The sequence below is a fragment of the Ixodes scapularis genome, unplaced genomic scaffold (assembly GCF_016920785.2).
Source record: "Ixodes scapularis isolate PalLabHiFi unplaced genomic scaffold, ASM1692078v2 PGA_scaffold8__174_contigs__length_109621045, whole genome shotgun sequence".
Taxonomy (NCBI): domain Eukaryota; kingdom Metazoa; phylum Arthropoda; class Arachnida; order Ixodida; family Ixodidae; genus Ixodes; species Ixodes scapularis.
The window spans coordinates 93221774-93293862 of NW_024609883.1; the positions used below are offsets into that span (position 1 = coordinate 93221774).

The following is a 72089-nucleotide window of genomic DNA, read 5'->3' on the forward strand; positions in this document are numbered from 1 at the left end:
TTGCGACAAATACAACAAACGGGTGCACGCCTCGCCCTTTGGACGGCGAGCATACTTGCTTCTTATGCATTCGTCAAAACTAATAAAAGGGCCTTAGAATGTTATCTGGTTACTTGCAGTCTTAGCCTCCTCTAACCGGGGGAAACGTGACATTCGTTAAAAGAAACCAAGGCTAAAGCAAAGTAGACATTAGATGTTTCGACACCATTAGGTCGGTCTGCCACAGTTCGGCGAGACTTGCGCACACTGTACATAAGAGATATGCCCAGTACAGTACAACTGTTATCCTGGAGATTTTAGCATGCATCACACAGTAGTGACAAACAACTGCATGCCGGTGTTATCCCATCCGGATCGTAATGAACCCCCCCCCCCCCCCCCCTTAAGAGTGTGGCTAAAACAAAGTTTTTTCACGCAAACTTTTACTGAACGTGCTCCAAGCTGCATTCTGCTAACACAGCAGCTCACGTGGTCTGGTGCAAGCATCATATTCACTTGATTACCTTCCCATTAGCTTTTCCCTCTCTTTTTACCACGCGTTGGAGACTGGGAAAGAGGGGGAGAGTAGCAAGCAGTAGGCAGTGTACTTTTAGAGCAGGTAGAGGCGACCAACGTCACGTACTTCTTGAAGACAAAAAGTGGTTAAAGGGAATTACTTGTGCGCTACCTGGCGCTGACATCGGAGTCGTTTTACATTGGAAAAATTGGCACCACGTGATCTTTACACCAATTCATTTTCACCACTAAACTTGGCGGGAAATCGATATCACGTGACTTGACATCACAACCTATACAGACGAATTCAAGTTACCACTAAATTTAGCGGAACAATTTGTCACGTGACGTATGTACCAATTGTCAGTTTCCCCGCTAAATTTAGCGGAAAACTTGACGTCACGGGACTTATGCACCAGTTCCGTTTCCAAGATCAATTTAGCAGACAGATTGATGTCACGTGACCTGATGTCACGGGACCTACAGACAAATTCAAATTCCCCGCTAAACTTAGCGGAAAGTGACGTCACGTAACCTATCCATTAACTAAGTTTCCCGCTAAATTTAGGGAAAGAATAGACGTCATGTGACCGATGCACCAATTCAGTTCCCCGGCCGCCTAGCAGAAAAATTAACGTCAGGTCACCTATGCACCAATTCAGTTTCTTCTACTAAATTTGGCGGGAAAATTGATGTCACGTGACCTGACGTCACGAGCCTCCAGACGAAGTAAGGTTCCCCGCTAAATTTAGCGGAAACATTTACGTGGCGTGACCTATCTACCAATTCAGTTTCTACGAAAACTTTTACAGAAAAAATGGCTACTATATGACGATCGTCATTGTCATATCAACGAATAAGCAACACATGCTAGCGCTCTCTGAACGCATCACGCCACGTGGTCGCCCCCCCCCCCCCATTTTTTTTTGCCTTTAACATTTTTTTTAAGATGGCTGGGTGCTCCTCCCGTGCTTTACTTTAGCTAGCTTTATGTTTATAGAGGAGGCTATGCTGCAGCTCGTGTGACGGACACTTAAACGTGCTAAGTGTCTCTTAATACTTGAATGCGCAGTTATCTCTGACAATTTACGCACATACACATCGTCAACAACACGTCTCAGATGAATTGACACCAATAAAGCCGACCTTATTTATGATTAGCAAACTCAAATGCCAAAGAGCATCCGGATTTCGTCGCTTACGCTGGGTTTTTTAAGAGCCGACACGACTGCCCAGAGGGGCAGCTGGAGCGCCCCCAGCATGGTGAGGCTCTAGCCGATGTAGCAGGCGTACACCGGGTATTCGATCGCCCCGAGGCGCAGTGAACTGCAGCCGGTCAGTAGGTTTGTCATCACTGTGGCCTGTAATGTACACTGCTTGTTAATTCAGCGTAACCTACTTCGCATCACCGTTGTGGCAGCTATCGTCACAGCAATCCACATCACGAATCTGAGAGAAAAGTAACTTTTCATCCAGGCAGCGCTGATCAAAATCGAAACCGTACTTGCCCTCACAAATTGAGGCTGCAATCTGGTTCTTTTGTAATAAGAAACACCAACCTTCAACATGAAAGTAATAACTGCCGAATGACGCTTTTACAGTTATATGGTCCGCTCAACTGTCAAGACCTGACAGCTGGCTGTCATTCGACATTGCAACAAGTTTCTCATTATGCAATGACATATAAGATGACCAGCCTTTGGATTTCGGGGGTCCGGGTGCACGAAGCTGAGATGGCACGACCAGACTTGTACCGTACGCATTACAAGTAATCAAATTACTTGTAATCGATTACTTTTTGGAGTAATTTTGTAATCAGTTGATTACTTTTATTAGGCAGTAATCAGAAGAGTAATCTGATTACTTTTTGAAGTAATAAAATTACTTGTAACCGTTACAATTTGTCCACGGCCCCCCCCCCCCCCCCCCGCCCCCTCCCCGGCACACGCCTTTTTTTTATGAAACGACAAAAATAAACTTTTCTTTTTTTTTTTTCTTTTTTTCGAATGGAAAGACGAAAGATTTTTGCGGAGCTGTAGGAAACGAGGTCAACCTCTTTCTATGTACAGTTTCTATGAAATATCCGTTCTTTTTTTTTAGCTGGGACTGGGAGTGGGAAGCACCAGTGAATGACAAAGGCCACTCAGGGCAAAGTTTGAGGTAGCAGAATGTAGCTTTGTGAGTCCTTCGTTCAAACTAGCCCCCTCACGCACACACACAGAAATAAAAAAAATAAATAAAAAATCCTGCTTAGGGTACCTACTCGCGGCCCGTAGGAGAGCCAGAACCGAAGAATGCCTAAAGCGGATGCAAAATATAACAAAGGCAGTTGACGTATTTCCCCATTTCTCCTACGTGGTCTTTGTGACAAGCAATGTTTCGAGTTGAGAAGTGGTCGGGGCGATCTCTTCCGCTAATGATACTACGCATGATTCGCTTCAAATCCTGGAGCTGCTGCTCTTTGTATAACACGCGAGCTCATCCACATGTGAATAATAAAATGAGCGACGCAAACTTTGAGCGACAACACTTGCTCAAGCTTAACAAGATCTAGAACCCCCTCCGTCCCCCCCCCCCCCCCCCCCCCCCCCCACACACACACACTGGCGAACGCCCAAATCATTAAACGTCTTCAAACGAATTCTATGCTTGTGTCCGCATTGTGAAGTTGCAACTACCACGAAGAGGGGGCCAGTTTTTCTTCAATACTTGTGCAAATGTGAAATATAGGTTGGAAGTAGTTCATTGTTATGAGCGCTAAAGATGTGTCTTCACACAATAAAGTAATCGGAAAAGTAACGGTTACTTCTTTAAGTAATGTCCAATTACTTTTGCCGTCGAGTAATCAAGTAATCTAACCGAATACTTTTTAGCCAAGAGTAATAGTAATTGTAATCAATTACTTTTTTTTAGTAACGTGTACAAGACTGGGCACGACTCATTCGGGATAACACTTAATGGGAGAATGACGGGCAAGATTATGCACCAGGCGACTTCGAGCTTAACGGCTGAGAGCTCGCCGTGCATCAGCATTATGTCCAGCTTAAGATGATCCATACCTAGAAAAACACTTGAGCTCAGGGATTTCGATACACCATAATAGACAGATTAGACATCCTGCACCTGAGTAGCCGAAGCTATCGTTTAGTTCGAGGGTTGCCAAACTGCGGCTCGCGGGTTTCATGCGGTTCTTTATTGGCTCTCTGTAAAGTAAGTCCCCTCCCCAAAACACGAGAAGGAAAGCAATATAGAAGAAAATACAACTTTCTTTGAGCAGATCGGACTAACTGGATAAAAGGCTTCAGGGGCAGTGCCTGATTAACCTTGCCTGCACGCTTGTTTCGATACAGGAAATGTTTTGCGTCCCGTTCTTTGTCAGATTGGAGGTCAAGTATGATGCTTATAAGGAAGGCTACAGTAAAGGCCATGCTCCTAACGTTTCGCTTCCATTATTTTCTTCCGCAGCTCCTCACTTAAAAAAAAAAAAATTCTTTTTGCGGCTTTTTGCTTATGCCTGTCTGGCCACCCCTGGCCTAGTGATATTCGATCCTTCCCATTCTCGGGTCGCCCGTTGCCTTCAGCGTCATCGGCACTCACCGTAAATCCACATCACGGCCAGAAGCTCAAACGCCGGAATCTAGATGAGCATGAGGCTAACGACTTGAGTGTCCACGAGATGAAGCAAGTATAGACAAGCCTACAGGAAGAATATGTAATGTTTACACACAGACTATTCCGCGTATCGCCACCGCGCAGATGATGTAAACAAGCATATAACACAGGACGAAACGAGAGCAGCGTGCACACGCTTCATCAACAGCTGAGAATCAGTTTAATAGACGCCAGGCGTGGCTACTCCCAAGCATCTTGGTATCGCTTCGCGGCGAAACAGACGCGAAGCCGATTGCGGCCTAATTAAGCGATGAGAAAGCCGAAGAACAAATCACAGACACTATTATGACCGGGTTCCACTAGAGCGACAAACAGAAACAACCGACAACGACAGGACTCAAACGCATGCAGCATGCTCGGGACAATAGCAGGCGTTTAGTCGATCGGTGCTCGTGAAGTAAGCACGAGTGATTGCAAGCGTGCCAAAGATACCCTCACGTGCATGATGCTTGTGTTTGAACACAGGCTCCTTTATTCTACAAAGCCTGTGAAATCGCGAAAGACTCTGGCTCAAGGCTTGTCTCTGTCGCCTGTTTCTGTTTGTCGTTCTAGTTGAACTCGGGCATTAGCGACGTGCTCGACCAAAAGCTTATTTGTGGTCGAAGTTCGAGACTGGCCAAATCATAGCTTCCTGTTTACTGATAATCCCTGTCCAATCATCGGTTCACGGCGAGGCAAATCCTGCCAATCACGAAGAGGCACAGGCAAGTTCTACCGATTACAGCCAAGGCAAATCCTGGTCGTGACGTCACGAACGGAAACCATGAGAGGGAGCCACCAAAACATCTTGGCGCTAGTATTACTTCGATTTTGTGTCTATATAGTTTTTTTATATCGATTAAAAAAAAAACAAATAAAACAACAAGAAAAACTTTCCTCACATCTAGTTGCTTCGTTAGTAGCACAACTCAATGTGAAAAAAAAATAGCTCCAAGTCGTAATATTGTGTTGTTGGCATTTGAAAGGATGCATCGCTTCCACAAATATACAAGTCTACAAGAACATGTTGACAAAAAAAAAATAATCGTGATATGGCACTTAAAGGGGCACTGAAGTCATTTTTGAAAGAGGCCGTTTTATATTGTTTAAAATGTGTTAGTTCCCACATATTAAAAAACCGCCTATTCATCTCAGGGCAATAGAAAAGATGTGAACTCTTTCTTCTCGCGGACTACACTGTGTGGACAAATGAAAGCCCTACAATACGCCAGATTCCGAATGATTCTATCATAACTCGTTTCGAAGAGGCTCTGATAGGTACACATTCAGTTTATAAGACTCGTCTTTTTCTCCGCGGGCCAAGTCATCACTCGGAAGAAAATTCTATTCAAAAAGGGCGTGTCGCGATCTTTGAACACGCTTTTAACGAGGAAATAAGCTACGCGCTATTGTGATTTCGGGTTTGTTGGGATGCCTACAGCGTCTAGATTGAGTTGTCATCCCGAAAGGATTATCTCAGAATAGATTTCAGTGCCCCTTTAATACTTGTAACAATATGTTCAGAAGCGGAGTATTGCTGCTGAGAAAATTTCCTTGGAAAATATGGCACTGAAACTAAAACCGTTTAGGGTTTGCTATTTTTTTTGTCCATTTTTTTATTATTCTTTTACATTCTACCGGCTAAACACGCAAGGTTTGGTTGAAAGGGAATGAATGATACCATTACTCTCACCAGCCTTGCGCTTCACTGAAATATCTGCAGGTCCTCAGACCACGCTTGTATACCTTTGTAGAGATGTTTTTAGTAACCTTTTGGTTGCGCCTTAAGCTCATACCTTCGTGACGAGGAGAGACCAAAGGCAAAGCCAACAATGCAGTAACTGACCAGCAAAGGCCGCTTGCTTCGAATGACTGGGAACATATCTCGCCAGTGAGTGACCACCACATTCACAATTAGAACCTAGGAAGACAGTGCAAGAAGACAAGGCAATATCCTTATTATGCAAAGTAGTAAATTAAAAAAAAAACTTACAAGCGAACAGCTTTTTCTTTACTAACTAGAACTAATAAGAAACCTGCACGGATAAAAATATGTTATAAAACTTTTTAGATGAGCGTTATAGTAGTCATGCAGAGGGGCGCTGTCAACTGCCGGTTGCAATTAGTCCTGAATTCAAACTCAAACCAGTTGGGAGCGAAGATGGTACATATAACAGTCCACTACTCGCTTTTTGTATTAAAGTAATTATTATTTTGACCCTATCCTAAGTAGTAAAAACCATGAACATCGTTTAATTTTTTTATGATCGCGAACATCATCTAAACAATGTTTGTAGCATCCTCTCATGCATCATAATTTGTTTGAACGTAAGAGCTCTCACTCATAAGCTCCTATTTAGTATCAGCTTATTTTTTGTTTGGTAAGATTCAATCAAGAATGGATACCTGAGAATTGGTCCCAGTCAAAATGACGAGCAGGAAGAATACTGTCGAGAGGGTCGACCCTTAAAGGGCCCATGAAACGGATTTTGGGTAGGGATAAATCATTTTCGATTGGGATTTTACTAATAGCACATCGTTTCAGTGGGCCAAAAGAGAAAAGGTAGAAAGACGAAAGCCTGACTTTCAGTGCGCAAATTTGAAAACCCAGCGGACTATTTCGTACCTCCTCCCCTTCGTAAGCTCTCTGCCTTTTCACTGTGATACATCCGCGGTCCCAAAAGCGCATCATCGGGTCCAAACTGACGTCACACAAAACCGGACCTCACTTAGTCCCTTCACCCCTAAGCTGACATTGTGGTGGAAGCTACGCGCTTGCCGAACCAATCAGCCGCCTCCCTTTATCACCTGACCTCAATCTCTGCGCGTCGGTATGCGTGGAGGAGCGTGATCATGTGGCAAGTGTGGCTGGCCCAACGAGCACGTAGCTTCCGCAGCAATGTCAGCTCCGGGGTGAACGGGTTGGGGAAAGCAACTTTTGTCTGAATTTTGAGCGACGGGCTAATCTTCTAGGGGGACAATGGCTCTGTCCGGGTACATAAACCAGATTCTGAGCAAGAGGGGCCTCCCCTCTTTTCGTCTTCTTGAACTGTTTGTTGGAATGCGCGATTTATGAGTTGAGGAGGAAAGCTAAACAGGAAAAAGTTGGAAAAGCGTTTCATGGCCCCTTTAATGTCCGGAACCTCTCAAATCGCAGGGGGTAGAGGCACCTCTACCACCTAGCCGTCGAACAGGACTTCGACATCATCGCTGTGCAGGAGACCAAGGTCTAGAGAGTGAGGACCACACCACACCACACCAAGTCACGCGATTGGGCTGTATATTGTTAGTGCGCTAGAGTTTGGGTGCAACTGTCGAGGTGGTGACAACGTGTGCGTCAGAGCGCTTCGTTGTATGCGATTTTTCTTTTTAGAGCGCAGCTCTTAGGCGCCCGTTTCCGGCTTGAGCGGCGTCGCCGTCGCCGTCGGCGTAACCGCGCGGTGCATTATGGGAAATGTCCCATAATGCACCGCGCGAACCCCCCATCGGGGTCACGTGACCCCCCCCCCCCCGAGGTCACGTGACCCCCCGAAGTCACGTGACCCCCTCCTCGAGGTCACGTGACCCCCGAAGTCACGCGACCCCCCCGAGGTCACGTGACCCCCCCCCCCCGATAACGTCATCGTCACTGATGACGTCACCGGCATCCACATCGTCATCGTCATCATCACTGATGACGTCATTAGTGACGTCGCTGATGACGTCATTAGTGACGTCACTGATGACGTCACCGGCATCCACATCGTCATCGTCATCATCACTGATGACGTTACCGACACCCGCATCGTCATCGTCATCATCACTGATGACGTGTTCAGTGACGTCACTGATGTCGTCACCGGCATCCGCATCGTCATCATCATCACTGATGACGTCACCGACATTCGCATCGTCATCGTCATCATCACTGGTGAAGTCATCAGTGACGTCACTAATGACGTCATCGGTATCAGCATCGTCATCGTCACTAATGACGTCATCAGTGACGTCAGTGATGACATCATCGGCATTGGGGGGTCACGTGACCCCCAAGGTCACGTGACCCCCCTGGTCAGTTGAACCCCCCCCCCAGTACCCTTCCCTCCTCCTCCTCAAAAGCTGCGCTCTAATTCAGCGTTACAGGGAGTTGTAAACGGCTTTCACTTTTTTGATCGTACAACTGGAGCGTATTTTGTGTGTAGACCCCCAGTAAGGTTGATGAGCGGCGAGTGTTTTTTTTTTTATTTCGTACATCAGTACTGTAATAGTGAACGCCTTATTATTTTTCTTGACGATTTTAATTGCACTTGCTTAGCGGGCCATAAGTCGAGTTCAACGCCCTATCGCAATTTAAGCACCGAGAACCTTCTTAGTCTAATCAGCGAGTCCGGCTTAGATGACGCTGGCGAATGTTTGAGAAATGGCCGTGAAATTCAGTACACCCATTTCGAAGGGTCAATCACGGCCGTCTAGATCGAGCGTACGTTTCTTTAGATTTTATACAATTATATTTTGAATGTCGTGTGTACCCTGTTTTCTTTAGTGATCGCTGTCTAGTTTCCTTTTGTATTCGTAGTAAATCCGAAGCTAAGAAAGTCTTTAGCTGGGATTTGTGGAAATTGAACGCGAAACTTTTGGAGGATGACTTTTCACTGCCCAAGTGCAGGCCGCGGTCGAAACACTGGAGAGCCAGAAAAAAATAATGGCATGGTATGCAATGGGAGCTTTTTAAGGAGGAATTAAAAATGAAAGCGTTAGAGCGGGCAGGCGTACTTAAAAGCGTTGAAAGAAGCAACGAAATGTTATTACATAATAATTTGCGGATGCTGCTAAAAGAAGACAGTAGAATGTCTGGGGCATTCAATGACGATATTTCTTTTGTAAAAGATAAACCAAAGATTCCAAATCGGGAACGATATCGATATAGAGCCAGAGCCGAAAGATGGTCAACAGGCGAAACGCCAACTAAGCGTGCGCTGAGCCTTGAGAAACGATATGCTCGGCGTAACGAAATCATACATGGGTAAGTTACTTTCAAGATGTAATTTAATTACAATTACAATTATTTTGCTCAAAAAGTAGTTAAACTACAATTGCAATTACTACTAGGTGAAAGTAATTCATTACAATTACAAATTATTTTAAAAAGTAATGCAATTACTTTACAATTACTTATTTCTAAGAGCTACACACCTTCGGCAATGTAACTATAAACGAGTTATATGGCCGCTGTATAAATGTCACCTATTATACTTTTCTTTTATTAAATTTGTTGAATGAATTATAGAACTTAACAGTTTGGAGTAATAAACTCCTGCATTCTTATATTCGCAATAAATAAAAATAATTTTTTATTATATTTTTACTTTATTTTAGAACAAGCTCTTGACAGTCTAAAACCGCGGTTTGTAAAGTTTTGGAATCTCGTCCAGTCAGGTTGAGAAACGGTAGAAAGGGTTAGGGGTTGGAGCAAACAGTAAATAATGACAATTTATGCGAAAGATACCTTATTACGAATATTTCCTCATAATTTAGGAGAATACATTTAGACAGGGAGAAGGCACCTTTTATGATTTTTCACAGGGAAGGTATCCTTTATGATTTTTAACATTTTATTGATTTTTGCTGAACTGGTGGGAGATAACAGTCATCGGCGTTGCTTGGCCCGTCGGGTGGTGATTTTTTTCCAAATACACTTCGCTTTCTGCTTTCCGCGTTTGTGTTTAGCCGTGGATAAATTCACGACTATTCATTATACGCTGTAAAGCCAGAGGTGGCAGATTTTCGCAACGTTCGTCCTAACTGAGGTGTGCGCAAAAAAAAAAAAAAAAAATTGACGCAATCATAGAAGAGGCAAAAAAGAAAAACAACACTAACCTTCCTGTGCGCTGTACAGAAAATATAACCGGTTTTCTCGAACAACGGATATATACTCAACATTGCGAAATCCCGATACCAGAAAGTCAAGGGAATAGCTACCAACAGAAACAACGGCAACAAAACGTCTCGAATTCACGTTCGACATTTAAAAATTAAGGTCGACGTGTTCGATGGAGAACGCAGGGATTCAGCTGTTAATCCGCCAGAAAAGACCGATCTCTCTAAGCGTTCCACGCATGCGTGACGTTACCATTACTGTAGCTCATAGCGTGACGTCACCATAAGTGTAGCTCATAGCGTGACGTCACCATAACTGTAGCTCATAGTGTGACGCCACCATAACTGTAGCTCATAGCGTGACGTCACCATAACTGTAGATCCTCAGCGTGACGTCACCATAACTGTAGCTCATAGCGTGACGTCACCATAACTGTAGCTCATAGCGTGACGTCACCATAACTGTAGCTCATAGCGTGACGTCACCATAACTGTAGATCCTCAGCGTGACGTCACCATAACTGTAGCTCATAGTGTGACGTCACCATAACTGTAGCTCATAGCGTGACGTCACCATAACTGTAGCTCATAGCGTGACGTCACCATAACTGTAGCTCATAGTGTGACGTCACCATAACTGTAGCTCATAGCGTGACGTCACCATAACTGTAGATCCTCAGCGTGACGTCACCATAACTGTAGCTCATAGCGTGACGTCACCATAACTGTAGCTCATAGCGTGACGTCACCATAACTGTAGCTCATAGTGCGACGTCACCATAACTGTAGCTCATAGCGTGACGTCACCATAACTGTAGCTCATAGCGTGACGTCACCATAACCGTAGCTCATAGCGTGACGTCACCATAACTGTAGCTCATAGCGTGACGTCACCATAACTGTAGCTCATAGTGTGACGTCACCATAACTGTAGCGCATAGCGTGACGTCACCATAACTGTAGATCCTCAGCGTGACGTCACCATAACTGTAGCTCATAGCGTGACGTCACCATAACTGTAGATCCTCAGCGTGACGTCACCATAACTGTAGCTCATAGTGTGACGTCACCATAACTGTAGCTCATAGCGTGACGTCACCATAACTGTAGATCCTCAGCGTGACGTCACCATAACTGTAGCTCATAGCGTGACGTCACCATAATTGTAGCTCATAGCGTGACGTCACCATAACTGTAGCTCATAGCGTGACGTCACCATAACTGTAGCTCATAGCGTGACGTCACCAGAACTGTAGCTCAAAGCGTGACGTCACCATAACTGTAGCTCATAGCGTGACGTCACCATAACTGTAGATCCTCAGCGTGACGTCACCATAACTGTAGATCCTCAGCGTGACGTCACCATAACTGTAGCTCATAGTGTGACGTCACCATAACTGTAGCTCATAGCGTGACGTCACCATAACTGTAGATCCTCAGCGTGGTCCTGTCTTCCTCAAATATTTTGACTTTCGCCAGTTTCAGAAATCTTTGATTTAATGGATGAAATACGGTCCGTTCATCTTCATATTTTCAATTATATATCGCCTTTGGTTAACCCGATGATTAGCCACGTGTTTAATTTTTATTATGCGATCACATGATGGCCTGACGGTAAATAAAAATAATTCTTCAGAATGATTTTTGCGGGAATGTTTGCATTAAATCATCATTGTGTAACTGGCCTGATTGAAATCATTTTGATTTTTATTCTCCCACCTACAAAAAGGCTTGCAAGCATCGCTTTTCATATTCTATTTTCTTGTTATTATTACTGTTTTACTTTTGAAAAATCAAACTGCATCACTAAATTTTTTTTTTTTTTTTTTACAGCAGTGTAATAGCATGCTGCGTCTTACACCAAACTAACCTTGCGCAAGCTGGCCGAATCCTTCCTAAAAATTTGACTGCGTTTATATTTTAAAACACCAATTACCCGTCTTTATTGTTTTTGCTATTTTTTCTCGAAGCACAAAAGGATGTCTGTCTCGATGGCTTTGTGTGCGACTCGAGGCCTCTATCGGCGACCGTTGTTTCGTTTGGTTTTTCTTTCCCGATTCGGATATGGCGATATTGGATACAGTCTGGCAGACCGAGCTCCTAAAGGTCGGGCAGACAAGCTGTCCGACCTTTAGGAGATCGGAAAAAAAAATTGTGCCGGCGAATTGCCGGCACACGCCTGAAAGGCGACACGCGAACGGCGCACACCCGCCGAGCTTTGACCACGCGAATGCCCTTGCCGAAGACACGGTAAAATATTCTACCGGGAAATGTTACACGAATATGTTACATGACCGCCCGAAATGATTCCTCGCGGCGGAGTCTTAAGCGAGCAAGACCACGGGATGGCGCCACTGAGTAGGGCCCCAAAAAACTGTGTTTAGCAGACGAATTTTTCAATTTCACCGAAGCGCAAACTTCCTCAATACGTTTCGTAACGACAATGCCTTGAGGAATTATATTAGCAGATATAGATTCACAAATACGTTTCACACCGCAGCGCGGTAGCACAATTAGAATTTATATTGTAATTTAATTTTGGGGACGCTTGAAGGGGGGGAAGGGGGAGCTATAATTTTTTTTTTTTAATTCGAGACCCTGTATAAAATTAATGAACGCAAAATTGAAAGATGTAATACCGCGAAGCAGAATTTTTATGCTGCTTCGCGGAATTTTTATCCTGCTGAGGATAGGGACCAAAACGTTGTTATAGGAAATGCATGGGCTCTTCTACTGTGATAATGCAATATTCGAAAAGAGGTGTTAACCTTTATCATATATTCCTCCAATCATCCGTGATCAACACACGGTAAGTTATATGTTACATGGCGCTGAATCAAATATAATTAGGTTAACAGTGCTTCCGCAAATGGAAAGTCCAGTCAAAACGAGCTCAATTAAAAAAGAATACTCGCATTGCTAATATTCATTTGAAAACTGATGGTAGGTGAAAATAACCCGCAATAGCGAGATATGCTCCAACAAAAAGAAATATACAAAATAATTACGTTTCAATCGTTATTATTTGTGGTCGAGAACGTACGCAAGAGTATTCATAATTTAATTTACCTAACTGAGCTCGTAACAACATAGCGCAGAAGCGAATGCAAGGTGATTTGAATGGTATTCCCTTTTCAAAAGTCCGTCCAGCAACATTGACGGTAGCCATCAATCTAGGTGGCGCAAGCTACCGCCCGTTACAAAGGGCCAATATCATCCTTCCATCCATCCATAGACACGAAGCGTACATGTGACTGGATTCGAGTTCACTCCGAACGCTGACGCAGCCCTATAAGTGCGTGCACAAACGATGGCGAAATTGCCAACTGATGCATTGATTATGTGCGGCCGCCATTTGTTGATCATGCGCCATGAGCACGCATTAAACACGAGCGCTCCGTCAGCATTCGGGGTGCACTTAGGGTGCCTCAATGTCCTTCTGTTTAGGGTGATGCCACCCTTTGTAGTACCCGATGCCGACAACACGCGCTCACGGAGAAAATACAAAGAAATCGACGAAAACAAAATGTCGCAATAGCACTGTCAGCGCCACAAACGGGTGCAGCGACACGCTCTTTCACGCGCTTCCAAACAAAAAGTAAAAATAAAAGTGTGAGACAAAATGGCCAGATGTCTCCACCCTAAGCAAAGCGCACATGAAGGCACCCTGGGTGCACTCAGACAACACTCTCAGATCGAAACGCATTCCGCATGGGTGCTGCGTTAGTGCTTGGCGCAAGCTCGGCGCGAGCACCATACCTCACCCTTTCTCTCAATTTTTCTTTGCGGTTCTGAATCGCGGGGGGTCCTTCTGGGCTCAGTCATGTTGTTGCCAGCTGAAAGAAATGTTCGTTGTCCCTTGTCCGGAGTTGATTTTATTCTTTCTGTTGCCAATCATGGGCTTCACGCCGGAAACGATGAGATCAACTAATGACGGCTGCGCATAATCTTCATTTCACAAGTTCCGAAAGGTTTTATTGGTGCTGGTGCAGATATTAGGCACGCACTTCTGAAAAGGGTCTATCGAGCATTGTTCAACACACTTTAATTTATAAGCAAGCGGGGAGTGGGAGATGGAGTTCATTAACGAAACATATCGTTCGACAGAACTATCGGAAGCAGAAATTGTTATTAACGTTTGCTACTTCTACTTGTTAGAGTTTTCATAGAGCCAACGGCTGTCCCTTAGGAAAAAAGATGGCGTTCATATAGACCTCATATCGGAGTATTGACCCAGAAATAGCACTTCCTTTCGGGGCTTCATGCACCCTTCTCGGAGCTTACGAACACGAGAAAGGGTTCATGAATTCCCTCAGGGTGAATGTTTCATAGAAGCCTTTTCAAGGTTCGACGAACGCTGAACCCTTCTCAGGCTTCAGGGTTCATTCACCGTAAAGCTCATTTGACCTTAACGGTTTGCGAATACAACTATCAAAATGTGAAATTACGTTCCCTCTCTCTTTTCTTCGCATTCATTCTCAGAAAAATACAATAGAAAAAACGCCACACATTACGTCAGCCACTGTTGTTGCAAAAAACGGGACATCTGTGTGAAAATATCTTTCCTCGGCTGCAAGACATTGACTTCCAAAGCTAAAGAGAAATGCTTCCTTTTGCACTTGAAATTCTGCAAACAAATGTGCCGGGCAAAAAAAAAAGATGTTCCTTTTAATCGCCAAATTTAATTATGCATTATTGAACGCTTATTCGCCTCCCAAATGTAAGTCTAGCGGTCCGAAGCAGGTGCCAATGTTTCAGAACAAGCCGTTATCTCGTTTAAAAGTTATAAGGGATTTTCTAAAATTTTAAATGTGAAAATGGCATCCCATTTTCGCTCGTTTTCGGTAACTAGTGCTATTTCGTTCCATTAAGGTGAGAGCTCTGTCAGCCGCCACTTTACCATTAAAAAAGCAAGGAAATCACAACTTTTGAATGAAAAAAAAACGGCTTGTTTTGAAACTTTGACACTTAGTTCGAACCGCTATCGCTACATTCAAGTGCAAAATGCGCGTTCGATGATGCGTAATTATTTTTGCAAACAAAGAAAAAAATATACGTAGCGCTACACGTGGCTCAAAAACAAAAAGAATGTTCTGCACTTTTTTTTTATTCTTTTTTTTATCAGCAGTTGTCAACAACTTTAGTGCAGTCCATATGCTTCCGAACATAATCAATTTAGAAAAAAAATAAACAATGTCTTTTCTTTGGCTACTGCCTAAGGAGATGAAATGCGATAGCATTCAAGATCGACTTAAAACGAAAGAAACACACAAGAGGACGAGACAGACGACACAGCTTTCGTGTCGTCCTCTTGTGTGTTTCTTTCGTTTTAAATCAATGTAGATTACCAAGACGCTCAAGTCTATAATTAACATTCAAGATCCTTTGCACCTCTTCAGAGGTCTGTCGAGGCAACACCACGTATACTTTTTTTCCACAAGGGCGCAACCATTTTGGAAGTCTGGTATGCATTAAATCATCGTTTATATCTCTCCACGCCGCTAAAAGGTGTTCGCGAAAAAAGCGTGATGGTCACACAGTCTTGTTTTGCCTCACTTATATTTTCTCGCATATTCCCGGTTGAAGTGTTTCATTATTATTTTTTTCGTTCCGCATACCAGATATGGAACCCACGTGACTAAGAGCAACAGGCAAAAAAAAAAAAAGTCTATAGTTGTTTTTACCCTAAGAAAAAGCACGTTTGGCGTATTGTTCATACGCCGCGCGAATATGGTTCTTACAAGATTAGGTTGCTGAAAGAAGAAGCGATGCTCTTAGCGTTTGATACGTGTACGTCTTGATTAGATAACATATATCTGATCTAAAATTCACTTACATATTTTAATCCTCTACATAGAGAAGGAAATTAAATATGCTCGCCGAGGTTTCTTTTTTAACATCACCTATAACAGCCAAACTAAACATAATTTGCGGCTCTAAATTTGTTTCTTTTCGCCGGAAAAAAAGCCGTTCAAGAGCTTGCCGGTTTCAGCCGCGCACAGTTTCCTTTCCTTGGTCACTTGGCGTTCAAACTATGTGTAAAAAATATATTCAAAGTTCAAAGGAGCAACATTTAACATCAAAATTAGAAAAGAATATGAGCCCCATTGTCGTGGCCTCCAAGAAACTGCAAATAGGTCGAAAAAGAAAGTTGCTCAGGTCACAGGAAGAACATGTGCACCTCGTACCGCGGGCTGAGCGACGCGATGGCTGCGCATGACGTACAAACATTGCGACGGACGTGGGGCCGGTACTTAGGAAGTGTCGTTTGTGGTGCCGGCTAATCGATCGTCAAGGGCAGATCATCGAAGGGAAGGAATATACACTCTCAGAAAAAAGGGTGTACTTTTACACCCTTTTCCCCATATAGTTCACCCAAAAACTCCAGTTCCACGTACAGCGCACTGACGTTGAACGGACAATACCAACTTTCACGAGTGGCTTGATAGCCGAGTGGTACAACTTATTAAAATAGCTAATGTATGTACGTGTTACGGAGTACAGAAAAATAATAGGAGTTTTCTTGGCCCTACTGCAAAACTTTCTTTTTCTTTTCTATAGTCTTTGGTACATACCTTAGCTGTTTATTAATTTATATCGCATCGAAAACACGCACCTCGTAAAGGTTGGAGCCGTCTGTTCGATTCAGTGTGCTGTACGTCAAATTGAAGTTTTGGGGTGCATTATAAGGGTCAAAAGGGTGTAATACTACACCCTCCTTTCTAAGAATGAAAGAACGAAACAATCGCACGACAAACGGTGCACGCAACCTCTTCCTCTGCTTCACATGCCGGAGAAGCCACCTGACTTCCGGCCATGAGCTTCCGTGCTCGTGATTCAGTTTCGGTTTCGAGAAGTTGAGTTTCTTTTTCCGTTTTTAAAAAATATACGCGACTCTGCGGCAAAGTATTGATTGGGGAGTTTCCTGACACTATATTAAGCCGCCTGGCAAAAAAAAATAATTAAAGAAATTGTTGTGTGGGGTGCCAGTGTTTATTTAAGCCTCTCTTTGTCGAGTAGATTGTTGGGCTAGTTGGTTTTGGAATTTGGAATACATTTTAGCGCTCAAAAAACAGGGACAAAGAGGCGAGAAACAGACAGCACAGTGAGCTACTACTAACAACTGATTTTATTACGTGAAACGACACTTTTATACCATCCGAGTTTCTGATTTTGCTCCACCACTAGCCAACCCGGTGCCAGGCCGCGTCATTTTTTTTTTTTTTTTTTTGAGCGCTAAAATGCATTCCAAACTCTCTTTGTCCTTGTGCGGCGCTCCCGAAAAGCAACAAGCGCAACCCCCTCCCCCAACCCCAACACCCATCCCCGCCCCAACCCACCCCCGCACACGGTTTGCGACGAGGGTGAGGATCTGGACCGCCTTCCCCTGATTGGCTGCTGCGGAAATCCGGCGCTCTCCGGCTTTATCCGTGTGCGGGTAGTCTCCGGAAGCAGGAAAACGTAACCGTTGACGTCAGAGGCGACGTCACTTCCATTACCCGAGTGGTCATAGCTAACTTTCACCAAAACATGTTTCTCTCAGAAATTCAAGTCATGTTATGCTCAGAGATACGGCATAGCCATATTTTTTCTAAAGTATTTTAATGTGTTCTTTTTTTTATTATTTCCCGTTGTATGCGTTTTATTTTGCTTATGTTGTTTTGGTTTTTGTTCAAGTGAATTTTTTTTCTTTTCGTTTGTTGCATATACCTTCTGTCGTAACCTCGTCGACGGGAGACTTGAAGGTTAAATTGAATAAAATAACAAATCCCTTGTTTACTTGATCACTACTTCTGCGAAAAATGGCTGGAAGAGCGAATACGTTGCACTAAGGTTTGAAACGGGGGTGAGGGTCGTCCCCTTCCTCCTCTTTCCACGCCAAATGTCAAGTGTAAAAAATGGAAGAATGAGAGAGATATCATCACGGAAGAACTACGGTGGTTGCACTTGCGACCTCTTCGCTTCAAGTCGCAGATTTCCGAGCAGCCAACCGTGAGTTTCCCTCATCTTACATAAAAATTATTTCTATCCCGTTTTAAGAAGTCCGCTTTGTTCAAGGAAAAAAAAATAGATGGAAACTTGTTTATACGCTGTTATTGCTGCTCGTTTAGTATTGGAGAATAAAATTGCAAGCAGCATGACGTATATTTAACCTTGCAGAATATCGTCTCTTTTATATACATCTTTAATGAAAGTCGACGTTCGAGGATTCGCATTACCAATTCTTGCATTGCTAAGGCTGCTCACTTATAATATTTGGCTCATATCGTAGTGAACTATATTAGCGTCGATCTCAGATAAAGGGTTAGGTTCTTGATCGCAGAAAAAGTTTAAGTTAACAACGTCGCTTGAAAACAACTTCTCAACACTTTCGCCGGGTGGACACGGCTTCATCAGTGGTTTGACGATAGCTAATTACGGCAAACAGCATAAAATACCCTACGCCAGACGTTTTGATGGCAGTCTTTAAACGCTGAAGTAATATCAGGAAATAACTATCTCGGGCATAGGCTATTTCTAGACATATTCCTGCAAACGTACGTGAAAAGTGTAAAACTGTATCACTGCATCTTTTCTATAATTACACCGGCTTGTACAATAACCCACGATATGCTTCCTCCCCACTTTACGTCCAGAATACGAGACCGCTGAAAAGTTAAAAGTATCTTTGTAGCAGAACGGTGGGATTTAAACTCTTTTTTGTTCTGTTCCAATAAGCGAGTGGAAAGCTACCAAATGAGATTTTGTTCATGACCTCTACAGCACTGTTTTCGATCATCTGCTCAGTGTTCACATTTAAATATATGTTTGTTTTATGTTTATGTTTTTCCCTTTTATATAAGCGTTCTAGCCTGCAATCAATCTTTGATAGCCTGATAGCCTGCAATCAATCTTTGATAGCCTGATAGCCTGCAATCAATCTTCGAACGCCCATAGACGTTACGATCTGGAAACTTATCGGGAATCGGTGTGGGTTGAAATTCCTTCTGCAGACGGATTCAACCTTCTGATTAGAACATATTATTTTCCTCCCGCTTCAGATGCTGCGCTTTTCGTAGACCACTTCAATTTCCTTGAAGACAACATAGATACGACTAAATATTGAGTAAACATTTACGGTGATTTTAATCTTCCAAAAGTTGATTGGCTTTCTGGCATTATTAACAGTGAAAATGTACGCGTCTAAAAGCAACTTGTTTATTCAGCTATTTAAATTTTAATGATTTTACACAAGAGAACATGTTTGTGAATTGCTCCGGAAACATTCTTGATTTAGTTCTATGATCTATCTAACTTTTGTGTTTCGAATGTGACTTGTGTAAATGATCCCCTGGTAACTGCTGACGCTTACCACCCTCCGATTGAAGTTTTGTTTTCAATGTCTTTAAAGGTCATATCACCTTGCTGCGTCCTGAGATATGCATATAGTCTCGGTGATTATTTTGGTTTATTTAAATATTTCACGAAGTACGACTGGAATAGCATGTTACAAGGCTCAGATGTTGGTTCTATAGTGGACGGTCTCACATTGGTAGTTAGTGATGCAATGGATATGTTCATTCCTAAGTACCTTCAACGTCCCGAGAAGTGTCCCAAAGGTTCTCTAAGGATTTACAACATTACTTGAAGTTAAAATTACATTATAATAGATTGTATAAAAAGACAAAACTAAACGTGTGGTAGGAAAAATACAGCATACGTCGTAAACTAACAAAGCAACCCCTCGCTAATGACCAGTATCTGTACCGTAAGCAGGTGGAGCTTAGCTTAAACAAGCGACCCGAAGAATTCTGGCGCTTTGTGAAGAAGCATACCAGGAAGGAGTCAAACTGTATAACGCTACATAATGAGTCTGGTATTGATACGTCACCTAAGTCTGTCTGTGAGCTGTTTTCAGAACACTTTAAGTCATGTTTTTCTAATCTCAACACTACTTCTTCTGTGACATGGAATTCTGATGACTATTTACCTTTAACGAGTATTACGGTTGATAAGGTGGTTTCGGCTATCGGTAAACTAAATTCTAAGCTATCGACAGGTTCCGATGGTATTCCAAACTTTATTGTGAAGGGCTGTTGTGAAGTGTTTGCTCCTCTTCTCGAAAAGGTGATTAACATGTCGCTCCAGAAGGGTGTCTTTCCAAACACCTGGAAATGCTCAATTGTTTTGCCAATTTTCAAATCTGGTAATTGTGGCGACATCACTAATTATCGTCCTAAATCTCTTTTAAATGCATTCTCAAAAGTGTTCGAGAAGGTGATGTACAGCCGTTTGTATAGCTATTTTAAAAGAAAGATTGTTCCCATTCAGCATGTTTTTTTAGCAGGAAGATCAGTGGAAACAAACTTATGCACATTTCTTAATAATTCTATGCGAATTGTCAAGAATCGGGGACAGGTAGATGCAGTATATCTGGATATGTCGAAAACCTTTGACAGGGTTAATCATTAATTGTTATTGCTGAAACTCAAGAACTACGGGTTTGGCCCTGAGTACATTACCTGGTTCAGGAGTTATTTACATGAAAGACAAAACTGTGTTAGAGTTTCTGGCTACCTGTCGCGTCCTTTCATATCTATTTCGGGTGTGCCTCAGGGCTCCAATCTTGGTCCTTTGTTGTTTAACATTTTTGTAAATGATCTCATATCCTCCGTGAAGCAATCGTAGGTGCTCATTTTTGCAGACGATGTTAAACTGTTTCGGCAGGTGGACTGTATCGCCGACTGTACTTTGCTGCAAGAGGATGACTCGTCAGTACAGAAATGATGCATTTCAAACAATTTATTTTTGAACCCCCGTAAAACCCAAGTGATGTCTTTGTCAAGAAGGCGTAACACGTTATCATATGACTATACTATGGAAATTGAGCCTATAAGTAGGACCAAACTAATAAGAGATCTAGGGGTTTTTGTGGATGACCACCTTTCTTTTAATTCCCATATTAATTCCATCGTCAGTCAGTCCATGCGGGCGTTGGAAATAATGGCTCGTTTAACTAAACCATTCAGCAGTCATCACTGTCTGTTGCGACTCTACAGCACCCATGTACGCTCTAAACTTGAATTTGCCAACAGCCGGTTGGCCGCAAAGGCCAACCGGCTGTTGGTAAGCACGCAAAATAAATATTGTATTGTATTGTATTGTATAACTAAAACTTTGGCATGCTCGTGCAAAATTACCCTATATTTGTAAGTTTGGGAAAATGCAAAAGCACCCCTCTTCGCAATAACACCTTTGAAGTGCTGCGATGTAACCTGAATGAATTAAAACAGAATATTCCAGTCTATAAGAAAACAAATGTATGCAACTTAGCGGTGCAAATATTAATATGAATGACCCGTCTAGGTGATTCCGTTCGTTATATCTGGACGTCGACCAATTCAGGTTGTTCTTGCGCACGGTTCGACCCTAGAGAAATTTAAGTTAATTATTCTGGAAATGCACACAAATATACGATGATCTTAGTTATTTTTTTATCGCTTAAAAAATCAACTCGGTCTGCTGGAGACGCCAACGTTTCCTTCCGGCCGTGTCAAGACTCGTCGCCGTGCAACTCACAATTAATTTATTACAACTTTCGGTGCCGGTAATTTTATGAAATACTAATTTTAACGAAGAAATTATGTTTCAGCCGTGTCTTCCTCGTAACTTTCTGTGTATTTGATTAAACTCAGTTAAGCTTAGCAGCTACTACTAGCATTCAAAGCTGCTTTGATGGAAGTATATGACTTACAATACTTTTTTATTCGATTGCACTGCATATAGAATTGATTCAAAGATCATTGACAAAACATTCATTTTCATAGGCGGCATATTCTGCCTTATTCTGATCGCCAACCATCGAAATATCAATATCGCAATGCGGCAGTATTTCTGGATTCTGTGCATTGGAATTCGACTTTCCATTTGTGGTAAGCAGAGTTGATGTAATCCCATTTGATTTATGCTTATATCATGCAAGAAACATATATTGTAGCCTATGTTTGTCATTCAAGGACGAGGCGCAGCAGAGCGAATAACGGATATTTTAAATGTCGTGTTTTTAAGGGAGGCACTTTATGGTATTTTTATATCTGTTTGAAGTTACCATATTTTTTTGACATATTAAGTTGATTATTTCAAACGGGAGTTATGACCACATTAAAGAATATAAGAGCGAAAAAAAAACTGATTTGTTTGTTTGACGTATTTTATGCAGTAAATGATGATATTAATTTGCTAGACCTCAAAGCTCGAGAAAACAGTTTGCAAGGCAGCTTGCAACTATATATATATATATATATATATATATATATATATATATATATATATATGCATGCATGCATGCTACACCAGAGGTCTCCAAACACCGGCCCGTGGCCAGTTTCTAACCATGCCCGCCGCTACTGGCACGAAAATAAGCGCGTGTGATGTGGCGTCGCGACGTTCACCAAGCGCTTCGCATCCGCGCCGATTTTTATCCTCCTGATAATCGTGTGCCATATTTATTACACATTGTCAACCCCGCGTCCCCAGGTTCATTTCTGCGTAACTGCGTTAAATAGATTGTGCGTTCTCGTGTCTATTGTGCTTGTGCCCTGTGTCATATGTATTGTGCGTATTGTCGCCTCTAGTGTGCTTCAATGTTCTGTTTACGGTGATGCCACAGCCACTCGATTAGTGGTGATGCCATCCTTTGTAGTACCTAGAGCCACTAAATAGGCTGCGCTTAGAGTATCGGCACTCCGTTCCCTGACATTGTTGTGGGCGCCGCCATTTTGGCTCGTATGCAGAGCAGACGCAACTGCCGATCGTCATTATTCAAAAGTGTGACTTCCTCAGCATTAGATTCGGTGTTAGAAAGCTCATGTAATATTGCTTTGCTCTGTCACGAACGGTTTAAACATTTGTGGAGGGCGGAAAAACATTTCCTGTGATTTCAGATAAAGCTTCAGATAACTGGCAACCATGATTTTAAGACACAATATGGCCAAGTGTCGTTGCTCTGAAGCGTAGCTTATTTAGTGGCACTAGTAGTACCCATATCCGTTAGCACGCGCTCAGAAGGAAAATACAAAGAAATTGCCGAACGCAAAATTTCACCGTAGCACGGTCAGAGCCACGAGCGCGTGCAGTATCACGCTATTTTACGCGCTTCAGAACAAAAAAGAAAAATAACCGTTTGAAACAAAAAGGCCGAAGGTCATCATTCCAAGCAATGCGGACATAAAGGTAGCCTGGTCGTCACCCCCAGTCCTACCATTCTCATTATTCTTCTGCCCTGTGCGAATATGCCAACGGTTATATTCGCTTTAATTTATGCCTGGTGATTGTTTGTGGGCTACAATTATTGTATAATGCCACAATTAGCTAAATATTGAATTATAATATATATAAATGAAATATTCACCTTTTGCTAGCAAGTCAGTGGTATTTGAGAGCAGGTTTTTTGTGAATACACCTTCAATTCTTTTTTTTTTTTTTAACTTAACACCATTTTGAATTTCCGGATTTAAAAGCTTATATAGGTCTATTTATTTAGGTTCTGTTTTTCATTTATATTTATTTGTTCATTTCCTGGAACTCGAAGCCGCGACAGACACCAGACCTGGCCCTTTATCCAGACAGTTTGGTGACCCTTGATCAAGATCATAAAAGCACTAGAGCACAAAAAAAAAAAAAAAGAAAAAAAAAACTATATTTATAACCGGAAGCCATAAACGCATTTTCTCGAGAAGTTGAACAGGAGCACTATACGCCTCGCAAGTGGGCTCATTTTCGCCTTCTGCGCATGAGAAAGGAAGTAGCGGTGACGTGAGAACGCCGAGTCCTGATTGGCTGATCGCGACCCCCTATTAAGCGTCGTCTGCTCCTTTGCAACGTCGTCTGCTCGCAACATCGTCTGCGTCTGTCTTACCTTTCCTGCGACTTTCAGAGCGAACTCGACTTCGCCTTTCAGGGAGGGCAGACGAAATAACTCGAGCGTTACGTTGTTTTCGTCTGACAACTAGCAGACGCGCATCAAGGCGGGAAGTCAAAGGACTCACTGGCGAGGTGTCCCGGGGCACCGAGGTTTGTTTGCTTAGTGTCCGCAAGTTCCCTCCCAAATACTTTTTACCTCCATTCGTGTGCGGCGAGACCCCTCACTCTTTAACGGCGCCGGCGGGTTGGCGCAGTTAACGGCGTCTGCTTTACGTCTGGTAGTCAAAGCGATGGCTGCTTTACCTTTCCTGCGTCTGTCGGAGATTCGCCGCTTTTTCACCGGCGAGAGTCACCGTTGCCTCGGGAAACAAGGAGATAACAAGAGGAAGAAATTGACCTTTTAATCTAAAATTGAGGTCAGCGATCAAAGTATAACACGGGAAGGGTTCACAAGGGTCGCGCGGGCATATTGCCGCGCGCAGGGCTGAGAAAGCAACGCTCGGTCACGGACCCCCAGAAAGTTCTCGTCTATTCATGTACCGCACGTAACTTCTATCATTTATTCCTGCTTTTGTTTTCTAGAAAGTGCGTGTTCATTCTCGCCCCGATTACGCGACGCTCGAGCCGCTTTCGCCGAATCTTCGAGATAGTGACACACTCTAGATAAGAGGCCGCCCGCTACCTTGTCGAGTCAGTCTCGCCCCAGCGTTCGACTCTGCTGCCACGCCGACTTCGACGCCCGCGACGCTCTATTATTATCTTTTGTACTCGTTTATTTTTGGCACACGTTCGCCACATTAAACTTTTATTTCTTCCTGTTTATTTGTTATTTTTGGTCACCACCCGTGACAATATTCCATTCAGCACGTCAGCCGGTCGTGGGCAGACGGTCGCCGAGTCGCGGAGTGCCTGCTAGGCCTAACTGCCCAGCTCGTTTGGTCGCGTTCGGTGGAATCGTCGCCGTTGGAGCTTTTCCCCGGTGTCTGTGGATCCAGCGTTCTTGTTCGTCGTGCTCTGTTTCAAGTAATTTTTACTTTTTTTTTTGGCTGCTTGAAGTCAGGACGCGTGAGAAGCTCACGTAGAAAAATAAACGTCCTTGGGTCGTCGCGACCGCGACGCTGTCGGCCATGCTGAGTTGATCGTAAGAAGTGCGTAAGACAGCTTCGGAGCTGTTGTAGGATTTCGCCGTAACCTGCGCAAAACTTGCGAAAATTTCGTTTCGTGAATCTGGCCTCTGCACTTCCGAAAGTCGCAGGAAACGTAAGACAGACGCAGACGACGTTGCAAAGAAGCAGACGACGCTCAGATAGGGGGGCTCGATCAACCAATCAGGGCTCGGCGTTCTGACGTCACCGCTACCCCCTGCGCAAGGAGCAGACGAACTTGCCCTCCGCATTATTAGCTTTCAAGGCGTCCCATTTTCTGCATACTGAGGAATGGCCTGAAAAACTTCCAACACTCCCAGAAATGAATTTTAGTTTGTTCAAGATCTTATACTGATGAACATTTTTGACAAAAGTGAACAATGTAATATTCATTTAGTTATAATTCAGAGAACGTTTAATATATTACGCAATCACAAAAGCTCGATTAATATGACTACAATCTACAGTAAAAATAAAGCATTATTTAAAATTCATTCAAATAACATATATTTCAGATGTTTTGGTTTCGTTTTCAAATATATAAGAAAATGAAGTCGGATTTTATAAAAAAAAATAAAAATAAAAAAGACATTTGAGTAATTTTGTTTTTAATATATAATTGCTCAACTAAAAAGGTGGTTCGTGGCATACAAATATATTCGAGAATATTTGTAGCACCTCTAAGCCTCTGTTATCAGTTTTCTCTCAATCGGCGGGAATATGTAAGTACGACAGAATATACGTGACATGTCAATTTTTTTCGCGGGCTGATATAGCACTGCACTCTCGATGCAGGGAGGATATATTGTTACAAAATGTAGATCGGTTGATGTCTTAGGTTGTTGTCTATATGCTTCCATACATTCGGACGTGTTTTCTCGTCTGTACAGCGTCTTGTACGACACACCTTGTATACTGTAATCTCCTAGCATCACCTCCACAAAAACGCCCGTGGACGTTCGGTGTTGCTTGTGAGCTACATCCTTTTTGACTAAAAAAATTACAGCTCAGGCTGAACATCATCCTTGCTCCTCAGATTGGGTTCCTACTGACTTTCACACTCTTCACCAAGCTGAAAATGACTCTAAAAAGCACGGATTCTCAGGGATTTCAAGACATCAAAATATCGTTGACAGAGACACTCGCTGAACGTTCAGGCGATATGTTCAACAGGTTTCGTGATTCGTATGATATTGCCGCGCTTATGATAAGTATATACGCTTCTCCATTCATCTAGAAAATTCTCGTGCACTCCTACCTCAAGCGTATACGACAAGGAGGCCAGAATGACCTTGCATAGTCAGTGCTCTAGCTCTTTCCCGAGTATTCTATAGGTGGAAGATTTGAGATGGCGAGAATAGCAGATTAAAAGTCGTGCGCCGTATTGCCTGTTCATTCAGTGATTCTCTCTCGCGATAGCCAGCTGTTACTTCGACGGACAGTCGCTGGCTGCTTCCGCCGCCGACGCTCGCTGCTGGTTTCCGGCGTGGGTTCTTTTTTTTTTTTTCTTCGTTTCTGGCACAAGTTCGGCCCCCCTCCCCCATTAAAGCTTCAGTTCATTCCGTTTTCCTCTGCTTCATCGTCTGTCATTCGTGACAATATACAGCGGGTGTTTTCTTATATTATTAGTGAACCTCTCTGGGAAATAAATTGGAAAACCGACTACACAACATCCTGCCATAACGCCTCCCAATATGAAAAAAATGACTTCTCAAAATCAGTTATTTGCACGTTAATGAGACAATTGTTTTTTTTTAGAAACCTTACGTTATATTCATTTCAGGTGAGCGAACGGTATCTATGTACGGATATGTCGATGAGACTCAAAATCACATGTCAGTGACATGTAAGGATGCACTCGTAAAACGAATGGAGGAGAGGTGCCGGCGACCGGGTTTTTACCCGGGTAACGGAAAAGTAAGCGTTTTACCAGGCACGGAAATATTAGATACATATCGTTTCTAGATCAACTCAGTTTGAAAAGTTTCATCGCTACACAGCCTTCCGCCTTCCTATGCTTTCCCCGTCTCCTTCTATAGACCAACTCAACTCTCCGACGTCACGCCGATGCGGTGGTGCTGCTGTCGGCACTGCGCATGTGCAGATGCATCGCCTCGGGCGAATCTGGTTTCTGCGCGCGCGCAGTGCCCTCACCCGGTGGGCAAACGCGGGTTTGTTTGTAAACAGTGGGTTGGTCGATATACGACATTCGTCACGGCCTCTGCAAGCGTGATCACAGTCAAATTGATGAAGGCGTGAGATTGAGCACGAGTGCTGTGTCAGTGTTCGGCTGAGGCTTGTGTCCAATTGGCGTGACGAAGGTCGGGCTCGGGCCCAATAGCCGAGTTAGCGCCATCCGACTCTGATGACGTTTCATAGAGGGAGAGGAGACCACGCGAAGGTTTTCAGTCTACGTGGTGTTGGCTTGAAGCGCCGCCCTTCTTGCTCGCTGTGGCGCGTGTTTGCAACAATAGTTCCAAGATCAACCGCAGGCACGCAGTGGACAAAACAAAGTGACGCTGCAATCACCTGCTGACGAATAATGATAAGAAAGACGGCTTAGCCCTTTCAAGCAAGGACCTCTGGAAGCTCGTCTACTGTTAGAATCCAGTAAAGATTGGTGAATTTTAATATAAAAAAACAACTAACGTGCCGACAAAACGCTTATTAATTTCATTTTGGTTAACAAATGACAGGCTGTTAAATTCCTTATCCTAGCGAACACTCTCTGTCACTATGGAACTAGTGGCAAATACAGAGGGGCGGGGAAACCAAATCTCTCTCTCTCTCTCTCTCTCTCTCTCTCTCCCCCCCCCCCCCCCCCCCCCCCTTGAATTCAGCCTTTGTAAAATTTTGGGGAGGAAAAGGGTGTTAGGTATTTGCTCAAACATGTGATAGACTGAGGTACGCGTATGAGATGCCAATCTTGTACTCGTTAGCCAAAGAAAGTAAATAATTAGAATTACAATTACTCCTCCTTAAAAAAGTATTAAATTCGATTACTTGATTAGTTAAGAAGGAAAAGTAATGGGCCGTTACCTAAAAAAAAACTTGCCGTTACTTCGATTATTTAGATTTTCAAAACGACAGATTTTTCTGCCGGTTTTAAGACGGGTCTTTTGTACTGTCGATTATTTTAATATAACCGCATAATTATAAACTGCATAGATTCTTTACCTACAAGTGTTTGGTAAACCATCCTTCTGTCAAAAACTTGGATCCAGGATTTTTTTTTTTATTTCTTTTACGAAACTCGTAGAAGCAAAGGGCGCCATTCGAAATTGGAGGGAAGAATAGTGAGGGTTACAAGCAATTTTAGTACTTTCAAGAGTAATCAGATTATACTTCTGATTGCTTCATAATATATGTATTGAATGAATTTCAAAAGTACTCCAAGAAGTAATCGATTCCAAGTAATTTGATTACTTGTAATAGGAACCGTAAAACTCAGCGCTGATCCCCCCCCCCCCCCCCCCCCCCCGTTTCTAGAAACACCTGCATCTCGCAAGTGGTTTATAATTCTTATTGTTACTGGATAAAGAGCGCTGTTATTGCGTAATACAATCGTAGGCACGGATACCAAAAAGACGTACGTCCTTGTATCTGCGTCTCCGGTTTATTATGTTGCCTAGAATTCACTACGGTCACTGAAAGTTCACAGCAGGCACGTATCCAAGGGGGAGCCCAAAGGACCCCCCCCCTCCCCCCCCCCCCCCCCCCCGAAAAAGAATCCTTTATTTTCCTGGTGCCTCCTCTACCCCTCCACTTCATAGAGTGTGGGCAGGAGTGTATAGAGAACAGAGGATGACCTTGTGACGTTGGTGGTCGATGGTTAGATTGTGGGTATATAAGACTTCGACGAAATAAACGCAGTAGCTGAGTTTGAGACGTTCTTTTCCCCTGTCTTTCTTCTTCGACTCCGTTTCCTTGCTTTTACCACAGTCTCGGGTTTTCTACATTATGACTGAAATAATCTTTTTTTTTCTTTTTCAAAGTGTCTCTTTTTTTATATACTCAAAAAAAAAGGGGGGGGGTCAACAATGACTGAGAAGACTTTTTGTATTTCTTTAGGAACACAATTTGTTCTGTAAAGGCGCTGTAAAAATAAAATAAAAAATCAATCTTATTTACAGTACTAGGAATTAAATATGTTTACAAATCTCTGTAATGCGAAATTAGAGCGCAGCTGTTTAAGAGGAGGGGGGAAAGACAGAGGGGAGGGTATGCCCTCCTCCTCCTCCATACCCTTTCCTACTCCCCTCCCCCCTCCTCGTTTGCTCTCGTCCTCTCCCATTTCCTCCTCCTCCTTCACACCCGCTCCTCCTCCCATCCTCCGCCTCTTCCCTCCCCCTTCTTTCTTCTTCCCCGTCCTTTCCTCCTTTCCTCCTCTTCCTCCGCACATGACGTCAAATTTCTGTTAAAATCTAGCGGAGGAACTGAATGTCTTCAGGTGGCGTGACACCATGACACCAAATCATGTGGCGCTATTTTCCCCGCTAAATTTAGCGTGGAATAAAATTGATGTTGAAGTCACGTGACGTCAAATTTCCCGCGAAATCGAGCGCGGTTACCCCGACGCCGCGAAACCCGGAAACGTGCGCCTGAGTGCTGCGCTCTTAATAATTACAGGAGGGCGCTTAATACTGCTTACGCGTAGAAATGCGAAAGCCTTCCCACACGCAAATTATTCCTACAGGCAGCGTGCTCCACTGTCCTCGACAGAGGCCGGCCGGGCGGCGTGACATGGCTGAAAACACGGCGTAGAACCGGTGATAGAGTAATGCACAGGCAGAGGGAGCGGGAATTTCCCTCTCCTCCTCCTCCCCTTCCTCCGGCCGCGCCTGACACGTGACTCGAGAAAGGGGAAGAGAGCGGCGACAGCGCGCGCGCCACCCGCTCCCTTTTACCGGCGCGCGCGCCGCAGCGCCAGGAGGAGGGCTTCTCTGTGGGGTGGCGTTCCTTGGAACTATGACGCGTCGGAGCCAATGTAGGTGCCGTTTCGCTCATCCAATGAGAAAATGGAAATTTAAGGGGCGTTTTTCGCGGTTACCGCCGGCGCCGCCCTCGCTCCATGGGACCAGTTAGTGCTTTCGCATTAAAATGAAATACCCCAGCTTGCTACTCCTTCCCGAAATCAGAACATGCACTCATAAAAGTTCTAAATTGTCAATAGTGTCTCTTCAAGGTAGAAAATAGACGCTACTAAATTTCTCAAGATAAACTAATGTGTATCAGTATATTGTATATTGTGCCTCTATATATACAGCGTGCCCCCCCCCCCCCCCCCCAGAAAAAAATAAATATTGCAATGCTTTTTGTTTGTTTGTTTGTTTACCTCAAAATTAAGGTACGCACTTGCTAACTTTCATTCTCCGCCCCTGTGTGACACGAACGGTCTGAACCTGATGCCACAATTTCAGAACTAACCATTATCGCTTTCTTTCGCACAGCCATAGCCTCGTCTAGACTAACAAAGCCTGGCAGTTCGACGACGGGGCCATACATTGCAGTCGCAGGTTGAGAGCGCGAATCTGGTAGCACAGAGCATCAAAGAGCCACTTCTGGGGGAACATGGACGTCAGCGCACAGTTTCTGCAGCGGCGAGAACCCGAAAAACACTTGTTCTCTCGGGAGAAGTGTGTTTCGGCGTTTCGCCGCAGCGGGGCGCCAGTCATGTGGCTCTCCTCTCATCCGTTGTCTGGCGCTCCACCTTTTCCATTTCGGCGACCGCTTCTCGTGGCGACCTGCCAGGCTTTGTCAGTATATAGGAGGCTATGGCATAGCCTCAGCTGAGACGCTGATTGGAGCAAGCCGGTACTGGCTCGAACCACTAGCTCTCCATTTAAACTGAAAATGAGCGTTCGTTGATGCGTAGTTTATTTTTGCGGTGGAAGAAAACCTGTAAATTTGTTTTTAGACACCCTGTAGATATATTTCGCCAAACACCTCTCTTCCAGCCTGTAGACTTCAAAGGCTGCAATTTTACCTGTAGACTGCAATCAGGTCCCACTACAATCGAACAGCACGTAAATTTGACGGATGGTCTCCCCTGCGGGCCAAAGGGCCAAGTAAGTAATATCAGAACTTGCTGGACGGCGCAATATTGAAATCAACAGCTTTCTAACAACCCCGACAGGTTCAGCACATACTTTGACGGTCGCGATAGTGCCGAGAAACTGAGGGAGATGTGGAGACGAGAGCGCGCGGAGACGAGAACGACTAGCTCCGAGAGATATCATTAGAGGGTAGGCATAAAGAGAGCTGCCTTTGTCTCTACTGACACTTCGAACGCAAACGCGGACCGCTGTACGCCGGCGCTTGCAATCGAACGCAAACGCGGAACGCTGGACGCCGGTGTTTGCAATCGAACGCGTAAGTGTCAGTAGAGACGAAGGCAGCTCTCTTTATGTCTACTCACTCATCCTTAAAACAAGAGCTCAATGTTTTGCTCTCGCCTCTACCGACCTCTACGTCTGTCGTCGCATACCTGTGGATAACTTTCTACTGCATTTTCGACGAGAGGAGGAGCGCACGTGCACAGCTTTAATCGGCATTCATGCACGCGCCCACAGAACCTTTGACTTCACAGCACGGTATACGTTTGTTTCTGATTGTCGCTCTAGTGAAACTCCTGCTTGAGAAGTACGAACAGCGTTAGCGACATAGACCCGTTGCTCTCGGGCAGGGGGCGCGAGCGCGTCCGCAAGACGCGTTCATGTTATGCAGCAGCACTATCCAGGCCGCGCTGTAACGTTCAATTTTGCACATGCCACGTTCGAATGCAAGCATCCGTCAGCATCTGTAGACGCGCGATAACAAAACGCCTAAAAAAAAAATTATGCAGCTCGCGGTTTTAGCGTCGATCCCGTTCAACTTTCTTGTTTTACTGCGTTCTTTCATAGCTTCTGTGAGTCCGTATGTTTCACCTTACGTGATAGAGAAGCCGAAGCTACTCGCAAAAGCACGTCCTCCTGAAGGATGCTCGCACTGCACGAGCGCGCGTGCTTCCATAGAAGGGACACTTACTGCAGGCTCGGAGCTGGCTCATGTAGCCTCTGCTACGCTGGCACTTAGAATGGAACGGAGTAGAAAAAACTGTAGTGGGGAAGTGTGATGACGCGCGTTCCAAACGCGAGCCAAATATTCTATTTTTCTCGCCTGGAGCGCTGCTCGAAACTTGAGAGCTACGGGGTTAAGGAAAAGAAGATAGACAGAAAACAGTCAGCGCTGTCGTCTGTCAGTCTCTTTCTTTTTTTAAGTTGCACGTGCCGTAGCGTTGTTTGTACTTGGAAGTTTTAACTGTGTTTTTCTGAAGGCTACTCGAGAGCTGACAAAACAAAATAAAAGTTCTTTCTGGCGCAAAACAATCATATTTAGAAATTAAACAAAATCATTTGCACAGATGCTCCACGCTTCGCTTTGTAAACCACTTTTACACATATTGTAATGCCGGTTGTCATAGGCCATTTCAAACCGCTATCCAGCAACACTGGCGGTCACCATTTCTTGGAAGCAGTGATAGAGTGCAGGCGAGCTGGTAAGGGATCGACATCTTGTGGACCTTAAGATGGGGAACATTAGGAAAACGAACGAGGGCAACAAAATCTCAAAACACAAAGCTCGTCATTGGATCCGAGTTCCCACCAAACGCTAATAGAGCACTTATGTTCGTGTTCAGGAAACGAGATTAACAATGGCGGATTTAGATAATTAGCGCTACAGCGAAAAGGTGGTGAGAAATTTTCGAAGAAGTCTACTACAACAATTTTTTATACAAGGAAAAAAAAATCAAAGCCCCTGGTGTGCTACCCGGCCTACTTTTGAAGCTCGATATGCTGTGCCGTCTTTTATGGTTTTATAAAGTTATCCCGCTTTGGGCTGCGCGAAGAGCGTCTACAGGACTATCTCTGCAGCGACAAATTGCTCCTACATGCTTTTGTTGAAGAAAAGTGTCGAGTTCAGAACTGTGCGAGACGAAATGTATTGCTGAGGCATTCAAGCTATTTCTCTACGATCCTTTGCATCTTAATATGAGGTGAGATAATATTAGGCACTACACGCCTGATCAGCCATGTTTTCTTCTTTTTTTATAGGTATGCCAAGGCGGAATATGCGTCGGCGCCGGGAGTCATGACACTAAACGTTGTCCAGATTTGGTCCCGAAAGGGCCTTACGAGAGTTAAAATAAAACCAAAAACCGATGAACTGGAAACAGCCTTGTATGAGAGCCGTTCTTCTAATAGTAATGTTTCTGAACGCACCCTCCATTAAAAGTCAATTAAGATTGCTTACGTGTAAGAGAGCGAAAGCACTCATACACACAGTGCATTCCGATAAGCAGGGCGCCTCGTTTTCCTATCTCACACGGCTCTCTGGCGGTGACATCCCGCTCCCCTAGTGCGCAGGCGCACAAACTCCGCCGGCCTCACGACGGCTTCGGTGCCAAAGCATCCGCGTTACTGTGCTTTTCTTTGTGTTTTATTTCTGAGGAGCGTCCGCTTACGGCTACCGTGACGAAGCATCTGCGTGGCTGTGCTTTTCTTTGTGTTTTATTTCTAAAGCGCGTGCTCGATGACGCCGTTTTACGACCATCTTTTGCGGACAACGCCGACAGGTTTTCGCGTAATGGGACAAGTAAGGCTTTCACCTTAAAAAAGAGTCGTTGTGTATTTTCAATTCTTCTGAAATAAGAGATCAGCAGGCTTAAAATTATCAGTCTACAAAATGAAAAAAAAAAAAATTAAGTGCTTACACACACTTGAACGCTCCACCTAAATGTAGCGCTAGTGGTTCGAGCCTAATACCCAAGTTACAGAACAGTTATCTTATTCGAAAGTTATAAGTAATTTAGTAATTTTAAATGGGATAATAATAATTTTCTATGGGATAATAGAAACTATCTAATTGAAAAAGGCGGTGAGTGAGCTCTTCTCGAGTACGTGTAGTCGATTGGCGCCAGTTACTGAAACGGACAAAAATGGGCCCCATTCTCACATTTGAAATTTTCAGAAAATCGCTTATAACTTTTAAATGAAACAACGGTTATTTCTGAAACTTTTGCTTCTGGTTCGAACCGCTAGCACTACACTTGAGCGGAGAATAAACATTCGCCCACTCGTAGACAGCGTGTTTTATTTTTTGGCGGTAACACACACAGACAAACACACACACACACACACACACACACACACACACACACACACACACACACACACACACACACACGCGCGCGCGCGCACGCACTCACACAACCAAACAAACACACACAAACATCCTTTCAGCATTTGGGTATCCCCCGCTGTGGTCTCTCCCCCCAGCCCACCCGAACAAACCTCTAAAAAGAGTGCTGCTCCTAAAAACAATTATTAACGGCCGGCCTGGGTTGCCTTCCTACTTTGTAGACTTGAATGCAAGGCCCGTGCCCGGCCTGAGCCCGTCATGTTTGTAGCAATAAAGCCTGGGCCCTGCCCGTGTGCCGGGCCAACTCGTGGCCCACGTGCTGGCCCGTACCCGTGCACGCCTCCACCAACAACGTAAATAAAAAGGCCGAGAAATTACATCTTAATAAAGGGGGAAAGGGGAGGGGGGGCACATTCCCTCTGATGGATCCCTCAAGTAAAATAAAGGGTTGTCTGTAGGAAGTACGTTCACAATGCATGTTCGCGAACCGGCGTGCATTTTAGAAGTCGTTAAAAGCGGGGATTTTTAGTTACACGAGTGTTACAATTAGGGACAGCTTCATGCACTCGGGCCATCCCGCGACAAAGATGCCGCCTATCAATGCGACGTCGATCTCAAAGCAAAAGACCACCAAGCATGGCACGGTAACAGCTCTTCCTTTGTCAAACGCTAGCTCAGAGACTGGCTGGAAGGCACATCTAAAGTGTCGCTAGCTTCACACTTTGGCGACAAATAAAAAACTGTGTTTTGAGAAGGCTGTCTTTTCCGGCTAGGGCTCAGCCCCCCAAACAGGCAAACAACGGCGTGTCTAAGAACCCCCCCCCCCCCACCCTCCGAGCAAAAGGGAGAGTACCACGAGAAAAAAAAAAAAAAAAAAAAGGGAGGTGGGAGGGGGGAAGTCGCACAAAGCAGGGGTGGATATGATTGAGCAGAACAAGAAGAGGGCCCTCTTGGTGCGTGACATTGGCAGCGTCTAGATTCACTGAGATTTTGACAGATCCCTGTCAACAAGGCAAGAGTTGAATATTGTGGGTAGAAATTGTTGACTTTCTTCTCTTCATTTCTGTCTTCTTTCTTATTGCTATCTCGTTCTCTTCGTTATCTCCGTAGGAGAAGGAAGAAGTGCTTCGAATAGGTATGTGCTCTTTTCGGCTCTCTTATTTGTGGCTATATTTTAATACTATAGTACCAGCCTTTTATAAGTTTTAGGGGCGAAGCTCCTTAAGGTCTTGCCTTGTCCGTCCGGCGTCCGTGCTCACATCAATCTTGCTGGTGCTCGTGCTCGTGCTCGTGAGCTCACGTGCTCGTGCAGGGCAAAAAAAGAAAAAAAACATGTTTGCGCAGTCGACAGGATTCGAACCTGTGCAGGGATACCCCAATGGATTTCTAGTTCATTGCCTTAACCACTCGGCCACGACTGCAGGACGAGTAGGGGGTTCTGAGATATGGTAGTAACTCAAGAGCTGGGGATGTCATGGATGAAACGTTGCATGTAGCCGCTCAACGACTATACAGGAGAGGGCGCTGCGGTCAAATGCGTATATAATCGCGTTAAACTTTGCATGCATTGGCTCAACGTTTATAGACGAGAGGGCGCTGCGGTCAAATGCTCAAATGCGTATGTTACCACGTTCCATACCACACATTCTCTTTCTGACACGGATGAAAACGAACGAAAGGCTCGGCATGCTGCGGCTCAGCGTCTACGCAGACAAGCACCACCAGAACTTCGCCCCAATCAACATCATTCACCACGTGGAAATGCGGTCAGCTTTCTTTGAGCCTACAAGTGCGAAGCTTGCCTCCGCCTGTATGCGGGCGGGTGTGCCGGTCGGCTGGGGATTAATCCTCGGCTTTCCTGAAACGACTCCGCTATGTCCACCAGAACTCCCTCACTAATGGCAAGTCAAAGAGCTGCAACCGACCAATGCAGCGTGAGTCCCTCGATATGCGGTACATATATTGCTAAATCGGAGTGCGAAGCTTCCGCTGCTGACTTGGCAGAAGACCCCAGTCAACATTCAAATATCAACATATCGAATGACAAAGAGTTACAGCTCTGTGACATGGAGCTCAACGACGACGAAGGCTGGCAGACCAAAGGAGCTAAAAAACGCAAGGAGACTGACTCAAACTCAAGCAAAAGCACGGGTACAGTTACCCACTTGCCGAAAGTGACAGAAGGGCTGACTGTCATCCTTGTATCAACGGTTGAAAACCAGCTCATCGCACCACTCAGCAGCCTTAAACTGTCATTTGCTTTGGAACAAATGTGCCCGGAGTACATTCTTGAGGTCCGTCCCAACAAAAGACTCAACCTCATTGCAGTAGACACACGCAATGGCCAGACGACTCGAACGCTCCTTGCTTGTTCTGAGTTTTGTGGAGTTAAGGTCAGAGCATATGGTCCGGTTCCGCGACACTACGCCGTCGGAGTGATCACAGACGTAGATACTGCGCTTTCTGAAGTTGAGCTCGAACAGAACGTGAGATCTCCGGAAGGTCGAGTGGTCCTTATCTACAACAGCACTGCCAAGTTATGTTTACCTAGTCCAGTGGCTCTCAAAGGTTGGTCCGCAGACCCTTTGTGGTCCGTGAAGTTAATATAGGGGTTCGCGAAGCCCTGCCTCATCAGTCAAGCGCGGCAATAAAAGTTGTCTTTTTTCAGATTGAGAAGACACGTTTCAATTTTCGGGTTAGTTTCTTGAGGGTATATCAATAAGACAAATCTACTTCACACAGCCCTTTGTTATACCCATTTATTACATAATTATCATAATTAACCGATAATTTTATCTTTTCTTACCTCGAACAGGGTCCTCCACCAACTGCGCCTATCCACAAGGGGTCCGCGAAATATCAATGTCTGAGAACCACTAACCTAGGCTATGTCCGTCACCCAGTCTCACTATTCAAGGAACGGCCCATGCAGTGCCGAAAGTGTTGCGCGTATAGACATCGAGAAGCGACTTGCAAGCGACTTTCTATTTGTAGCCGCTGCGGAGACTTACATGAGAGCGACACCGAGTGTTCGGCGCAAGAAAAGTGTGTCAACTGTAGACAACTTCACGCTGCCACTTGTTCATCCTGCCCCGAATGAAAGAAAGAAAGCGAGACTCGCAACTACGCACGTCAACATGCCGTTGATTTTCGTGCTGCAAGGACAGCTGTCCAATAGTCTAAGACAGCCAACGTACCTCAAAGTGGTCAGCCCCCTCCAAGCCCACCGAAAGAAAGGAATGAGCCCACCAAGAAGCGTAATGTCAGCTCTGCGGATTACGCTGTGGCAAATCAGCAAAAAGGCAAAACGACGAAGGGAGCATCTCAATTGAACAACCACCACACCTGCACTGTGGAACTGAAAGCCGACACTGTCAAACCAGCATTGAATGTGACGTCTGCACTGAAGCCGCAGCCTCCTCCCAGCCCAAGTGCTGAACCCACAGCTAAATCTGCATGGGAAAGCTGGATCCACTTCTTCAGAAGGCAACCCGCATGACTGCATTTCTATTTCCTGTTTATACGCAGTGGGCACGACTTATCTTCTCGTTCCTTAAGATAATTCTCCCTCTTATGGAATCATATTAAAATAGGGTAAGCCAACGGGGCGTGTCAACGAATCCGGAACCCCAAATTTCTATCAATACTCCAATGGAACGTGAACGGCCTCCGTACACACATTCCTGGACTTCGACGAATTCCGCAGCAGAGAATTATAGATGTAATGGCGCTTCAAGAAACTAACATCGTACACGGTGAGCTGCGACTTTCTCCATATGTTTTCTACAATTCCACCATAATTGTCTCAAAGACTACGTCTCGGGTTTCTCTTTTAGTGAGATCAAGCCTCCATCAGAGTGTCCTGGACCTTTCAGATCTCTGCTCGTTAACGGCAGAGTATGCGGGAGTCACATTAAGGCTCGGAACGCAAGACACCACAATAGTTTCCATTTACGTAGCCCTTGGGGCATATGGGGCCCAGATGTGTTGCACCAAATTCAACAGAGAGCTAAAGGTGAACTTTTATTAGTTGAAGATTTCAACGCACACATCAACTGGGGTGATAGCCCAACAAACAGAAGGAGAAGACGCCTGGAAGACACCATTGCCGCCTTGGACCTAACAACTCAAAACAGCGGAGCACCCACATTTCTGCGTAAAGGGGTCAGAAAAAGCGTCCTTGATCTCACATTTGCATCACCTGCGATCAAAGCGGAGTTAAAGGGAAAAATGCTCGAATATATTAAGGCATTTCTCTCTGGTAGAACGTTCAGGGTCAGGGTCCCGGGAGCGCTTAGCAGTCCACGTTTTGTGACTCAGGGCGTTCCTTAAGGAAGTGTCCTTAGTCCTTTCCTTTTCAATGTCGCCATGGCAACTCTTCCCAGCTCACTTCGCCAGCGGGGACCGTTCCTTGTACAGACATCCATTTATGCAGATGATGTGGGTCTTTGGCGCGCTGGCCCAACTCGAAGGGCAAGACAGATTCGTCATTAACTCTAAGAGGCACTCAATACAATCTGAAATGCCATCGAAAAACTGACACTTTCTCCTGAGAAAGCAGCAGAGCTGCTTTACCAACCTCATACACGATGGCCATGGGAGGCGGGGTCATGCGGCAATACAGCACCGGGAGAACACGTGGTTGCCTCTGACAGCTCACATTGGGTCGCCGGAGCCGGAATTTTTTCGTCTGCGACGTTATGTGGAAAAGAGTATACGGTAAACAACTTGGTTTTCATAAAGACTTACGTTTTCCCAATTTCGTGATGTGAGAATGATTACGAACAATTTGTCCCGCGAATAATTCCCCCCCCCCCCCCCCCCCACCCTCGTAATGACTACACCAGGGATCATGAATATTTCTGTCGGTGAAATAATTCTGAAACTAGCACCTTGAGAAATTCGCCAAATATTGAGTTCATAAAAATTAATTCGTTTACAGTGGAAGCAGCGGAGCTAACTTGGAACGTCTGCCTTGATTCAAAACAATTCTATCTGAACACAACCACGTGCCGTCCGCCACATCGTCGCAAGAGAGCCAAGTTGCACGAAGCCTCCTGTCTTCTCATCAAGTAACAGACGGCTACTGGCTCAACTTTCCGCCGATCAAGACGATCATCTGCGGCTACGCCCAGTCTCTCATGCTGCCTACTTGATGTTACAGACCTCTGAAATGAACCTTCGGTTCTCTGCTGTCATCAACACCCTTTCTGAATGCGAATAAATACCGTTATCATAACCTTTACTTGTTCGTCGATGTTGCATTAAAGGTGGTTATTCGCTATTTGAAAACCTGACCCTGTGTCATTTTTTCGAGTTGCACGTACAGCAAGCCAACCTCAACACAGCGTGTTGAAGTTCGTTTATTTGCAAACTATAGCTCGTAAGTAAATCCATAAAAAATTGCGTAGCGTTCTTAACCCTCCTTGAGGCTAACCGAATTTTGAGGCTAACCGAAAGTGACGTCAAGTGCAATATAATATTAACTTCACTTTGCTTACCACAAATTTGAATCGGACTGATAACAAGCTCCATCAAGACATACTTCCAGTGTATTTTCAAAATTCTAAATGAAGAGGAAGGTGAATCCGTATTACATACCATACTTTTGTCCTGCGACAGGATATCATCTCGATTTAATCGCAATCGTTGCTTCGAACATATCATCAGCTAAAACACTAGCTTTTAACACCAAATTTTTCAGCGGCTATTATCATCTGTGAATCCCTTTCCGAGGAAACGACACTTATTTCAGAACAATCCAATTACCGCCAGTCAGTGATCTTACTCCTCTGCTAACCACCAGTGTTCTACCGGGTTGGCACTGTACGCGGTTTTTATTTCCATCGTTTCAGTACTTGTTCTGTTTTTTGTCTGTGTTTCAAAGTGTTGTATTATACTTATTGTTATAGCTTAAGTCCAAGTGCAGCCGACGCTATGAGCTGATGGGATCAATCAAGCAGGTCACTGGGCCTTTTCTGTATATAATTGGTAAAACGATCATAGAACGCATGTACAGAAACATGAAGAACACCATGATGTTTCCCTTTCGACGCTATGTCATTGGTCCCATCATCTCTTAGCTTCGGCTGCACCTGGACTTAAGCAGCTGAAACGAAGTATAGATTCGCACACATTTCCGTCTTTATATAATGGCCCATCGGGTCCTTAAAAATAAGTAACTGAAATGAAATAAAGTTTACTGATGAAACCTACCCTTCGACAGAACTACAGGAACCAGAACATATAATTAACATTTTGTTATTCCCGCCAGTTAGGGGTTTTCGCGCAGCTTACGACTGCCGCTGAGAAAAAGCTCCGGCGTTCATATAGCAGGCCCTGTTAAACGCCTCGTTTCAAAGAATCGGCTCCGAAAGAGCAAGAGGATTTTCTGTATAGACAGCTTAATGTTACTTCGCTTTTAATGTCAATCCTTCTTAGGTCCAACATGAGCTGATTTAACCTCAATATTTTACAAATAAAACAATCAAACGTGGCATTTTGTTCCCTCTATTCTTCCCCTCGTTCTCATCGAAATGATAAGGCCAAAGCCTGAAACATTTGAAAAATATCACACCACGCATACACTACCGGCAAAACAACATCTGTACTACATTATATTTCGTCATCAGCGACAAATCTGCTACCTGATGTAAAAGAAAATGCTTCCTTTTAGACGTCAGCGTGAAGAAAGAGATCAATCAATCAGCGTTTATTTCAGCTTGAAACACAAACTGAGGGTGGCGAGAAAAAAGCAGTGTCGTCCACTGCTTGACGGGCTTCGCCACCCTTAAAAGTCAGCAGTGTAAACGCGGTAAAAATAATATATATATATATATATATATATATATATATATATATATATATATATATATATATATATATATATATACATACATACATACATACATACATACATACATACGACGCGGGCACTTCACACCATCGTACGTGGTCTCCGAGGAGAATATAAACGAACATATGCAGATGAATGAACCGTACTTATTCCAATTAATCAAAGAATCGAAATTTTCAGGAAACCGCCCAAAGCCAAAATATCGTATGCCACGGGTGAATCCAGGCGGAGCCTGGATTCACCCGTGGCATACGAAAGAGTGATCCAGTGATGCTACCCTGAGGGACACCATTAAAAATTTGAAGGGAATCGGAGCGAGAGTGATTTATGACAACATATTGTAATCGCGAGCTTAAATATGACTGTATAAGGTTGGGGGCGTGTCCTCGTACGCCGTAAGGCTCGAGCTTAGCGAAAAGTATTTTATGATTTAATTTTAGAGTATCAAATGCTTTATTAAAGTCAATAAAAATACAAAGAGTAAGGCGTTGTGATTCAAAACTGTACAAAATATATTGTTTTTGGGCAAGCAAGGCGTGTTCCGCTGATCTATTTTTAGTAAACCCATACTGGCAATCGGATATTACAGAATGTTTTAAGAAAAAATTATTGAGGCGGCAATGAATTATTCGTTCTAACCCCTTCGAAAAAAACGGAAGTATAGATATTGGTCTATAGTTACCGAGGTCGTTCTTAATTCCTTTTTTTATAAATTACGGCTACTCTAGCTAGCTGCACAGCTGTTGGAAAGTGTCCCGTCATAAGCGCTACATTATAAATATGTGTCAGACATGTTGTAATTATTTGCAGAACATATTTTACTGGGCGACTTTGTATATTATGGGGGCGAAGGCTATTTGTATCTTTTAGACTTTTGAAAATTGAGAAAACCTCAAGCTCGTCCGTCGGTTCAAAGAATATCGATTCTGCCAACTTATCACTTAGAAAATAAAAAATGTCGGAATTCTAGTGACTGTCGCCTACAGTAAAAAAAAAAGTAATTGAATGACGTAGAGATATCTGAACCCGATAGCTCAGTTCCATTAACCATTAAGCTTGTGATCACTTGGGTTTAGTATGTCTATTCAGGAGCAGATTTACACGTCTCCATTTTTCCTTGAAATTACTAGAAAAATGGTGACCAAAGAAATTATTACAATACATGTTTCTCGCCAATTTAATTTTCCTGTTTAGTCGGTTGCGTAAAGGTGATACTGTAATTATCGTAATTTCCGGCGTTCTCTTTTTTTCCCAATAATTCCTGTCGGTATGTTTTATGCATTTTTTTTTAATTCACGTTGAGAAGATCGGTAGGGACGCTTCGTTTTCCTCACTATGGCTAGTGCACGTGCTACCTACGCGGTTGTTTTATTTTCATAGTGCACAGAAACGTGGCATAGCACGTGCTTGTACCAGCAGAGGAAGTAGAAATATCCTCACTCTGGGTTGTGAAAAAAAATTCAACCAAATGGTGATACCCAAACTTCCCGCCGCGAATAGGTACTAAGTAGAAACCTTAGCTTCAAAAATTTGCAAAATATGGGTCCACGAAGCTCAGTCATGTATTTGTTTCGACAAGTGCCTTCCATTGTATGACCGTGAGGCCGTTATAAATTTGAGACTACCCCTCTGCGTGACAGAAAGATCTTTTGTATAATACGCTTGTGCCTGGGAGTCTCTGAAGTGTGAATTTCTTTGGCGAAATTTTCAGAGTATTTGGTTCGCCTCAAAACTGGTTCAGCACATTAATAGGCACAACTCCCTTTCGTCGAATTAACGTTGTGTCAGCGACTCGCATCTTTCCCTGTTTTGACCATCTGACAAAGTAAATTCTACATTTGCCCGTACTAACTTATACAAATACTCCCCGCTCAACCTTGTACTTAATTATTGAAACGCCTTGTCAAGCAACATAGCAGTCATAAAGAATCATCGAGCTTTTTTGGGCCTTTTGATTTCTTTTATCTGCCAGAACTCCTAGGCCATATCGTCTTTATGTATATTTGATGTTTCACTATGGCGATTTCGGATCCAGCAAATGTTTTATTACGCCTTTTCATTTTTTATAAGTGTCTTGTGGACATCTGTTCTTTTTTTCCCTGTTGTTTTGATGTGAATAAAAGCCCGAAAGGGCCCTTAAGGTAGGTAAATAAATAAGTAAAGTTGAACTATAGATGGTCAACTTTTTTAGGCATTCTGTGGAATAAAATGTTTTCAAGAAATAATCATAATTTCAATTGATTTCTGTTCTATGATACCCAAGCACTTACAGTCCTTGGGAACATTACGATCTTTTGTCAAGAAAAGCAGACATTTATATTTTTAATGAGGTCTTTATAATTCAATAAAAAAATAGCCTTGTAGAGCCGTGGAATAAAAACGTAACGCCACTCGTTAAATTAAATTTTCTGAACTGGGGATCAAAACCACAGTGCCGGCAGTAAAACCCTAGATAACCCGAGAAAGAATTGTTCGTGTCGATATATGATGTTTTCGCTGCCGACCGTTGAAACATTTGCCAGTTTGTCTGACAAACATTTCGGGTGTCTCGGGAGAGCGGCTCGGTGTTGGTAAGTAAGGGGAACCGAGAAAGGCGTGACGTCACGATTAATGACTGTAGTATCTTGTTGCGTCACAAGTATCGTCGAGTAATGAAACAAAAACATGTGTATCAAAATCTGAGATTCTCAAATTATTTTCCTGGCGAAATCTTAATTCTTTTGCTTCGATAATTTAGCGGCACAATTAAAGGTAAGTAAAATTACGCGAGGCGTGAAGACATATCATCGCTATTTTTAGGTGGGAGAGGCCCTTTAACTACGTACTTGTTTTTTCAGAGTCAAGAAAGTAACGGCCTTGACTGCAATGCAGTTTTTAGCTCGAACATAATGAATATTGAAAATCGACAGAAAACAACGACCCTTAAATTGTGTAAATATCTGAATTATCTCTGAACATTTCGTCAAACGTTATCACGTGAAATTATAAACATTGGCAGCTTTCGTGTCCACTCTGGTTCACAACACGTGGCGTGCCCACCTTGACAAAAGCAGTGAAAAAAAAAATCGCAATGTGAAAAGCGCGGGTGAAATGCGTGAAGAGCGCGCTCTCTCAAGACCGAGCTTGCGAGACTGGGTGACTGTAAAGGCCCATTCACACGACCCCGTTTTCTTAAGTTATACGTTACGTTGCAAAATCTTACGTACAGGTCACCGGACATATGTGCTTCATATCAAGTGTGGCTACCAATTCAAAAAGAAAACCTGGCACGCGACATTCGGGACACGAATGTTTCGGTGACTTGCACGTAACGTAAGAAAACCCAAGGAAAAGGTGCAGTGTGAATCAGCCTTTACTACTGTAAAGGCCTGTTCACACATGCAGCGGAGCGCTACAAGCATAGCGATGACCTCGCGCTAAGCGCGTGCTGACGGGAGCAGTCACCAGCTTTGTATCGCACCGTCAAAACTGTTGCTCATGGCAGACGATAAGTAGCTGACGGCACGTGAGGAGCGCTACATCAGCGCTTCGCTGCATGTGAGAACCGGCCTTTACTGCATCGGCGACCGACCGTATCTGCAACTGTCCCTTCCTCGGCGCGTACTATTTTCCGTTTCACTTTAACCATGAGGGTAGCAGAAGCTACAAGCGCGAGCTCCTGGCTTTCAGCGTCCCTGCCAAGCAAGCACGCTCGTACAGTGCACGCACTGTTCAGGGCCACATGCTCGCGTTTTTAGCATCGGATGCGTCTGGGCTCAAGCTAAAACAAAGCGTAACGGCGATACCTAATTGTCGTTTAGAGGCGATGGCCATAATATGAAATTCGCGATTCCAGCAGTGGATGATCCCTCCTGCGGAAGTGGCGGGTTGGTTCGGTGGCCCATTTTGTGTGGGCGACAAGACAAAACAGATTGTTTTCATTCTAAAACTACGCGACCAGTAACGTGTGTAGGGTTTAATTTGTTTAATAATAATTTACCCAAGTAGTTATTTAAGGAAAATCAAGCACGCTGATTTAGAGGAGATACGTGATGAAACGATTAACCGCTGAAAATAAAGGTCAAAGCAAGCAATTCTCGTGGGTGATAACGTAGTCAGGTGTATGTAAAAATATGAGCAACGCAAGACGACTGCTGATGGCCGGAATGTCAATACGAACGTTAGCAGTCGTAATTTGTTTATGCTTAAAGCAACAAATCCTGAAAGTAAGACAGCGGTTTAATAAAAGTATGCTTAAAGCAATAAAACTGAATAGTACGACATCGGCGTGAGGTATACAGATGGAAAACTCAACTGCCAATAATAAAAGAAATGCTGTTCAGAAGATAAAATTCGTGAGACAGGACGGAGATTCCCCTTGTGGCTCGAAGGTGAAACTAGTAGAATCGTGAAACGCACAAAAAAAATTTGGCCCGCTTTACTTTCCACGATTTCGTTTGTGCTCACTGGACGAAGCAATCGAGGTTGTTTAAACCCATTAGTGGAAATAATTTAGGAAACATATATGCCAAGTTAAAGGGAAAGATTCTCGACTTATTTTTTTTTAATCTTTGGGGTCAGGCCAATTTTATAACGGCTTTAATAAAAGCGTGGAGATGACTTTTTTTTTTTTTGGGGGGGGGGGGGGGGGAGGGGGAGGGGGGGGGCGAAGGGGGGGGGGGGTTAAAATAGTGCGTGTGTAAAAGAAGTAGCAAGAGCACGCGATCTCGTGATTTCAAAGCTCTATTATGCCAGCTTCCGTTTTGGCTATCGCTTTAACACGTGCGCGCTGACCCAGCAAACATTTTCATGGAATGAGTAAACGACCCGTTCTTTTACCAAGCGGGCTTTTGCTGCGCTAACGGGCACACGTACCCGCACGCATGGTCATGACGCTGCCAGATATGTAAAACATGAGTATAGATAGTGAACTCTTCATGCTCCTTTGTCTTAAAAAAATATCACAATATTAGATGACCAAGTGTGATGCTACTCTTGTTCTGTGACTGCATATATTAGTACAGCAGTTTTGTTTCTTGGCTTGTGTTCCTTGCGAGTGAAAGATTCTAGTATCACTGAGGTCAATACAAATAATGTAATGACAGAGTATATTTGAAAGTAATCGAATTACAATTCTAAGCATTTTGTATTGTACTAAAGGTATTTTGCATAGAAAGTAAACCGAGTAGGACTCTAAATACGTTCTCAAGCACGTATTTAGGAACGTATGTTAAATGCAATGGACCTTTTTCCAGTAAGCTTCTGCGAATGCGTATATCCCCTCCTCTGCCCTTGCTTGAGGCTGTCGGCATTTTCGCAGGGCAAAGTTCCGGTCGACGAACACATGTAGCACCTAGCATTGCGTGTATTTCTTCTTTTTTGGTGATTCTTGATGGAGCATACGCCGGGATAGGGCATAAAAGGCAACCAAGGTCAATACCACAGCACGATGCCAATGACGGGCGTAGGCAAGTTATCCTGCCCTTTATCTGTAGTTCGAAAAGAATTCCGCAGATGGTGCTCGTTACTGGAAAAAGGTCCATTGTCGAGCATCTTGTACAACACTTCTCCAAATCAACATTCAAAAGTAAAACGTGTTGATCCCGATCACCCATTGTTAGACCCGAAATCTATAAAAAGCGATTTAGGAGCCTGCCAAAACGACGATTGGAAATCAAACACTTTCACAACATATCTAATGCCTCTTTTCCTATGCCATCGCTCGTTCAATTAATCCCTAAGGTTCACAACTTACAAAACACCCATTAGATTTTTTTTTCTCCACGGAATGGCAACGAAAAAAGGCGTTACACCCTTGATTGTCACGAACCCAAATTAGTCTTCGCACAGTGCTCATGGCCAATCTGTGAGCCGCACTTAACTATCGTCACATTCTGAAAATCGCCATATGGATATCAACTATGCGACCGCCATGTATGCGCGGAAAAGGTATCCTTATAGGGCGTTACACAGGAGAACGTCCCGAGGAACAAAATGTATTCATGATAATAGTAAAGATTTAATTTAGACGCGTGATGTGAGTCCTACGCTATTACAATCCCCTGAAATATTACGTTTCTCCATTCTAGTGGAAAGAGATTAAAGAGTTTGCGATGTGAGTCCATACGACTGGTTGCAAAAACAAAATTGTCTGAAGGAACAAAAAGTGCACGTCCCTATGATTCGAATTTATATTGATTGTTTTTATTATTGGTGTATATTGTTATCCCGGAGAATATTACGATATACGCAGTATTATGACTGGAATTTATATTTTACGACGTTGTACGGAGAGCAGATGAGAGAAGGTGCAAAGTGCTCATGGTCAAGAAAGCTGAGGACTGGTCTCGCGCTAAACATCTGGGGTGGTTAATTCTCCGCTCGAGTCTCTAAATGGCAAATGAGCACTGAACTCCCGCGTCTGTTTGATCACCTTTGTCTCTACAACAATAAGCTCGAAAAGCGAATGCGTTTCGACAAGACCGAGTAAGAAGGCGAGGGTTGTCCTTCTCCCCCTCTTCCCAGGACCATATGTGGCTTTCACCCTTCACACTCGGCCTTTAACATAGAACAACGAAATAGGGACTGATCAGAGAGATATTATACCGGAAGAATTAGAGTGCTCCCAGCTGAACTTGCTGTGCTTCTAGTTGCAGCCTTTCGAACAGCCAATAGTGAGTTTCCCGCATTTACTATAGCCCTTTCTTTTTATTTGTTATTGAAAAATTGCTACGTTAGCGAATTAAAACTCGTTTATACTCTGGATTAACTTTAACGGATGTTTTGTTTTAAAGAAATAGCTAATATACGCCAGTGTTTTTAATTTCTTAGCCCTATGACAGTGCATTCTTACGTATTCCGTTTTATAAAGAAGGAAAGCAGCGTGACATATGCTTAGGTGCCATTTTTGAAACACCCAATCATTATTAAAATTATCATTGTTCTATGGGCTTTAATGAGCATAGATGGTCAAATATTCTAGTTATTATAATGTACTTAGGCCGCTGATTTATATTAACATGAAACGTTTTTTGGCTAGCAGTTCTGAGTTTCGTGAAGCCCAGATAAAAGCGTGACCGCGATGCCCAACACTGATTGGTTGGCGGTGGAAGAGGTGTTGCGGGTGCTAGTCACTGATTGGTTAGCGAAGATGGGATGTGACCAGATGGGTAGGCGAGGAGGAGCTGGACCACCCATACGCACTGAAGGAGAGGAGCTCGAGAGTATGGAAGGCTCTGGAAGATCGCCAGGTTTATCAGCCGTAATAGCGGTAGTATCGCTTCATTCTAGGAATACCGATCAAGTGTACGCACGGTAAGCGTTAAACTATCTGATGAAGAGCACGGCAAACGTAGGCGTCTGGCGTCTGAAATCTCAGAGTATGCTAAGCGTTTGCAACGTTAGAACGTTTAACGTATGCAACAGTATTGCCTAACAATCAGCCATCGATTTTTTTTTTCTGTTTGGATATTGTAATAAAATATGGGGTGGAACTCAGTGTTGTGCCCGTTACCGAAAAAAAGTAACGAAATAGCGTTACTCGTTAGCTTGGTAAAAAGTAACGCGTTATCGAGCTACGTTACCCTTTTACAAACGTAACGATATACCGTTACCGTTACTTTTCAAAAATAACGAACGTTACTTTTACGATACTTTTACGTTACTTTTCCGTTCGAGTACATATGTTTGGCAGAGATGTATGGTAAGCCTCCTTAACAAGCTTGGATAAAGATAAAAATTTACAGAGTGGTTTCATAATGTTTTGATGCGCGAAGCAGCTTAATTTTCGGCATGCAGATCAGGCATTGAAACTGTAAATTACCTGATTCTGCCTCCTTTAGTTGATACATTTCATTCAGACCTGCTGGCCATGGCGACGGACTTTCGTTAATCATGGCCATCTCACGCGCAGAATGAGTCGGAGATGTTAGTCAATCAAATTTTATAAACTACAGCATGCGAACGAGGACTGCTGGAACACAACCAGCCAACCAACACCCCTCATCTGTACGCCGGTTTTAGTAACAGTCCGGTTCATACAATTACCAGAGACTGATTTACTTCACTATCTGAAACAGGACACCGGTTATCAGCACATTGGCTATAATCACTTGCTGCCTTTTACCAGCAATAGCTCTTAGCTTTTCTGTGAAAAAAAAAAAGGTTTCGTGTTTGTACGTTTTCTTTCCAGGTTTCAAATTTTTTTTTTAAATTATTTTATCATGACCTTAGGGGATTAAAGACTAATCAAGCGAAAGATTCTTCTGTGTACAAAAGTGGGTCAGGAACTTTCAGGCAGCGAAGGGGAGAGCGAGGGTAAACATAATCCACAAAGGGTGTTTCTTTTTTTTTTTTTTTTTTGAAACTAGAGAAATGAGCAAATCGCTTCGCCACTAGTTGTCAACTGTTGTAAACGGATGTCTCTCCACGGCTCCCCCCCCCCCCCCCCCCTTTCCCGCTGTTCACTTCTGCTGCACAAAGCAGGGGGGGGGGGGGGAAGAGGAGGGAGTGGAGGAGGCTGTAACACAGTCGTTCGTTCAAGCCTTGTAAGTGGTGACACTATGAAAAAAAAAAAGGAAAAGGAGGATGAACGGAATTGGCTGGTAGCCGAAGGTTTTCTTCGCCTTCCAGAAGTGAGTTTTTTTTTTTTTTTTTTTTTTTTAACTTTACTGTGACGGATGCTGGTTCCGTGCAGCGATAAGCTGGTGCAGAAGCTCGTGCAGGATTTCACCAGTTTTGGTCAAAAGTAATGAGTAACGAGTAACGAAATTTGACAGCCGATACCGTAAAAAAGTAACGGAAATACTTTACTCGTTAGTCATTCAGAATACTAACGAGTACGTTACTGCGTTAGCGAAAAATGTAACGCGTTATCAGTAACGTCGTTACTAGTAACGCGTTACCTCCAACACTGGGAACTCTATATATTTCCGAGTGAGCTGATGCTGTAAACATGAAAATATTCTACGCTATAGGCCTCGATGGCACTCTTTTGGCGCTGATAAAAAAAAGGGAAAGAACAGGAGATTTCGGGTTCATGCCAGCTGGTGGTCTAGACAGACGTTCCTGAAAACTTACGAGCGAAATTATGTACTTTTTTCTATTCATAAAAATTCAAACATTGTTCTTTTTTTATTGCCTACTTCCCTTTGTAATGCCTCTAGGGCCCTGAGGATGAAATAAGTATAAATGTATTTCCTTTGATACCACAAACATTATACGAATTGCTTGTTTCGGTTGTCCTGTGCCTTAAAAAGTTCTGGTTGTCACTGCGCAGAATACATCTGTAAAGGGAATGACGCGAAACATTCCGGAAATAAAATCAGGAATTATATAGTTTGTTGTTGATCTTTACGTGGCAGTTGTCTTAATCTTCAAACGCCAGCGTATTTTGTTTTAGGTTTGAGGGAATTTTTGTTACGGAAGCAAGTGTAAATGTTCTTTTAGCAATGTTTGTTTTGATAACTCTTACGAATTATATTTAGCTAAGAAACTATCTTCCAGCCGCTTCTATCTCGTAAATTCTGATGTCTGTAATACCTAATAGAATAACAGCTTGAACTTGCAATCAAAGCTGCTTTCGTCCGAGTCTGTTCCTAAGATTCAGTTACCTCGTTGACAACATTAGACTGCACATAATAATGACTAAAGGGTAATTGCCAAAGCATTCATTTTTTCTAGGTGATACATCGTATTATTTGTGATACTGATTGATATTCATCATAACATCAGTATTGCAATGCGACACTATATCTGGATTTTGTGCATCGCAGTTCAACTTTCCATTTGCGGTAAGCACTGTTTGTCTAATTACAGTTGACAAATGCTGATATGAAGCATATATAGGGTTTGATGTCTTCGGAGTAAACCGAAAGATGCCACTAAACATGTGCCGAGTCAGTTTTTTGGGAATTCGGTTTAAAGGCCCGTTTACAGACTTGTGACTTCTTGGTATCGAGTGTCTTCAAGCCTCTTAAAATTTCTTACGATTAGAAAACCAAAGTGTCGAACCGGAGTCGAACCGAACCGAAAACCGAAACCGAGCCATTATTTTTAGCCGAACCGTAACTGAACCGAACCGAAATCTTCGCCGCCACCTTAAAACCGGAATGGAACCGGAAAAAATACAACGGTAACAGGTTCAAACCGGTTCACATAACAAATTTTTAAGAAAGAAAAATTGGCAGCTGCATACTTTATAGTGATCAAATTGTCATATACAGAATTGCTATCTATGAGAACTTGTGGGTTTTCGTGGCGATTTTTTATTGGCTCTATGAAATGATGTGTCACGTGGTTCTGTACATGACGTCATGGTGTCAGGACATGTTGTCAAGTAATGTCAGGTTATGTGACTCACTGCGTCAGGTCTACTTAAATTGAGATCGTCTCTATATGACGATCTCAATTTAAGATGACGTCACATGGCATCACGACTTCGTGACGTCACATGGCATCACGACTTCTCACCCCGAGTCACGTGACCCCGTGACGTACTTGACTGTCATGAGCCCGACTCGAGTGCTCCGGTTCATGACAATCTGCATCACCAAACATTCGGGTTCGTGTTCAATCAAAGATGAGCATAAGCGAACTCCAACAATGTTTAAAGCTCAACCCATGCTTTCTTCTTTGAAAACCCCAGCGAATGGCTAAGATTAACAATGACGGTTGATAATTAGCGTCAGATCACGTGGCCGCTCGGTCTAATAGAGAGTTGAGGAGGGAAGAGCCATTTCTTTCCTTTAGGTTTCCTGCGTCTGTCATATTGAGCGGAAAGCAAAACTTATGGGTGTATTTTTGAGTTATCAACGTCCCGGATTACCTCTTAGCGGTATTTACTAAAAGGAAAAATATTGTTGCACGGTCCATTTTGCGCCTTCAGATCTATTATGTGAGCACACAATGATTTTTGGCACACCCCGCGACCCGGCAATTCACGCACAGCAAAACGGAGAACAAGACAGCACGTTTCTGCAGACTCAACAGCTGGTGTATTTTCGAGTATCGTCCTCCCGTGTCGACCTCAAGCCGTTATGTGAACTTCATACAGTCAAATATATTGATGATAATAAAAATATATTTATTAACTTAATATGTAACAACATAAATAAAGGGACGATCGCCTTAAAACTATACATTATAAGTAAATGCACCGCGAAATTATCTGAAATACTATGTTTTTCAAATCTTTTTCCGGCGTCTTAATCCGTGATAGGCACATCTAATAATGATAAAAAAAGCCCCAAAACGAACATTGGAGTTTGAACTTGATTGCAATAATTGTGGTTTCCTTCACATATTTAGCTTCTCAAACATATACAAATTTGTTATTGCCTTTTTTTTATGTGATGAACAACAATTTTATATATCTGTAAGCTGGACAAAAAGAAAGTACACAGGCGAGTGTGCCAGAACAATGACGATTACGCATGCAGACCGTCAGAAAGTGACCAATTAAGTAGCTGCAATGTCAAGTAAGGTATTAAAAATACTTAGTTATATTTAACAAAAACTCACCAATGAACAAGGGTAATGCTAATTTGCAAATTCAATTTACCGGCATCTTGTCAAGAACAAACCTCAAACGCCAAGCTAGGCCGGAAAACTTTAATCGGGTTCGCGCTATTTTTGGACAGGTTTGATCCGAGCACGAAGGTGCGTATAGATTAAAGTGAACAATTTTGATCAATTTTTCTGCATGGTTATTCGCCCGCATCGAAGTTATGAGTCTAAACAATGTTGGTCAGGAAAACAAGCATTGTGATTGCCGCTCAGTCTTTCTATAAACGGTAGACTTAAAGGGCTTAATTGTTCTAAAACTTTAGTGACATTGTGAAAATATTATTGTTGCGTGGTCATCATATATATTGTGAAACCTATTTAATAAACTAGATTTCACAATATAAATGGCGAGGTGGTGCCACTTCTACAATCTTACGCACTGTAATTAATTCCTAAGCCTTAAAATAATGTATCTACTTTCTACAGAATTCTGGTAGATAATAGTGTATAGAGGTTATAGATATTCTAAAGAAAACGTATCGACTTTTCTTTTCACTGTCTATAACTGTTTGGCCGCTTTTTTGTAGACATTCTACAGCGCCCCGTGTATAGAGACTCCATAGAAATTGTTTGAAAAACAAATATCGATTTTAAGAACGTTTCTATTTCCTTTCTAACGACAATAAATAAAAATTTCGAGAAAAAGAAATAATTCTGAATATTATTTCTTAGTTTATCACGATACCTCCCTGGAAATATGCACTCACCACATGCTACGTGCGCATACGCAGATATCACAAATAAACACGCCACGCAGCACTTATAATACTAGTAAATCAGTAGTTTTGACCCTACGCTGGAAAGGGGATCCCTTGAACTAGAATGACCCTCAAGATAAAAAGATTGCAAATCTGTTAATTTTTTTCGCACATAATTTTATGAAGTCTGTTTATAGGGGTGGTGTGCTGTCTATAAAGCTATGCAAAAGGCGATAATTTTTTTTTTAACCCAGTCGAAAAAAGGTTTTCCGCAAGAAGGCTCTAACTGGGTGTGATATGTCGCTTCTCCGCACTGCATCTCATTATTCTATCGATTCTAGTCCATAATCATTCCATATAAACGTGGTGACAGAAAGCTTATTGAGGTGGGGTGATCGAAATTGTATAGAATTTCTACCGTCTCTACTCTGTAGACTTTGGTTGAAAGAAAGTCTGTATAAAGTCTGGATCATTTTCGATACGACGTGACTGGATAGGAAGTTGAAAGGGTCGTTAAAATGTGGATAAGCTATAGTATATAGACTGCTTGAAACATTTTGTAAGGGAAGTATAAGAGCACAACTAGGCTTCAAGTTTTAACACTGAGACGGAAAGTTGTACCAATCACGGGGTGATTGGTACAACTTCACCCCGTGATTCGAACTACCAGACTGGTAACCTTTGGATTCAGTCAGCGCTCGTGTCGTCCAGTCTTCCTTTGTCCTTGTCAGTCGCGTTGTTTATATTATGAATACGTACCAACTTTCCCAGTTATTTTTGGTAACTGAGAATAGAAGTGGATTGTACTAATGATAAAAAAGCTATATACTTACTCGTTTTACGGTTGAAACAGTGCCCATTGCCAAAACAGGGCGCAAAATATATTCTCAATTTACCGGTTTGAATCGGTTTGAACCGTTATTTTTTCTCCCCGGAACCGTTATGTTTGCTCCCCGTGTGATCTTGTGACTCACTTCCTTAATTGAGCTTCTGTGTCATGCTGGTTATGCTGGGGAATGACTGAACCATGAACCGTCTTTTAAGGATTATATTTCTGTTTTCCTGTCTGGTTGGGCTTGTGTGCCAAATTCGTTGTCGTTTGGAGATGGGGTTTGAATTGTTTTCAATGTCCGAAAAGTCCCACAACTTGTCAATGTATGAGGTCATTTTCGGAGTGGCTGTTGAAGCTTGTGATGAGATCCACGTATTGTAACCAGCGTTTTCTGATCACACGAAGTATGCAATGCTTTGAAACGTGATACCGGCTGTAAGTTAGCACCGTCTTTTGTCCGATTGGCCAGCTCTAGCTAGTGTAGTATACTTTACTTAAACGACTTCAAAGTTTTGAGTTTAAGTGCACGCCACGCATACGGAAGGGGAGTACCGCGTAGACGTTCTTGAAGCTGGCAACTATAATTAGGAAATAAAGGACGAACATTATTTTAGAAAACTTTCATAACTACATGTGTTTTATTACAATGACATAAAATGAGCGGTGCTCAGATTAGCAGTAATGTTCACAATTGTGTGCTATATTAAGCGTAGAAATCTGGGTGAGTTCGTGATGCATCGGAACGAGAATGCAGCGCAAACAAACGACGGAGCAGTATAGGTTATACACACAGGCAAGGCGCTGACTTACAACTGAAATTTCATTAAAAAAAAACATGAAGGACGCGAAAACATTTGAACCATCTACCACACCCACATCACCATACACCACTTCGCATGAGCCGAGATATTCTATCTCGTTCTGAAAGAGGGCCACAGAGGGGGCACTGATACACGTGCGCTCCCTACATCATGATATATGAAATGCCTCAGTTATCTCCCCCGTCCTTTTGTTGTTTCGCATCATTATTGTTGTCCCTTCAAACTTAGGGGGGGGGGGGGGCGGCGCACCCACACCCGTCGCAATCAGAGGTCGGAAATTTAGGTCGCCCTCACTCACCCTCACCCTCACAACCACACTCACCTAAGCCCCTCACTCACCCTCACCCTCACAGCTACACTCACCTTCAGCCCCTCACTCACCCTCATCCTCACGGTCACACTCACCTTAAACCCTTCACTCACCCTCACTGAACCTCACGGCCCTCACGCACTCATGGCCCTCACACCCCGCACGTACTCACCGCCCTCACGGCCCTCACGCACTCATGGCCCTCACGCCACTCACCGCCCTCACGGCCCTCATGCACTCATGGCCCTCACGCCACTCACCGCCCTCATTCTCTCATGGCCCTCACGCCACTCACCGCCCTCATTCTCTCATGGCCCTCACGCCACTCACCGCCCTCACGCCCCTTACTCACTTACTGATGGCCCTCACGCCCCTCACGCACTCACCGCCCTCACGGTCCTCACGCACTCATAGCCCTCACGCACTCACCGCCCTGACGGCCCTCACGCACTCATACCCCTCACGCCCCTCACGCACTCATGGCCCTCACACCACTCAGGCCCGCTTCAGATGGCGCAATTTCGCCCAGAAACTTGGCGTCGCAACACCAGCAACACGGGCCGCCCGCGTTCACGCGCAGCAACCAACTGCTGCAATTTGCCATCATCGTCATAAAATTTTATTTTCCTTGCACTATTTAGACACACAATTAGGCGCTATAAACGAGTTTTTATGCATTTAAATCTCATTGAGAATACTAATGCATCTTTCTGAAACAGTCTATTTCCAAAAACGATCAACTTCAAACCAGAACCAAGTCTTTTGTTGTCATCATCACCGGCACGAGGTATCACGTGAAAATATCGCGTCCCTGATTGGATGCAGCCCCTTCAAACGTCTTCGAATTGCTCCGAGTTGCTCGCTTATTTCGAGCCCGACCCGATCTCAGCAATTCGTGTCGATCTAGGGAAAGCTAGGGAACAACCCGCCAGCAACACCAAAATTGAGGAGAAAGTTGATCCTTCTGAAGGGGGCCTCACGCACTCACCGCCCTCACGCCCCTCACGCACTCATGGCCCTCACACCCCTCATGCACTTAACGCCCTCACGGCGCTCACACCCCTCACGCCTCTCACGCACTCACGGCACTCACACACTCACCACCCTAACGCCCCTCACGCACTCACCGCCCTCACGGCCCTCACGCACTCTCGGTCCTCATAGCCTGCATGGCCCTCACTCACCGTCACACTCATGAATTTTCCTAGTTCAGAAACTCACTCGCCCTCACCTCGCCCGTGAAGATGAGGGTGAGTGAGGGTGAATGAGGGTGAGTGGGTGTCTTCATGAGCGTGGCTTGCCGAGGTATGGTCACAATGAATCGCCAAATGACCGACGGGGGACGATGTCACGAATAATGCATGCTCCCTTAGTCTATCGTTGACGCATCTACCAGACTGTCCAATGTACTGCTTATCACACGATAGCCGTGTTCTATACACAATTCCCCGTTCCCTCATCGCGCTGCGTGTGCTGCTCCCCTATCAATTCTACCACGCAACTTCTCCAGTTTCTTGGGAGCGGAGAAAAGAACCGGGACTTGGTGTCTCTCCGCCACCTTTTTAATCCTTTGGCTGACCTTGTGTACATAGGGCACCACTAACGGTCTCACTCTCAACTTGCACTTCTCTGGGACCACAGCAGTCCCCCGAAGCCTTTGCAGCAGTGATAAGAGCAACCATTTGTTAATATCCGCCCATTGCTGACGAATATATATATATATATATATATATATATTAATATAATTGATTACAATACATTCTGCCTTTTTTGTGAGGTTTGGATCGTAAACTTTTCGGGTGATGTCCTAGTCACTTTACTAACACATCCCATATCTGCTTCGTGTGTGGGTCCTTGCAAACTTTGCTGCCGGCATGTTGATTACAGAACCCCTCAAACATGAACCATAATACTATATGCCATGAGACTTCCCGTCCAGAAGAGGCTATCCAGTGAACTCGTATAAATGCATGAGATGAGTATGCCCATATGGAACTTATATTTCCATGCGGGTTCAGAACCTATATATCGAACCCGTGTCTGCATACGACGCCCTCTATTAATGCACCTAATTTGTGCAGTGTGCAGGGCTTACACAAACGTGTTGGACTTGTTTTTGTGTGTAATTCGTGGTTGTGTACTTTATACATATGTACCTCACTTGTTTGTTGATGTTTGCAAAAATGTTAAAGAAACAAAACAAAGAGTAATGTTTTGCTTGAAACTTACGTTGTTTTGTATATATATATATATATATATATATATATATATATAATTTGGACTATACTTGAAAATATTGCCGCGCGCAGGGTCACGGACTTCTAGAACTTTCTCGTTTATTCTTGCTCCGGACATAACTTCTGTCGTTTGCTTATGTTGTTCTAGAAAGTGCGTGTTCATTCTCGCCGCGAGCGCGCTACGCTCGAACCTTCTCCGCCGAATCTTCGAGATAGTGACTCATTCTAGATAAGAGGCCACCCGCAACCTTGTCGAGTCAGTTTTCGCCTCAGCGTTCGACCTTACTGCTTCGCCGCCTTCGACGCCCGCGACGCTCTGTTGTTATCTTTCTATTTCTTTTTATTTTTGGCACAAGTTCGCCACATTAAACGTTTATTTCTTTCTGTGTATTCATTGTTTTTTGGTCACCACCCGTGACAATATATTCATTTGAACATCAGGAGCCTGCAACAGCGAACCCAAACAGGTCATCGCCTTCTTAGAGGATTCTCAGTGGGAAGACGTCGAGAAAAGCAAGTATACTTTCTACCTCTTTAGACTCAAATTTCGTTACAAGTACCGATACTTCAGATAACAAAATAAGTATAGCATTCGTGCTCAGGTTTGGAAACGCTTAAGGGTAGAAATTACTCAATGATAAGGGAGAAAGATAATGGCCATACCCCACCTGGTCCCTGTGCGCCCTTAAAAATATTGCGCATGAACCCCTCGGCGCCCCCCCCCCCCCCCCCCTTTCTCCTCCTTTCTAAAATCAGCAATGTACCACACGTGACCAAAGCTGCAAGAGAGACTATATGGCGGGCAAAGTGCATCTTTCGCGCATCGGAACGCAAGGATAAGTTTTCGATCAGAGGGCAACACAGGAACCGCGCGACGACGAGACAGCCAAACTCGCTCCGTTATAGACGCTTTGCAGCAGCCTTGCATGGACGCGGCCATAACTGACCTTCAGTTTTTGTTTCCTCTTATTTCGTTTCTTTCATTTCATCATCACCATAGCAGGCCAGGTTATTGCCATATTAGATTCAACTGTGTCCGTTTCTAAAGCATCGGCCTTTGTAGAGGATCGTCAAGTACCGTTTCAGTTGCTCGGCATCTCGGTAAGACAAGAGAAGGTCAGCAATGGCGGCTGTAATCTGGCGCGTGTGTAAAGCGTCTATAGGCTGAGGTTGGTGGGAAACAAAGGCGCGTGGACGCATTTGGGGGTAGACAATCGCACGAGGCGTGCAAATACTTGCACACCGTACCGAGAACAAGCCCATTTGTGTCTACACGGGCCGCGTACTCTCCACTCTTCACTGTGTGCATTAAAGACGCAAGATTACAAAAATAACAAATAGGATTTATATTAAAAAAAAAAAAAGACAGCGCACTATTCAACTACTAATTATTTCACTTCCTGATTTTTGACATCCTGACGTCAAAGTCACTCTGCGTCACTGAGAGCTTACAAAGGCAAGGCGTGGTCGTGCGTGGTCCGAGCACCTAATTAGTATCCCTCCGCACTAAATGAGACGCGGAATCATCCCATAAGACCGCCAAAAAACCAATCAGGGAACAAAAAGCCGAGCTCTGGTTTGAATGATTGCTGAGTAGACCTAAAGCGAGCTGCTTTTGCCTCAACCGCATTTGTCGAACGCGTTCGAATACAAAAGTCATATGGCCGACGCCGGCGTTCCGCGTTCTAAAGCGTTCTACGAGTGCAGTGGAGACAAAAGGCAGACCATCTTTAGATCTACCCACTAGTCGTTCCAACCAGAACTTGGCGTTCTGACATCCCAAAGCGTCTCCTTCTCTTTCTCAGTTTCTCGGCGCATAAGCAGAACCAGATAGAGTTGTTGCTCTCGGGCAGGGGGCGCGAGCGCGTCCTCAAGACGCGACCATGTTATGCTGGCCGCACCATCCAGGTGGCGCTGTAACGCTCGATTTTGCACGTGCCACGTTCGAATGCAAGCATCTATCAGCATCTCAAGACGCGCGATAACAAAACGCCTAAAAACTAAAAAAAAAAAAAAAAAGAAATATGCAGCTTGCGGCCTCAGCGTTCCAATAAACATTCCTTTCAGCTTTATTACTTTATTGCTCTCTTTGATAGCTCCCGTGGGCCGTATGTTTTACTTCACTTGATCGCGAAGCCGAAGCTATACTTGCTAAAGCATGTTCCCCTGAACGATGCTTGCACTCCACGAGCGCGCGTGCTTGGCAGGTATGTACACTGAAAGCTCGGAGCTCGCTCTTCTATACTCTAAAAAAAGCCCGTGCGTCTACTTTCCCGCACAACACTCGGAGAGCCAATCACCGCAACTTACGAAGGCGGCTCAGCGAATGACGATGCCGAAACATATGTCTAGACAAAAAAAACGCAGACTCAGTTGTGACATTAAGCAATGCAAAACGTCACGCTTTCATTGCTTAATGTCACAACTCAGACTGCATTTCGACTAAAAAGAAGCTTTTAGCGGCTCTGACCAGTAGTAAGCCCAGGACCAAAGACGTCACATATCGCGCGCTTTTGGCACTGCGGGTCGCCCCCGTAGGTGGAGGAGGTTTCCGCGTCGTCCGGTTAAAATATGACGCACTGATATTTAGTTACTTTCTCCGTGCCCGTTGGCTTGCCTCCGAACCCCAAGAGACGTAGAAATCGCAAAAAAGGTAGACGCTTAAATATGATTGCAGGGCCCCTTTAAAGTAAGTGTTACACAGCAAAAGGGAAAAAAAAATATTTCTTTATTGAACATCTGGGCAAAGTGTCGCAGACTCAAAGGACAATCTCATAACTGCGATCATATTTCTAGCGACGCCAAGTGTTTCCGGAAGAATGGTCGCTTATATGCAGATTCAATAAAACAAAATACGATACAATTACTTTCACCGTACCCTGAGTCAAAGTGTTTCTCTTTTTTGTTTTTTCTTTTTAAGGATAAGCAAAAGGTTTATAATAAAATACCAACGAAAAACGTTCGTCATTCGTGTTCAGCTTGCTTGCACCTTTGCATTTAGTTGCATTATAATCATCAAATACCATCCAGGCGCTTTTCTCTTTCATTCAGGCTTGATTTTTTTTTAATGTAAAATGTATGCGCGGAATGTGGATCGGATGTGGTTCCGAATTTCGCTGATGCGGTTCTGATGCGGATACAAAGTGTGCGGATACGGATCGGACGCAGATACAACAAATTAAGAACATTGGGGATGCGGTTCGAGTGCCAATACAAAGTCTACGGATGTGGATCGGATGAGGATGATCAAACTGTTATCCGCGCAGGGCTTTATATATAGGCTATTCTAAATCTTACACACGACGCTGAACGCCCGTCCTGTCCTAAAGCAACGCGATATATAAAACAAATCTGCTTTGTTAATGACAATTTGTTTTAATGTTGTCGTGACAATGTCTGCTTAAGCTAAAAACTTACAATGCGCTCATTTCAGATGTGACATTGATACCGATGGTCGGGCATGTGGATGTGACTATGAATGAAATGCCACCCGAATGCAAGGAACAACTTGAACGACGAATGGAAACGAGGTGCTCAAGGCGGGCCTCTGGATATGATCTCAAAGTAAGCGTCCCACCAGGCTCAACAATATATTAGGCGCGTGCAGCGTTGGTAGATCAACTTACGACTGATTCATATATTCGCGTTCGAATATGCATCTGAGCCCGCTGCAGCCGCGGTTATGTCTGCACCGAGAGAGGGTTGCCGCCGGCACACCGAGATACCGGATTCGCCCAGACAGCGGAGACGGCTGTCTCTGTTTTCTTGAAGGGGTTTCTACGACGATAAATGACGGCAGACAACCTCATATTTCAAAAGGGGAAACCCCGAAGATGGGTGGGCCCAGCCGTTCCAATTACGCAAAGCCTATCGCCACTAGTTGGCCATTGGATTTTCGCGGAGTGAATCGTATTTCTTAGTTAAATATTTGCTACCCGAGAGCACGCTTTTGCCCGTCGGGTAAACTGGTAAACGTGCGAGTTGCCACGAAAACGGTGGCTATATTTGGCGCTAAGCTACGTTCCCCGCAAGGACAGAAAAATTACCCTTTCACGAAGCCTGACATAAAGTAATGCCGTGTGTACCCAAGGCTATGTGTGTATGCCCTAACGAGGTGTGTTTCTTGAAATTCGGGAAGCACGGAGTGACAAACGGCCCTCAGAACTATATGGGCAGACCGTAACTCTTAGGACGCGGGAAACATAACCACAACGAAACGGGGTACGAAAAGGAGCCACTAGGCGACGACTCGTCTTTCCTTCTGTGACCAGTTAACCTGGCACCAGTATTTCTGTGACGGACATCTCTTCATTCATTAATCCCACAGTGCCAGACAGAAGAAAATTTGGGGTACACAGTTGACGATGGATATTTGGTGCTGGCACCAAATATCCATCGGGCACCTGAGCGCTGCTGATATGCCGAGACTGTGTTTCCGGAATCAGAAACTAATGAAACAGTCTCGGCAAGTTAATGCACCGGTGGCAACGTCCCCTAAAATGACAAGTGGGTGGAAGCGGCGGTATCAACAATCAACATGTGCAGACCAAAAAAAAAAAAAATTCCTCGGACGTCATTAACGACGTCGAGGTCAGTAAGCGAGCTTCCTACCCTCAAAAAAAAAGAAAAAAGAAAAAAAAATCGGGTCGAAATAGAACACATAAAGGGTACGGAAACGAAATGTTTTGTACTTCTTTCTTTGTTTAGATATGGTCTATAATGTGCCGGCAGCCCAGAAACATTAGCATAGGCTAGAGTGTCTGGCCTGCAAGCAAATAAGTAAAGAAAATTTACTTTAAAACGAATTAACAGATTTCGAAGTTGCGTCTGGTGGCGGTCTGTGAAGCTCCGTTGGAATGCCGTCACGTCTTGGTTCAGAAGCAGCGCCAGTTCGCTGCAGTATGTCTCGCTCGTGGGGTTACTTAGTCCTGAATGTTACTTGGCGAAAAACGCTAACGCGCTTATACTCCGTTCACCCATAAGCTGAGGTTGCAGCCAAAGCTACAAGCGCGAGCTAGCCAGCACTTCTTTCAGACACGCATTTCTAGCGCCTGTGCTCGTTCTCAGGAAGAACGCATCAAAGCAGCGACCTCGAGCTCTCGCCCTCGCATATTACTACTATACTCCGCGACAACTTTTCTTGGCAATGCAGTGGAAGGTACAGGCCCGCGTCCCCTCTCCCATTTTGAGTGTACGCAGGCTCACGTCCTCCCCCATTTCCGGGGAGAGGAGGAGAGCCCGTGCACACTCTAAATGGGAGAGGGGACGCGGGCCTTTACCTTCCACTGCATTGCCAAGAAATTTGTCGCGGGGTTAATATAGAGTGGCTCTAATTAAGGCGAGACTGTCACGCGTTCACGCCACCAAGCGTCAACGCGTGACGTCGTTCTTTTTGCGTATTTCAATGCAAGAAAAATATTTTTTAATGCCTCCAAGCACCAACACCGCATGTGGTGGTTGTACGAAGATGTACGCTTGTTTCGACGGTGTGAGGATAGCGAAAACTCGATATAGACATTATTTTTTTTTCCTGTCGTTTTCAGTCACGTGGGTTCCGTATCTGGTATGCGGAACGAAAAAATGATAAAACGTTTCAACCACTGGTTTCAACCCGGAATGTGCGAGAAAATATAGCTGAGCCGAACCAAGAATGTGTGACAGTCTCGCATTTTTTGTAAACACCTTCCAGCGGCGGGGAGAGATCAAAACAATGGTTTACCGCATACCAGGAGTGATGACATTCAAGATGACTGCGATCTTATGGAAGAGGTGTATGCAAAAAACGTCCCTGTAAACCCTTTTGCTGTTAAAGGGGTATTCACACGGGGGAGAAATCCCGGGGATTTCTCCCCGGCACGCGCGCATCACGAGATGAAAACGCGAGGCTTTTGCAGATCGCAAACCTTGACATTTTCGTCATGGGATGCGCGTGCCGGGGAGAAATCACCGGGATTTCTCCCTCGTGTGAATACCCCTTTACAAACATGAACTGCCTCTTGAGTCCCAAGCGACTTCCGGTCGCGCCGTCTTTGCGAGCCTGTCGAGCTTGCTTTGGCACCAGTGCTAGAAAGCATAAATGATACACGGACAACAACAAAGTTGTAGATTTAACGAGAGTCTTCGGCTGTAGTATTCAACGTATTGGACGAGGCAAGTTGGTTTACAAGAATATTCGAAACATTTTAATAGATCTCGCGCTTGTTCGTTCTTTTGGCGTTCACCTGGAGAATTGGTTGTCAAACGTTTCATCGACATATCAAGCAGCGATGTTAAGGTGGGCCTTTTTCATTCTAGAGAGGCTGTGCATCTGGCCATTTTGTCCCACACGTTTATTTTTCTTTTTCGTTCAGAAGCGCGTGAAAGAGCATGTCCCTGCACGCGTTTGTGGCGCTGACAGTGCTATGGCGACATTTTGTTTTCGTCGATTTCTTTATATTTTCCCAGTGAGCGCGTGCTGTCGGCATCGGGTACTACAAAGGGTGGCATCACCCTAAAAAGGAGGACATTGAAGCACCCTAGTTCATTCTTTTTATAAACCGGAAGTTCTCCGGCACATCAAGGACTGGAGCACCACATGATGGCGTTTGCCATGAAAATAGGTTGTGCGCGACCAAAAGCGTCGCTGCGGTCAGCTTTCCACGATTGGCCAAACCATGGGCATATGAGCATTGTCAGATTGTCGACTTTGACGGTGTTAGTTCCGGGTGCGATGGTTCCTAGCTTCCACTGTGCTTTTTAAACACACCATCGAACTCGTCGTCGCACCTGATGGTAAGTAGCCAGGGTAACAACTGGTGACGTCACGGCCAGGTAAACCCCAGTCGTGACGTCACGGATGGAAACCGTAGAGGGCGCCAGTGAAATATCTCGGCCAGAGCCGTTTATACTGAGAGAGTTTGGCCTTCTTAAGGAGATTTTGGCAGTCTGACAACCACAGCAGCGTAGTCTGACAACCGGGGGATGACTACTTCCGTCCGCCATATTGTGGATCTGACTCATAGGAACTCTACGCGATTTCACAGGAATGAACAAGACAAAGAAGTAACGCCATATTGTGTTATCGCGAAATCCGCTGGTTCTAGCGGCCAACAAGCTCCGCCCATCGGCCAAACTCTCTCAGTATAAACGGCTCTGATCTCGGCGCTAATAAAGCTACCTATCAACAGCGAATTTAGATCGGCTCGATATTGTTGAGGTTAAGGAGAAATTACTCATTTCATGGGCGAAAATTGCGACCATACGGGGAGCTTGGCTCTACTTTCTGACGATCCAGTTAAGGTCGGTTCACATATCACCGTTTGCTTACGTTACGTTACGTTACGCTACGTTACGCTGCTTACGTAGAACTCCTTGAACTGGATGATTGACATTGCACGCGACATTAGATGCACGGATGTTTTAGTGACTTTAAAGTAACGTAGGAAAACGTAAGCAAATGCTTCTGTGTAAACCATCCTTTACTTTAGATATATGCTGCCGCAGAACGTTCCACAACGATCCCTTGACTATGACTTCAAAGTCATGTTATCATTAAAGAATCAGTCGACGTAATGAAAAAGAAAACTGCGAAGACATCTTTTTCTCATTGTATTTTGGTGTCTGAAGGCGTCTTGCTTCACAAAAAAAGAAAAACGCTCATCTATAATAATAAAAGAAAACCCTAGTTCTCACAGTTTTTTTTTTAAATCGCAAAAAAACTGCGTTGATAAGGATGAAGTGATTGGGAACGACGCTAGAATTTCCAGTAGAGGCAGGTTTTACTTGGCAAATTCTAAGTTGTAAGATATCGTAAAACAACGATTAGATATTTTTATCTTAAGGTTAAGGGGTTGCGTATTAGCGCAGAAGGTTGTAATATATATCTTGTCAAACGTGCTCGTTTCAGCCTGAAGACTTTCAAGGTTGCCACTTTATATGTAGGGGATATCAACAAGGAGGAACGGTTACAGTAGAACAGCGCGTTGATCTGAAAAATGGCACACCTTGTGGACCGCGCGGGGAGGTAAGTGTTGGAATCCGCAGCCTTCTAACCACTCCAACAAATAGAACTTTGTGTATTTCGAGGCTATCGAAACGCCCTCGGTAGATAAAAAAAAAAATTAAAAAATATAACTGATGGTGAAAACTTATCACACCACAAGATAAAATCACATCCGTTGCATCGGTCTATTTTTTCTATCTTCGCTTTCTATTAAATATAAATCAAATGCTCAAAATTGTAACTTAAAACGAAATATTAGTGTAGTCCTTGCAATTTAATCAACGACACCGGTGCACCGCCAGAATGTCAATGCGGCCGTTGTCTCTTGGCACGTCGAGTTATTTTAATGCGAAAGCATTAGCAGTCCCATGGAGCGAGCTGACGTCATCAGTTTGAAGCTCTAAAACGGCACCTAGTTTCCGCAATCGCCTTCGGTTCCATTGGCTCGCGCGCGTCGACGGGGCTCCCATTGGCCTCTGCGCTCGTCAGTTTCCACTACCACTCACCCGATGACGCTGCGTGTCCATCAGCGCGGCGTTAACTCGGAGTGTCCAAGGTCACCAGGGGAGCAGGTGTGCTGAATGGCAACGAAAAGTATGCAGCAGACGACAAAGGGAGTGGACGAGCGGGTTTCATTCTTTCGCATTCACAACTCATAAGAAGTGCTTAGGTGTAGCTCCAGCTTTTTTATAATGTAGTCTCGCCTAAGCCGAACTAACGCTGCTCATACACAACACAAAAGACATGGTGGTCGCGTCGCAGACAGGATTACAGAATTATCTGTAGACGCTCGTACCTCAAGTGCGTTTACGGGATGATTGCTTCCTGCATATGCGTGTTCTGAAGATATCTGCAGACTGTTTTTGTATGACCAATGTAACACGACTGCAACACAAAGAAGAAACTCGCCTCGGCCACTGTCTGCAGACAATGTCTGATGCCTGTCTTTTGTACGATGTATTAGCAAAAATTGCGCAGTACGCATTCATAGTGTACTCAGGACACATTCTAACCATTTATAAAACGACTGCAAAAAAAAAGGCTCGAGGTACACCTAAGTACTTCTTATGAGTTGTGAATGAGAAAGCACACACGCCACTCTTCGATGCCTTCTTTCGTCTGCGGCGTACGGCGCGCTGACCTTGGACGTGGAACGGTGGAGCCGCTGCCTCGCGAACACGGAGCGCCATCGGGTGAGCGAACGTTGAAACTGACGCTCAGCGGCCAATTGCAGCCTCGTCGACGCGCGCCAGCCAATGGGACCAAAGCCGAAAATACATCAGCTTAGGCTCCTAATGGCCGCCATGGGCGTCAGTTTCAACGATCGGTCACCCAATGGCGCTTCGTGTCCGCGACTTCGCTCCTTTGGGGTCAGGGAAACTAGGTGCCATGTCATAGGCTTTTCGCGCGGTTTCATAGCTGGGAGCTGGCTTTACTTGGAGAAAGGATTTGAGGTGCCGGTTTTGTGCTTGTAACTGATGACGTCGGCTCGCTCCATGGGACAGTTAATGCATTAAAAAATCCCCGGTTTCTCGTCTTGTCTTGCAGACGAGCCTCGTCGGCAGCCGAGGCGCTGTACACTCTACCACACGCGGAGTCCACACAATCACACGGCGCACAGGCACTTTCCACCATCATGCAAAATGTATAGGCGTACATCACACATTGTCGTTATTCGCATTATTACGCTACCTTTCGTTACGTGATATACTATTATGCTAAAAGAAGGACCAGGTTCCAAGTGAGGAGCTCAATTGTTTTTCGTCGTTTGGTCAAATGTTGAAGCCAATAAACATTGTTTAAATGTGCAATGTTTAATCGATCGATCGTTTGATTGTCATCATAGCTGAAGCAGTAAAGTTATCTGGGATAATTTCTACGATAAAGCTAGCGAAAACATGTCCGCTAAATTTAGCGGAGACGTTGTCCCAACTAACTTGAGCTTTCCGCATTTTCCCGCCAAGATCCTACACGAAACTCACACGACGGCCCGCTGCAAAACCTCGCCAATCACGACTGTCGCCGCAAAACTAATGAACGATCATTCGGGTGCGATCGTACGCCACTTTACTGTTCGGTGAGATATTTGTGGGAACTTCTATATATAAAAGACTGAATTCACGTTAAGATTAAACTCGTTGCGTTCGTAGGAGAACGTCAGGAAGCGTCCGATGCGTTTCGTTGAGAAAAGAACACTGGTTTATTTCTGTACAAATACAAAGGACAAAGTCACCGACACTGGCAAGGGAAAGAGAGAACAACAGCAAAGGGGGGAGAGAGAGGCGGGGTGGTGCGATGCGTTCCAGATGTGTCCGAGCCGAAGGCCAGGAGCGCCCCTCCGTTTATGACCCCCCTCACATTCCGGGGCCTGGGAACCGCAGATACCCGAACGAAGGCCTGTTTGTGTTTTGCGACGTTCACTTCGTTTTCGAAACGCGGGGCCACCGAGTCTGGCCGAACAAAACAATAACGTAAAAATATTCTACAAACATCTCCCCCCGCAATGAGCATACAATTGCTCATTAGTTCAAAGACTCTAACGGATACAGAAGTTGGACCGGTCGTTTAATGACCTTTCCATGGGGGATCCTTATTGTACATGAACGCACGCGTCCATCGCGCCCAGGGAAAGTTTTGACAACACGGCCCGTGCACCAATTCTGCCGTGGCCGTAAATGTTCATATACGATTACAAAGTCTCCTTCTTTAAGTCCAGTGGACTTGGTGGGTCGGGAGTGGTGCGCAGAACGTAATTCGTTTAAATATACTCCCGACGCCAGCTTCTCCAGAACTGGTCAGCAAGCGCCTGCCTGTGTTTCCAGCGCCTCTGAATGTCGGCGGCGCTGGACTCAGAGACGAGGCGACGTTCGCATGAAGGGAGCGACGTAAGTCGTCTCCCTACAAGAAAATGCGCTGGTGTGAGCGGGTCTGGTTCGGATGTCTCAGCGTAGACGAACGTTAGAGGCCTGGAATTTAGTACAGCCTCGACTTCCGTCAACACTGTGCTCAGTTCTTCGAATTTCAGAAACCCATGACCCAAGACCTTTTTTAGAACAGTCTTGACGCATCGCACCATCCGTTCCCAAAACCCGCCCCACCAGGCAGCCCTCTCAACAATAAATTTCCACTGCACACGGAGGGACGCGAACACAGCAGAAACCTCCTCTCTCCGTATGCAGTCCCAAAGTTCTCCGAGTTCCTTGTCGGCCCTGCGAAATGTCTGAGCATTGTCAGTCAGCACAACACGACACACTCCTCTTCGAGAGATGAAGCGTCTGAAGGCCAAGATGAACCTCTCCGTCGTCAGGTCACTGACAAGTTCCAGATGCACAGCTCTCGTGACGGCGCACGTTATCACAAGGATGTAGCACTTTTTCACAACACCACACTCCTTAGCGAAGAGAGGACCTGCAAAGTCCATGCCAACGACCTCGAAGGGATCGGCCGGGTTCACCCGCAGGCCCGGCAGGGGTGCTGTAGGTTCACAAGCCGGCTTGCAGTGAAGCCGATTGCAAGTCACACACCGTTTCAGCATTCGCTTCGTCACTTGTCGAGCCCTTATGACCCAATACCTCTCCCTGATCTCCGTTACGGTGTCACGAAGACCCGCATGAAGTAGACGTTCGTGGGTCGCGCGAATAAGCAGCTCAGTAAAGAGGTGCTTGGGAGGTAGGATGATTGGGTGCTTTTCCTCCAGCTGACGTTGCGTCTTCTGCAACCTTCCCCCGACGCGAAGGATGCCATTAGAGTCAAGATAGGCCCCCAACGAACTTAACGGAGACCCCTTGCTGCACTCCCCCTTGTCTTGTATTGCGGCCAGTTCCTCCCCGAACTCTTCACGTTGAGTTTGTCGCACCAGGAATTCTTCCGCGTCGCTCATTTCCTGTGCTGTCAATGATCCTTGCTTTCTCTGAACTCGCCGGCAATTCCGTACAAAACGCAGGATCCACGCCGTGACCCACAGGAGACGATTCAGGCTGCTGTAGCGTTGCAATGGAATGAGAGGCTCCGTAACAACAAGAGTGACACATGGCCTCGATTCCCGTTGCTCCTGCTGATGAATGTCGGTGTCGTCCAGTCGTTCTCTTGGAGTCCGTTGGGGCCATTCCGTTTGGAAACCCTGCAGCCAGTCCGGTCCTCCCCACCACAGTCCGCTAGTAACCAACGCAGGAGCCGTCAGTCCCCTGGTCAACAGGTCTGCAGGATTCTCGTTGCCTGGACAGTGCCACCATTGCACAGGATTCGTCAGTTGCTGAATTTCCGTTACGCGGTTCGCGACAGAGGGCTTCCACTTCAAGGCAGACCCCTTGATCCAGTGCATGGCGATGGTCGAATCAGTCCAAAGGTAGACAGCCTGCAGCGGTATCCTCAGCGTGCCGATGAGATAGTGGTGCAACCTTGCCGCCAATAAGGCTCCCATGAGTTCAAGCCTTGGTAGAGTCAGCCTTTTAAGTGGAGCGACTCTTGATTTGGACATGAGAAGCGTAATCGTTACGTCGGTTTCACTCTCTGTCCTGAGATAGGCCACTGCACCGTAGGCCCTGGGACTAGCGTCGGAAAACAGATGAAGTTGGACAGTCGTGACGTCGCTGTCCCCCTTCAGGCTGGTGTATCTTCGTGGAATCGACATCTCCCGAAGCGCAGAAAGTTGGGAACACCAGTCCGACCATTCCCCAGCGATGTTGTCAGGAAGATGTTCGTCCCATCCCAGTGCCAGCTCCCAAAGTGTCTGAAACAACAGCTTCACTGTGACGACGACGGGGGCGATCACCCCGAGCGGATCATATATCCGGGCAGATGTCTGGAGAAGACCGCGCTTGGTGAGCTTGGTGTTGTCCACGAACCCGAGTACATTTTCCAGGTTGACAGTTAGCCGATCATCCACTCTGTTCCAGAGCAGGCCAAGGATCTTTACGACTTCTGCGTTGTGGCCTGTGGTTTCTGACCTGTCGTTCGCTTCGTTTGAGTTGAAGACACGCTGCAGGTCGTTGTCGTTTGTGTTCCACTTGCATAGTTTCATGCCCGCTCCTGTCATGATGACGCTGGCTTCTTCGTAAATTACACGAGCTTGAACATTTGTCTCCGCGCCCGTAAGCAAATCGTCAACATACAGACACGTGTCGATGATCCCCGCAGTCTCGGGGTACGTTCCCCTTACAGTGTCTAAATGATGTCGAATCGTGGCTAAAAGCAGAAAGGGGCTGCATGACGCCCCAAAGGGCACTCGCGTCATTCTCCATGTCTCAGGCGGGTTTGCCAATTCGTCACCCCTGGGCATATCTTTGAACCAGAAAAAGCGAAGAGCGTCTCTGTCCTCCGGGGCGAGGGAGACCTGCAGAAACGCCTTTTCTATGTCGGCGCTAAGAGCGATGGGGTGCTCACGGAAGTTCAAAAGCACTTGCAGCAGCTCTGGATTCAAGTTGGGCCCAGCATGAAGATGATCATTAAGCGAGGCAGAGTTTGGAGCATGTGACGAGGCGTCAAACACGATGCGAATTTTTGTGGTTTCGCGGTCCTCCTTGATCACGGCCCGGTGAGGCATATAATACGTCATGCCACTGGGCCCGTCTTCATCCTCAGGGGGAACTCTTTCAGCAAAGCCGTTGCTCATATATTCCCTTATCGACTTGTCATACTGCGTTAGCAGGCAGTTGTCTCGGCGAAGTTTCTTCAGCAAGGCTGTCAAGCGCATAGAAGCAACCTCCTTGTTGTTCGTCAATTGACGCTCTGAGGTCTTCCAAGGGAGGCGGGTCTCGTATCTGCCGTCAGTCATTATCAGGGACGAGTTGAAAGAAGTCACCAATTCTTTCGATGGCTCATTACCTTCGCTACTCTGGGAGGCGTCCTTAATGCCAAGGCTTTCAAGATCCCAGAATGCACGCAGTTCAGTTGCGATGCACCCTGGGGTCTCGTCAACGTTGACTCTGAAGACGGCTGTCGTTGCGCATACGTTGGCAGCGTTGTTCACCTTCAGGGGGCCCTGCAGAGACCACCCGAAGATAGTCTCCACGGCGGTCAGTGAAGGGCTGACGCGATGCACGTTCCCGGTGGTGACCCTCCAATAGTAATCCGCTCCTATTAGAATGCTCACTCCACGCTCCCTTTGACAGTCCCCCACAGGTAGATCAGCGAGTGTGATCCCTTGCCCTTGTAGGCTGTTGATCAGATCACCATCAGTGATGCCCAAAATCTCTCCGCAGATCTCCGGAACCTCCAAGGCCTCGATGACGATTTCGGCGTCTCCGTGGTGGCTTCGAAGTATAAGCTCCACCCGGCGGCATCTTCTTTTCGTACCACGCGCCGACTCACCGAAAGCGAATATCGTTAACTCCTCCTCTCCAACTGGTCTACATCGAAGTTTTTCGGAGGTGTCTCGACGGATGAAGGTTCGCTGACTGCCTCCATCGATTAGTGCTCGCAGGGAAGTCTCGGTCTGACCCCTCGCTCGCATCCTGGCCGTTTGAAGGAGCACCTGATTGTGGCTGGTTGTACAGGCGCTCGAGATGCCAATAAACTGAGGTGGGTTTGAGTCAGAGCTCGTCGACTGCCCTGCTCCTGCCCACTCGGGGTCGCACATCACG

The 72089-nt window shown here is 44.7% G+C and overlaps 2 protein-coding genes across 2 annotated transcripts in view; both read left to right on the forward strand.

Annotated features, from left to right (window-relative positions):
• Positions 1-21862: 21862 nt before the first annotated feature.
• LOC115322046 lies at positions 21863-33232 on the forward strand. The gene is made up of 4 exons (XM_040215773.1): positions 21863-21914; positions 26833-26966; positions 31007-31117; positions 33143-33232. The coding sequence occupies exons 1-4, from the start codon at positions 21863-21865 to the stop codon at positions 33230-33232; spliced, it is 387 nt and encodes a 128-aa protein (XP_040071707.1).
• A 17556-nt stretch (positions 33233-50788) lies between these two features.
• LOC115322045 overlaps positions 50789-72089 on the forward strand; it is a 23208-nt gene continuing 1907 nt past the window's right edge. The window contains exons 1-4 of the mRNA XM_040215772.1: positions 50789-50855; positions 57969-58040; positions 60961-61091; positions 65413-65529. Of these exons, the coding sequence (XP_040071706.1) occupies positions 50804-50855; positions 57969-58040; positions 60961-61091; positions 65413-65529 (372 nt within the window). The 5' untranslated portion in view covers positions 50789-50803. The remainder of the gene's footprint in view (positions 50856-57968; positions 58041-60960; positions 61092-65412; positions 65530-72089) is intronic.

Bases quoted from the DNA above. Each gene is read 5' to 3' on its own strand.
- LOC115322046 (XM_040215773.1), top strand. From the start codon at position 21,863: ATGCGGCAGTATTTCTGGATTCTGTGCATTGGAATTCGACTTTCCATT. The intron at 21,915-26,832 runs GTAAGCAGAGTT...TATTCATTTCAG, and splicing joins AATTCGACTTTCCATTTGTG to GTGAGCGAACGGTATCTATG. The intron at 31,118-33,142 runs GTAAGTAATATC...CTTTTTTTATAG, and splicing joins CCTGCGGGCCAAAGGGCCAA to GTATGCCAAGGCGGAATATG.